The sequence below is a fragment of the Dryobates pubescens genome, chromosome 32 (assembly GCF_014839835.1).
Source record: "Dryobates pubescens isolate bDryPub1 chromosome 32, bDryPub1.pri, whole genome shotgun sequence".
Lineage (NCBI taxonomy): Eukaryota > Metazoa > Chordata > Aves > Piciformes > Picidae > Dryobates > Dryobates pubescens.
In genome coordinates, this window is record NC_071643.1 from 7,710,478 (window position 1) to 7,782,566 (window position 72,089).

General features: G+C 40.9%; 2 protein-coding genes across 8 annotated transcripts; one reads left to right on the top strand and one right to left on the bottom strand.

The window, feature by feature from the left end:
- Nucleotides 1-1,489: 1,489 nt before the first annotated feature.
- U2SURP (U2 snRNP associated SURP domain containing) lies at nucleotides 1,490-49,263 on the bottom strand. 7 transcript variants are annotated; one of them, XM_054175522.1, is made up of 28 exons: nucleotides 49,123-49,262; nucleotides 42,512-42,559; nucleotides 39,548-39,646; nucleotides 38,329-38,443; nucleotides 37,722-37,855; nucleotides 36,606-36,647; nucleotides 35,782-35,849; nucleotides 33,928-34,022; nucleotides 33,812-33,844; nucleotides 33,624-33,706; nucleotides 33,020-33,185; nucleotides 31,762-31,973; nucleotides 30,754-30,797; nucleotides 27,376-27,480; nucleotides 26,223-26,289; nucleotides 25,973-26,136; nucleotides 24,767-24,929; nucleotides 24,219-24,298; nucleotides 23,169-23,256; nucleotides 21,799-21,921; nucleotides 20,263-20,419; nucleotides 19,786-19,881; nucleotides 18,924-18,990; nucleotides 17,878-18,040; nucleotides 7,996-8,106; nucleotides 5,515-5,633; nucleotides 3,968-4,144; nucleotides 1,492-2,637 (listed from the first exon to the last, which is right to left on the bottom strand). In XM_054175522.1, exons 1-28 carry the CDS (start codon nucleotides 49,165-49,167, stop codon nucleotides 2,499-2,501), a joined length of 3,003 nt encoding a protein of 1,000 aa, XP_054031497.1. In that variant the 5' UTR covers nucleotides 49,168-49,262; the 3' UTR covers nucleotides 1,492-2,498. The 7 variants fall into 7 exon arrangements, with proteins under 7 accessions (XP_054031500.1, XP_054031497.1, XP_054031496.1 ...); XM_054175521.1 differs by having other exon boundaries at nucleotides 33,809-33,844; XM_054175525.1 differs by lacking the exon at nucleotides 7,996-8,106 and having other exon boundaries at nucleotides 1,490-2,637; nucleotides 33,809-33,844; nucleotides 49,123-49,263.
- Nucleotides 49,264-56,700: 7,437 nt separating this feature from the next.
- On the top strand, nucleotides 56,701-59,301 carry PAQR9 (progestin and adipoQ receptor family member 9). The gene has a single exon (XM_009896309.2). The coding sequence runs from the start codon at nucleotides 56,806-56,808 to the stop codon at nucleotides 58,033-58,035; it is 1,230 nt and encodes a 409-aa protein (XP_009894611.2). The 5' UTR covers nucleotides 56,701-56,805; the 3' UTR covers nucleotides 58,036-59,301.
- The last annotated feature ends 12,788 nt before the right edge of the window (nucleotides 59,302-72,089 follow it).

Sequence of the window (72,089 nt, forward strand, 5' to 3'; positions counted from 1 at the left end):
AAGGTGACTCTGTGCAACTGAGTAGCTTTTCTCAACTGAGAGAGCCTGCATGCTCAGTGTGAGTCTTAAGTCTTACCAAGATCCTCACATTGGGTCCAGATTGGTTTGGGGCGGGGAACACAAACAATAACCAAACAGATGAACTTCCAGCTCCATACCTAGAAGGCCTCATAAATATCTGAACATCCTACAGAGGTGCTTGGTTGGTTTCACAAAAACATATCTGCATGACAGTTTCTCCAGCACACCTGTGAATAAACCAGGTTATGTTCCATTTCTAATGTTATCCCACACCAAGACAGGCCTCACCATCTCCTACATCAGGCTGCAGGGAGGGTTACTCAGCAGCACTGCAACTCTTGTACTGAACTTGTCTGCTTTGGATAAACATAAGCATTGAAGCATAAATATTTACCTCTGATATCATCCTTAGTCCATCTTTACCTAAATGAATTATATTTATCACTCATTTATAAACAGCTACAAGATGAAAATAATAGTTTTAAAGAAGTTACTCCTACCTCAAATTATCTTCTTCCTATTGCAGAGTTTAGATTCTCCCTGTCAAAAACTTGTTACCTACATTTTGCTCTAGAAAACCTATCTATACTCTATGCCAGGTGTGAATACACAACATTTAAAACAAATACAACAAAAAAACCCTTAGTTTCTAATAGTTTAGCTACCAAAACCTGTACATCTGAGACAGCTTATGTTACAGGGAAAATAAATTAAAATACAAATAATAAACTGTGTATTTCTAAACCAGATTCTTTATAATGTAATACAAACAGATATAAGGTGCATTCTTTTCTCATTATCAATGCAGCTATTCAATACTCACACTAGGAAGTCTTTATAGTACACATGCATCCTCTGTGTTTTCAGTATTCCAGCTCATCTCTCAGTTCTCATTAGCACAAGGAATTCTCCACTTAATTCTCACATTTGCAATAATTTATATGATCTTATAACAAAGTCTCCCATCAGGAAAAAAAACCCAGAACATTTGTTTCTAATTAAATATGCATGGGTTTCCAAAGACCTTTTAAGATCCTACTTCTGAAAATGTTCCCTCTTAGGCTATATACAACAGAAGATTTTCCCCAGCACATTTACAAAATGCTAACAACATAAAACCTGTCGACACACAAGTGCCATAGCAGGCCACCACCCGGCACTCTGGGCGTGTATTTAAGCACAGCTTTTGCATTTAGAAACAATCTGCAGCAGGCCCTTTTATGTTTTTATTACAATCTCCCCATACCTTCAAGTATAAATACTGAACCCCCCTCATTTCTCATACCTCTGCCCCAACAGAAAGGCTGCATGAGAAGAGATCACCATGAAGGGGTTTAAAGCCACATCAACACCTAACACACAGAAGAGACGAAGAGAAGCGAAAGCCTAACATGAAGTTAAACAGCCTCCTGATTCCAAAATATTAGAAATAAAATATGTAGTAATATTTTTTTTCCCTACCACTTTAAAGATCCACAAGAGGACATAAATTCAATAAAATAATGTAAAGTCTGTCATTTTGGAATAAAAATCAATCTTAGAAAACAGCAGTGTACTGTAAGTTGCAATTACTGTGCCTATACTGAACAAAGGAGTCACAGAGCTTCAGGCTTGCTGTCCTTTTATTGTTCCCCATGCCTGCCATGGCTATGGCTTGTTACTGATACATCATATATATATATATATTCACATACACATGATGCATCTGTGCAGAGGCCCCTTTTTTAAAAATGAACAAAATACTGGGTGTCACAAATATTCCCTGCAATTAAAATGGAGAAACAGGAAGCAAAGATTCACTTGCAAAGCTTATCATGGTAGGTGACCACACTTCAATTGATATCGTTAGATCTCGTGGTAGGAAAGAAAACCTATCCACTGGATCCAAAGGGTGTCTTTATTCTGGAGAGTCAAACCAGTCAGAACAGGAACAAAGCTATGACTAAACTGAAAGATTGAAGCACCATAGTGTGTCTGAAATACACAGTACTTCCAAACAGACTATGAATTCCTCTAGAGAGCTGCATCACCAACGGGGCAAGAAAACAACACCTTAATTTTCTGTTCAGATTTTATTTGAAATCTAATTCAAATTGTCAAGCTACAAAAAAGGGGGGAACATTTTGAGTTATTTCTGCTATGTCACAACATTCTAAAACAAAATAGCACTACTGCCAGCAGATCAGTTACACACATTTCTGATGAAACTTCTAAACACAAAAATGTTTCTTTTGGGCAATAGTCACGATGAAGGTATTTTGTACAATATAAAACAATGACAGGTCTACAGATGCTGATACTCATGAGTATACACGTGCATTCACAAAAAGAAAAAAAACCAAACAACCCAACCAACCAAACAAAAAGAACAATTTAAAAAATCAGGAATGCTTTTTTGTTTTTTAACAGACTGTTCAGGCACAAAAACAAAACCGCATTTCCAGTAAGTGACAGCATCATAAAAAATATTAACATCGTCAGTGTTTGCTTTTCTTTGACTTCTTGTGAGATCTGTGAGGAGAGCGGGACTGAGACCTGGACTTTTTCCCTGACTTTTTAGGGGATCTGGATCGTGACCTTCTTGATCTTTTGGGTGTCCTGGAGCCAGACGGTGACCTTCAAAAGATAAAATTATGTCAAATACTGATTGAGAATATCAACTTTTTCTGTACTTACTTGACATTCATTTACTGAACTAAAAGAGGTGAAAAATATTTTTCCCTAGTAAAGGGAAGTGACAGAACAGTATCTTGCTTTTAAGAAAAAGACCATTTTGCAGTGTGAGGTTTTTAATATATTTTGGCCTTTAGTGCTCAGAATCCACAAAAAAACCAACAGCAGCTCATGTCCTTCTTAAACCAGCACAAGGAAATCACAACATTCCACATATGCCTCAACCACCCCAGCCCTTGTATTAATAGCAGTCTATAGCCACATAGAAAAGAACACAACTGAAAATTCATCTTGGATTCTGTTAGGCTGAAATTTTTGTTTCTTATCAAACATGTTAAACCCCGCAGAAAAAGAACACACACCAAATAAACTTTGTCATCTAACCTACATAGAATACATAGAATAAACCAGGTTGGAAGAGACCTTCAAGATCATCGCGTCCAACCCATCAACCAATCCAACACCACCCAAACAACTAACCCATGGCACCAAGCACCCCATCAAGTCTTCTCCTGCAAACCTCCAGTGATGGCAACTCCACCACCTCCCCAGGCTATCATCTAAACTGTCAAGTTAACTCTAAAAAAAACCCAACCAAACAAACCTCAAATCCTTTTTTACTTCTATTTGAAGTCATAACATACAGAACAAGAATCTGATTGTCTGAAGCATCTTGTATCACTAAAGATATTCTACACCTCTAAAAAATGGAAGCTGAAAAGCTTTGAGCTACAGAAGCATCAATATAGTAATAAAATCTCACCCCAAGTTTGACATTTACACGAAACACATTGTTTGTGTCAGTCTGGAAATTAAGAAATAGTGACTTCAGAAGCAAAACCCCACAAGCTACATCTAATGTTTTTTCATTGTTCTTTCATTACAAAAACAAACCACAGGCGAGGAGTCCCACGTAAGCACTATAATTCTAAGTTCTAGGGGCTGCAGAAGATTTGTCCTTTGAAAATAACAAGCTAGTAAAGCAGCAAGCTGCTTTGGTTTAAAGCAGCGTTTCTCAATATTATCAGTAAACAGGTAAACAAGAACATAGAAGTGAAGAGTCTTGAGCTATCAAGGCAGGAGGCTGTATACATTTCAAACACCACACATCCAAAGATACTACCCAGGAAGATGCAATACAGTCCATTATGATGTAAAACACTTGTGTATCAAATGTGCTTTGCTAGAAATCACACAAACAAACAAAACCAACAAAAACACACCAATGTGCTTAACTTTCCTACAACCTGGAACAGAGGAAATACCAGCCTACCTTTTGGCTTTCTTGCTGGCATCTCTGGGAGAATCTTTGTGTGACGACCGAGAACGAGAACTCTCTTTGTGGGAGCGTTCGGAGCGTTCGGAGCGTTCCGACTTCGGTGACGGAGATTTCGCTCGTCTGCTGCCACTGCTGCGAGAGGGGCTGGGGGAAGCACTGTGTCGTCTTTTCCTTTGGAAAGAAAGCAAGTACAGTTACACACCCACGCAGAGACACACAGAGAAGGGGAAATGTGTATTAAGAAAACAGATTCCTTCCTGTAGGTGTTTCCTTTTGTCAGTCTAACATTAGATCCTTTAAAGTCATTACAAAATAGTGCGGGTTTTTTTAATAAAGTTCAATATGTACACCAGATTTCTCTAGTTGAGAAAAAAAATATCAAGGCCTGTGACTCATCTTTGTTGCACTGTAAAAATATTCTATCATAGTATCCTGAGAAGCCAGGCATTTTACCACATCTACACTGAATGCCATGCAAGAGTTTGGCTATACAATATCAGACGATCATAAATCAGCTAGGCTAAAACTAGCCAGTTCGAAGAACTTTCACTGTAAGATGAATAACATTTGAGTCACCACAAATAATTTCTGGTATGGCTTAAGTATGATTTTCTGACTAATACACTACAGTGAATTTACTGCTAAAACCCATTGAATTACGCCCTGTTTTCAACTGGTCGTTGCTTTCCCGTGTTTTCTCAGGGCCTAAATGAGCCAAAAGGGGATTCTGTTCAGAAGGGGCAAGATTAAAATGACAATTCTTTTACAACTTTGAAGCATGTTTTAACATCCAAAACTCACATTTTTTTGTGGTTGTTTTTAGGTGTAGGTTTTTCTGTTTGGCTGGTTTTGTGGTTTTCTTTTAAAATAAGATGTGTAACAATTTCAAGGCTGCGACTCTACACAAAGATACTAACTGTGAAGTTTCTCCTCCCATCCACTTGATTCCAAAGGAAGTGTGGCAGTTTGGGCTGGGTGCCTCTTGCTGCTGCCACATAAGATACAGCTCCAGTGTCCCAGGTGTCCAGCCCAGTGGGTAGATACAGGAAATATCGTATTTCATTCCCATAATGTCCTGCTCCCTATATAAATCCATCTGCAAGGTCTCACACTTCCTCTTTCTTCCCTCATCTGCTCCCGTGGGAGATGCTCCCTGTCTGGTAATGGAAGGGGAGTTATCTCAAGGCCTCTTAGGTCTGGCTAGGCCTAAGGCCAAGAGGAGAAGGGGGAAGTGCAATCTCAGATCTGGACAGCTGAGATTAGCCTAACAGTGGAGGGGGAGAAGAAAGAGCCCTGGGGGTTTTGGGTGTACCCTCAGGTAGAGAGAAAGGGAATGCTGGGATGCTTCTGGGTGTGCTGTCAGGGACTATGCTTTGGGATCTTTTTTGTCACTGTGCTTGTAGCTTTCTGTAAAACACTCACTGCTTTTCCATTTAAACTTTCCATCACTTCTGCAATCTGTTTGTGTGAGTCTCATCATTTTTCTGCCCCAGTGGGAGGCAAGGGAGGATCTGCCTTCAAACTCCCACAGAAAGACATACCTCTCTTTTCTTGTTGGTGTACATTCCTCCTTTTCCTTCTTATCTTTGGACCTGGTTTCAGATTTTTCCTTGTCCTTTTTGTCTCTGTCCCGCTCTCTTTCCAACTCTTTTTCTTTCTCCTAAATTATTAGAAGCATTAGAAGTGTGACTAACTATTAAGTGAAACCAATCAAGCTAATCACAAGCAGCTAAAAAGCAGTGAGCACTGAAGAAATACAGCATATAAACTGGGAAAGGAACCAATGGTCACACCTTGCTTGCTTTTCAGATCTTTAGTACTGCTTTGTGCACAGCAAAAATCTTTGTTGTAACACAAACACTGGCAAACCCATGGAAGATGTCACCCTATGTGAGCAAGTCTGAATATTTAATTAGAAAGGGACAGTCTTACATTTTACACATTTCAGGGAAGCATTACTGCTGTAATAGATTTCCTAAACTAAACTAAACCTGAAAGAATACCAGGAACTTCTTTCTGCTTAAAATATACATATTTACTTTCACTGAGCCAGACTGAAAACTGAAAAAAACACCCTCTTAACTATAAAACAAAACAGGAGTCTACAGTAACATCTAGTTTGCAAATATTGGTCCACTTCTATATGCCAACAGGACCATTTTTAAAGAAAATAGATACCCTGAGTACATCTCAATTGTCTGTGAAGCAGAAAATCTGATATACAAAAATAAACCTAAACTATCAGTGAAGTCTGAACACAGAGATGTACTTTCAGTACTGACAGAGAATTCCTCCCATGGCAAAAACCAAGAATGCATGTATTTTTGCACACTCCATAGCGAAGACAAGGAAGGGGTGATTTAGCCAAATGACAGGAAGAAGGGCAAGGGAAATATAAAAAGACAGAAAAAGGAAGAGGAGGATAAGAAACAGCAGGACAATTATACTAATCTAGACTCTCAGTTTCATTACATGAAAGACTTAGCAGTAAAGTTTTAGCGTCCCTTATACCTAGTATTGCAAACTACTGTTGAGATTCCACTGAAATCAATGGCCTCTTAAGATGTGCCTAGCTGAGTTGATAACATGACTGATAATTTGATCTTAATAAATAGGAACAAACAGTATTTTAAGTAGCTCTAAATTCCTAGTCTCTTCACACTACGCAACAGTACTAGGAAAATTACTCTTGGAAAGCTTATTCTATACATATTAGTTCAAAAAACCCAACAACTACGACCAGCCACTAAGACTGTGGGAAATTCAATCAGAACCAGTATTATGCTATTATTACACAGACTAACTGGCATTAAAACAAAAGATAAAATTATTCCCTTAACATCAGGCTTATTATTGTTTTCAGTAATCTGTTCTAATCATCATTAAATATTTCTTTATCGTTGAAGGGGAAAGTAAAGTAATTACTAAAACTCTGAAGTACTGCAAGTCAGTTGAACTAGTTCACCACACAGCATCTAAAAAAAGCTACTGGGATTAAGATTTCTGGGGTTCTTTTTAAGCTACTGTCTAATCTAACTAAACATTCTGTGCTTACTGTACAAATCACTTCCTTCTCCAATGACAGAAAACACTGAACAAGTGCTAAGTTTTAGCACACAACTACATTTAAAAGACTTAATTGCTAACATCAACCTCCAAGTATGTAAAACTCCTTCAGGGATCAGCTTTCTGAATTTTACAAGTCTCTTTCTTTGAAGTACTGTGCAAAATTACTGCAGTGAATGAGTCAGATACTGAGTATCAAGTAATGCAAAGCACAATTGACAGACCTGGTGAAAACTACCTATTTATACTTAGCTTCCAAGAAACTGCATGGGTATCTAATTTCATCATTGAGCTGTCAGTGTGAAATCACATTACAGAAGCAACTGTTACTTTCTCTAAAGGCAGTGTCCAAACAAGTTCCTTGTTCTTTTATTATGTTTCAAAGATTCAAGATCATATGACACCACATACATGACGTTAATTTTCAAAGCCACTCTGAGTACACAGTCCAGAGAGGTCTATTAAAAAAGGGCAATGGTACAGAATTATTCACTTTTGGGTGACAGTATGAGCTGGAATTATCCAGGAAATCTTAAGACACTGGAGAATGGTAAGCACATATGCTAGAAGCCTTTAGCACAACAGATCAATTACTACAAGCAAAATGAAAAATGTGATGAACATCTTCAACTGACATTTCTCCCTTTCCATTCCCACACTTATCAGTTTGTTTCATGTAAGCAAACACTTCTGTGTGATCCAGAAGTGACCTCTCTGAGGCTTCAATGCAGTCTACTAATACCCATCTGTACAGTGTGAAGTACTACATTACTTTGATTTAACAGACAGATTTATTTATTGTGTAGAAAGCACTTGAACTTAAGACATGCAGTTTGACATTACAGCATAATTTGAACAAGAACCATATGTCGTTATACTTAATGCCACCGAGTATTTGATGAACTCAATATAAGCCTATCACAGAATCAGAGCCAAACATAAAGAACATTTCTTACCCTCTGAAGCAGCTTGTCTCTATAGTGTTCAACCTGTTCCTGAAAACTCTGGCCTGGTTTCTTGGGTCTTTTCCCAGACTCTAACTCATCCTGAAACTTCATCACCTTAAGCTGTGAAAATAATACTGACCATTAGGTTATTCGGCTTATTATCCAGTTAGGCAGGTGGCTGAAAACAAAATTCCCATGATTTATGATCTGTGTTCTTCATTCTTTCTGTAAGTTTGTGCACAAAGAGATACTAACTTAGTCTAAATTGGATCAACACAACAGAACCAGATACTCGTCTGCACGCACCTGCAGGGTGTTACAAACATGGCAAGAACTAAAACAAAGGAATGCTTTTCTCATTCTCATAAGTTCATTGTGAGAACACTGACCCTTGTATTTCTTAGACAGTTATCTATTTTCTCTTTCAAAATGAGATAATTTACTAAGTGTGTCTTAATATATTGTTCAACTTGGCTCCTCCAAATTTTCCTTCAGAAACTGCCTTTTACCCATTTAACTCTAAATATTAAATTCAAATGACTGGCATAATGAGCAGAGTGGCTGATTTGAAACAAGTCATTTTTACTAACATAATACTCTCTCATGTGCTATCAAGCTTAGCAACAAAATTCAGTAATCTACAATTTAGTCACTAAGTTAAGCCAAGGTCAGATTTTTTTTCCATGTGGATTTTTGTTCTAGATACACTAAAACCGTTCTGCAGGGTGATTCACATCCTAAAACTTCACTCTCATCTATCATTTGTCCATTCTTTATTCTTACTGACCTAGCCTTTTACAAACAATCCTCCAGGGTTTTTGGATGAGGAGGTGTCTCTTTTGGGGGGAGTGAGATAGAGTTTAGTACTAAGTCATTTGTATTTGTCATCACCCTTCCAAATGTTTGTGCTCTGACCCTCCTGTATTTCCTGGTTTAGTGCCCTACCTGCACAGTCCTATATATGAGCAGATTTTTTCCAATGCTTGAGGTTTTTAGTGAACACAAAAAGATATTTTCCTCTTTAGAGACATTTAACTTTTCCACACTGAAAACACACCAAGGAAAAGACTTTGCAAGTGTGTCTGAATATCTGAAAGGATTCTTATTCTTCAAGTCCTCAAATCCCTAGTGTGAATTAAGTACATTAAAAAATTAAAAATCAAATCCTAAAGGTTTTTTCTCCCCTCTCAAAAGCATCAGGCCAGGCAAGACATGAAGATGCTATATAATCTAATCCTGCAATTACTGACTGAGCAAAAAAGAAAGGCATTACAACAATCTAACCAGAAGAACAACTATGCTAAGATGTAAAATCCAGGCAAGAAGAGCATGACTTCGAACAGGATCCTCTTCCATAGACGGAGAAGTTTACCACAGTAAATTTCTGCCAGATGTTCAGCTTACCTCCCTCATTTCCAGACTGTGCTTTACCTATGGTTGAGCAATTTCGCTATTTAGTTACAATTCAACCAGTTAAATAGCCAGCAGCCAATCAAAACCTGACGCTGGCATTTGTCACATACCACTCCATCTCCCCTAAAGGTGTTTTTGTTTTCAAATGCAGAAGTGTCAAAAGCAGGAATACCTCTTGGAACCACATATTCACTGCCACCCTGTACCACCTGTTCTGGTAAGAACTCAGGACTGCATTCTCTACAATCATATCAACTCCAAGGCCATTATTTGCTTAGCACATTCAGTACTGAACAGAAGGAATACAGAGGAGGCTTAGCTGATCAGAAGGCCTCTTGGGCTGTCATGCCCCTATGACTTCTACTTTGTTTGCCCAACTACATCACCCAAAGAAAGAGGATAACAAAAACCACATACACACAAAACTACATAAAGCTGCCAACCAAAATATCAAAACCCAAACACACCAACACAAAACTCCATCCTTACAAGATTTTATTTCTTTACATTTCTAGCCAAAGCTGTGACACTATCTCTGTTTAACCATATTTTGAAAGCAAGGAAGTATGAGCCTATAGCTCACAGTAACCCAAAATGAAGGAAAACTAGGAAACTTGATCAGGAAGCTTTACTTGCTAAACTAATCCAGACACAAAGAAATGCTGAACTTCAGCAGCCTGTCTTACATGCTTTAAAAACTGTTCATGGTTGCCTAATGTTCTGCTGATACCAAGTCCATACACAGTTGTCCACAGCGAGGACTTTTTAAGCTGAGATTATGGCTTTTTAACCTGAGATTATTCCAGAATTTCACAGCCTCAGAATTTAAATGGCCAGATTCAAACACAACTTATTTAAGACATATTAGCTGCATACTACATGCTATGCTTAACTAGGAAACTAATCACCAGATGCCTGATGAACGACAGGAATTTCTGCTTGACACATAACTGCACTCAAATCAAGACTGATTACAGGCAGGACAGCATCAAAGCAGAGCAAAGTGGTTTGTTTCTTCTTAAAACAGACTTGCCCCAACAAAAGCTGCAACAAGACCTAGACTTTGCCAGAAGCAGAGAAAAATATTTCTTCAAAAGCTTGCTTTCTCCAGCAAATGTATGAGCAGTAGAATTTCTGCAGCTACCATATTATCAACAACAGATGACAGCGATACTGATGCACACATGCCAAGTATCTCTTCAGCCATAACACTTCAGGCACACTCAATAACCCTCACAGGATGCCATGTGTCTGGAAGCTAAGCAATTCCTCACTTTTGTTTTTGTGTAAAACAGAAGTAGACTCAAAGTCTTAAAATAGACCACAATCTGCTAAATTAAGACAGTAATTATCTTCTAAAGAGCAACTGCTATAAATAGGAAAACTATTGGTAAAGCAAGAACCAAGTTGTCTCATCTGTTGTTATTAAGCTACGATAAGTAAGCTGTTTAATTGGGTATCTTGCTGTTTTGCAATGGCCTCAAATGAACCAGGTACTGAAGCCTCCAGACTGTGAAGACCAAAGGGTTATATTGTTCTAGTCATGATCACAAGCCTCAGATAGCTCCTATGACTTGATGAGCAAATACACAAAAGAGAGTATTTTACACACTAAGCACCGTAACCCAGAGAAACAAAGAATGGAAACTCCACGGAACTTCAGTTTCTCAGCAAAGGCACACAGGGCCTGAAATCCAGAACAGGATGTATGCTTTGGATACAGCTGCTCAAGCACAGGAAGGACATGGACATGTTGGAGCAGGTCCAGAGGAGGGCCACTGAAAGTCAGAGGGCTGGAAAATCTCTCCTATGAAGAAAGGTTGAAACTATTACAGAATCCCAGAATGTTAGAGGCTGGAAGTTGTATCACAGAAACATTAAGATTGGAGAAGACCCTTGGGATCACAAAGTCCAACTGATAACCCTACTCTACAAGGTTCACCCCTAAACCATATCCTCAAGCACCACATCCAAATGACTGTTAAATACATTCAGGGTTGATGACTCAACCACCTCCCTGGGCAGCACATTCCAACACCTGACCACTCTTTCTGTGAAAAAAAAAATTTCCTGATGTCCAGTCTAAACCTACCCAGCCACAGCTTGAGGCCATTCCCTCTTGTTCTATCACTAATTACCTGTGAAAAGAGATGAGCAGCAGCCTCTCCACAACATCCTTTCAGGTACTTGTAGAGAGCAATGAGGTCTCCCCTCAGCCTCCTCTTTTTCAAACTGAACAACCCCATCTCCTTCAGTCACTCTACATAACATTTATTCTCCAAGTCTTTCCCCAGCTTCATTGCCCTCCTCTGCACTCAATCCAGTACCTCGACATCTCTCTTGTACTGAGGTGTCCAAAACTGAACACAATACTCGAGGTGTGGCCTCACCAGAGCTGAGTACAAGGGGACAATCACCTCCCTACTCCTGCTAGACACAGGAGTATCCAAGCCAGGATGCCATTGGCTTTCTTGGCCACCCAGGCACACAACTTCATCATATTCAGCTGCTTGTCAATTAGAACCCCCAAGTTCCTTTCTGCCAGACAGCTTTCCACAAACTCACAAACTGTTAGGAGCAGGAAAGGACCTTGAGGGATTGTCCAGTACAACCCCCATGCCAGAGCAGGGTCACCTATACCAGGCCACACAGGAACCTATCCAGGCAGGTCTTGAATATTTCCAGAGAGGAAGACTCCACAACTGCCCTGGGCAGCCTGTTCCAGTGTTCTGTCACCCTCACAGCAAAGTAACGCTTCCTCCCGTTTCCATGGAACATCCTATGCTCCAACATCCACCCACTGCCCCTTGTCCTGTCATTGGGCATCACCAATCACAGCCTGGCTCCATCCTCTTGGCACTCACTCCTTATGTATTTATAAACATTAATGAGGTTACTCCTTAGTCTCCTCTTCTCCAAGCTGAAGAGCCCCAGCTCCTTCAGCCTTTCCTTGCAAGGAAGATGCTCCACTCCCTTATTCATTTTCATGGCTCTGAGCTGGACTCACTCAAGCAGTTCCTTGTCCGTCTTGAACTGAAGGGCCCAGAACTGGACACAATATTCCAGATGTGGCCGCACCAGGGCAGAGAAGAGGGAGAACCTCTCTCAACCTACTGACCACACCCTTTCTAATACAACCCAGGATACCATTTGGCCTTCTTGGACACCAGCACATTGCTGGCTCATGGTCAACCTCCCATCCACTAGGACCCCTAGGTCTTTTCCCCTTCACTGCTCTCAAGCAGGTCACTGAAGACTGGAAAGACTAATACAGTCAGACTGACAGGTCTATAATTTCCCACATCCTTCCTTCTACCTTTCTTGTAGATAGGTGTTACAGTTGCCACCCTCCAGTCCATTTGCACCTTCCCAGTTAGCCAGCACTTCAGGTAAATAACGGAAAGTAGCTTGGCAAGCACATCTGCCAACTCCTTCAGCGCCCTTGGGTGTACCCTTGGGTGTAGCCCATACCGTCCCATGGACTTGTGTGCATTTAAGTGGCATAGCAGATCATTGGCCACTTCCTCATAGTGACCTCATTCTGACTCCCCTCTGTGACTCCTAGGTCATGGGGCTGGGTGTCCAGGGAACTGCTGGTCTCAGCAGCAGTTGATAGTCTGATGGCCACACCAGATTGGGGATTCTCTTAGAAATGCTCCTAACTGCTGAGAGCTGCTCTCCCGCATGGAGCCCTTGGACCTGTGTCAGAGTTTCTCACTCCATTCCACTCCCCCCACTCACCGTGAATTGGCATCAGTAAGACTGCCCTTTGCCTGAAATGTCAGGAGGTGTTCAGTTCCAAAAACTCTTCCAAGGACACACAACACAAAGGTTAAAAGTGGAAAGAGGATTTTATTTTTGTTTTTCTTAACCTGCTTCAGACTTGATGCCTGGGCTCGAGTGGTGCCTTGGAGGTGCAAGAGCAGCAGCAAGAACCAAGCCATGAGGGTCCACAGAAGCCATGACGAAAGAATGTGCTCAATGCTACAGAGGAAAGGAAGCAGCTCCAGGGGAACTCACGAAGCTTCCCCGTCCTAGGAGCGTAGAAAGCTTTCTCCCCCCGGATGCGGGGCACAGGAGGCCATCTCCACGGTGCCTGAGCACAGCAGCAGCAAAGAACCAAGCCAAAAGGGCCCAGGGGAGCGCTGACAAGGGGCTGTGCTCAGTGCTACAGAGGAAGAGAAACAACTCCTGAGGAACCCAAGGAGCTTCCCCGGCTGCGGAGTCAGGAAAGTTTCCTCTCCCCGGATGCGGGGCCCGAGAGGTCATCTCTGTGGTGCATGGAGCAGCAAGAACTGAGCCAGAAGGCCCCAGAGAAGCCCTGACAAAAGACTGTGCCCAATGCTACAGAGGAAAGGAAGCAGCTCCAGGGGAACCCAAGAAGCTTCCCCGTCCTAGGAGCGTAGAAAGCTTTCTCCCCCCGGATGCAGGGCATGAGAGGCCATCTCCATGGTGCCTGAGCACAGCAGCAGCAAAGAACCGAGCCAAAAGGGCCCAGGGGAGCGCTGACAAGGGGCTGTGCTCAGTGCTACAGAGGAAAAGAAACAACCCCTGAGGAACCCAAGGAGCTTCCCCGGCTGCGGAGTCAAGAAAGTTTCCTCTCCCCGGATGCGGGGCCCGAGAGGCCATCTTCATGGTGCATGGAGCAGCAAGAACTGAGCCTAAAGTGCCCAGAGAAGCCCTGACAAAAGACTGCGCTCAGTGCTACAGAGGAAAGGAAGCAGCTCCAGGGGAACCCAAGAAGCTTCCCCGTCCTAGGAGCATAGAAAGCTTTCTCCCCCCGGATGCGGGGCACAGGAGGCCATCTCCACGGTGCCTGAGCACAGCAGCAGCAAAGAACCGAGCCAAAAGGGCCCAGGGGAGCGCTGACAAGGGGCTGTGCTCAGTGCTACAGAGGAAGAGAAACAACCCCTGAGGAACCCAAGGAGCTTCCCCGGCTGCGGAGTCAGGAAAGTTTCCTCTCCCCGGATGCGGGGCCCGAGAGGTCATCTCTGTGGTGCATGAGCAGCAGCATGAACCTAGCCAAGAAGAACCAGAGGAGGCTGACAAGGGGATGTGCTCAATGCTACAGAGGAAAGGAAGCAGCTCCAGGGGAACCCAAGAAGCTTCCCCGTCCTGGGAGTAAAGACATTTTCCTCCCCCCGGATGCGGGGCACGAGAGGCCACCTTTGTGGAAGCACAAAGCAGGCTCCTGGCCACAATGGCCCAAAGGAGGCCTGGCCAGGGACCATGCTCTGCGCTGCAGAGGAAGGTAAAAAAACCCCACAGGCATTTACTAGCCCACTCGGGGGAAAAAAGCCTTCCTCCCCCCAGCTGCAGGGCACGAGAGGCCATCTTCGTGGTGCATGAGCAGCAGGCAGGGACCCAGCCAAGGGGAATCAGAGGAGCCTTGACAAGTGGTCATGCTCAGTGCTGCAGAGGAAGGCAAAAAACCCCCGGGGACCAGGGCCAATCTGCCCCGGGGGAAAAAATTCCTTCCTGACCCCAGCAGTGGCGATCGGCTACTCCCTGAGCATGTGAGCAGGACCTGCTTCCTCCTCCCACAGGCTGGTCACGCCTCCCAAGAGATGCCCAAGCTCTGCTCTCCCTCACCCTGGAGCCATCTCAGGTATTTCTGAGAGTGGCCAAATGCCCCCAGCCTGATTTAACCTCGAGGGCAGGAATCTTTTCCTGTGCCTGGCAGGACACCAGTGGGTGCTCCAAAGCACTGGATACCCTGGCAACTTCTCTGCATCCCATTTCTTACAGCTGCTGGCTCCAGAAGGGATGCTCTGCAGTGCTCCTCAAAGCTGAAAAATCCTGATTCCCTCAGGCACCTCCAGAAACTGGCAGTTCTTCTCATCTTCAGCAGCCTAGTCTAGCTTCTGGCCTTCCTCCCTCAGCCCTCACCAACTACTTCCACTGGTTCCTCAAGGGCCTCCTCTGGGATGTCTCTGTGCTGCTCCCAGGTCAGGGTCTGGCAGCAGGCACAGGAGGACGCTCCCTTTTATACTGTCTGGGGCACTGGCACTGCCGTGTTACCGTTGCCAGGTGATGGCATTGTGCCATCAGGGTGATGTGCCCCCCATGCACAGCTCCGCCCACTGGCATCTCACCTACCTCCCCTCTGCTCACCACCCTTCAGAGGAAGCCTTTGGGGTGCTGTTCCTGAGGCAGTCCCTATGCCTAGGAAGCTTGTCCCTGCCCTTTGGTGGCCCACTCCTGAGCACCCCTCATGCATCCTCTGCCACTTGGATCTCAAGTACAGATTTTGTGCTGTTTCTCCCCTCTCTCATGGCGCTCAGAGACCACACCTATTACCTGGCACCAGAGCTTAACACCCATGGGGCCACTGTGGGCCTGTGAGTAAGCAGACATCCCTCAAATACTGAGAGAGCGTGTGATGGGCTCCACACAGGTTAAAGCCAGCATGTTGTTCCAGAAAGTAAGCAGCTGTTCAGCCTGGAGAAGGCTTCTGGGGGACCCTCTTGTGGCATTTTAGTACTTAATGGGGGCCTCACAGAAAGATGAGGGTAGTGTTTTTAGTAGGACCTCTTGTGAGAGGACAAGAGGAGATGGTTTTAAACTAAGAGAGGAGATTCAGACTAGCTATAAAGAAAGGGGTTTTTTTACAATGAGGGTAGGGAAACACTAGCACAGGCTGCCCAGAGAGCTGGCAGATGCCCCATCCCTGGAAACATCCAAGGTCAGGTTGGGATAGGGCTCTAAGGAGCCTGACCTATTTGAAGGTGTCCCTGCTCACTTCAGGGAGGTTGGCCTAGATGACCTTCAAAGGTCTCTTCCAACTCAACTCGTTCTGTAGTGGATATGAAATTCTGAGAGTGAATGCTTTAAAAGTAGTACAGGGAGTACTTTCCTGTCAAACTTGAGGATACATTTTGAAATTTAAGTACTTCTACATAATGTCTGAGGTGTTAGGAAAACAACAACAAAAAACCACTGCCCTTTTCAAGTGACTTCAAGTGTGAAACTCTGATGGTAATTTAATTACCATAAAGAACAAAGATGGTGCACTTGAAAATCTCAAATATTTACCACTAAAATTGTTACAGATAGAACAATTTGCAGCACTTGTGCTTGTGTAGAACTTACAATGGTTAAACTAAATCACTTCTTAATCAGCCTCCACAACTGCCAAGGCAACATCTATAAACCAGATACTCAGTCTGACAGGCGCCCTTTCCATAACTGCTACAATCATTATTACAGCAAAATGAAAACTAGCTTCACTTGTACTTTCAGCAGTCAGTCATTATGTATTTCCTACTGAACTACTGCCACTACAAGTCAAGTCAGTCATAAATCCCATTTAGCTTTTCTCAAATTCAGAATTAACTCACAAATGGTTATGCATCCTGCACTTTCAAAGTGCTATAAAGCCAAGAGGTTTCTAAGTGCTTAGTTATAGTCCATTAATTTTAATAACCTGCATTATTAAACAGGAGCATATCTGGGAGAAACAATAGTTGTAACATATTAAAATAATATTGCTTGTACATTTTAGAAGAGTATTATGGGAGTTTGCTAGCATCTGATTTTAGCTAACATTATAGCATGAACAGGTAGACAGCCACAATTCTACCTTCAAAACATTACCCAAATTATAATCTGTCACTTGGAGATGCTACAACTGCAACAAGTAGTTTTGCAGTGCCTTAATATCATTTTAATGCACTGACCAGGAGGTGTAACAATTCTAATATTCAGTATGGGCTTTAATACTGAATACAAACTGGGAAATGGCATGTAATTTTAAACCTGGTTTTGTATGGCACTGTATTGCTGAAAGGCTACACTGCTGGACAAAGCTCATGCTAAATTCAAGGTACCTTCTCAGTCAGTCACAGGCTCAGAGGTCAGCAGGAAGACCCAAGAAACTGTACTCAACCACCTTGACAGCTATGCTAATATCTATGCTTGGAGAAAGAATAAAAGTAGTAATCCTTCTGAAGTGCATGTAGGTTTTCAATTAAAATGCCCCATTTCCAGGACTACCTGGTTTAGTTGCATCTATTTTGTTTAATGGCTAACACAGTGAAAAGAGCAACTTTTAAATGCAATAAAATATGGACACTTCAAGGCAAGAGACATGAGAGAACAAGAAAGGCACAGGACTAAGGCCACATCCAAAAGGCACTCCCCAGTTGCCAAGAGGAGGAAAGCATGGAGGAATCCAAGCAATCTGAGGTTATCAATGATACTTCAAAAGGACACTGGAAAAGACAAGTAGTTCTCAGTGTGCACTATCCCTTGATATGATTTTTCATTTTTTTCCTGTGTTGCTTTAAAAGCCAAAAGAAGGACAGGCTGTAAACAAACATACCTTTGTAAAATACACTGGACTGAAAAAAAACCCTACTATCTAACAGGGCTATAATGATTTCAGCAAAAATAAGCCCCCATTTTATAGAAAGAACTTGTCAGAGGCAGGAGGACTGGAGAGATACGGAAGGGTGGCACAAAACCCCATATACTGACCTCTATCTCTCGGAGTTTGGCACGCTTTTCTTCACTCATTTCTGAATATTTGACTGATGACTTGGATTCAGGCATTTCTTCTTTAATGGGATTGGAATATATGTGCTGTTCTTCTGACTTGGAACTCTGTGTGTCTTCCTCGTCTTCACTTTCTTCTTCTTGACTTTACAAAAAACATAGAGAATTAACATAGATGTATTTAAGAGTTACCTATCTCTCCTGCTTAGCATCTCTAATTAGTTACTAGTTTCAAAATCTGTTAAGTAAGATTGTTATGTAAAAGTCTGCAGCTACAGTCTCTGCCTGTGAGACAAGCATCTTAGTATTTCAATTAATCACTGGTTTTTATTACTCAGATAATTTACAGAAGTATTTCTGAAACTTACAGTTATCAAGTCCCTATCTAGCTCAGCTACATAATCAGTCCACTATCTCAAAATCTCTTTAAGTGCTCTGATTGTTCTCTTATGCTTTTTGGAGACAGAGCTGAGACATGGCAGATATTTAGTGATATTCCCAGACTGGCCACTAGAGTGCTGCAGATCTATGTGCAACCCAGGAAGGTGTTCAAAACATTGTTAAGGGATGCTCTCAATGGCCTGAAAAACAAAGTAAAAGGACTGCTCAAAAGCCACAGATGGCACAGAAGAGATATATAGATCAGAACATTATTCACTGTTTCTGCCCTGAAAGCAAAATGCAGAGGTGTAGATACATTCATACATATCTGACATCAAAATTTCCAAGATGTAAAATACTACTATCTGAGCTCTTATTATTTATCAACCTTAATCTTTAAACTGATGCTGATTTAACAGCTGTACCAGATGGTGTAATTTATTGTGTGAGGGAAAGAAAAAGAAAAGGGACCAAAAGCATGCTGCACTAAAATTCTGATTGTTCTCTATTTACTTATTTTCCTACTTTCAAAACTGAATTTTTATTCTGCTCTTCTAATACATGGATATCTTATAGGGAGTTCCATAGACATTCAACCTTAGAGGCAGAAAATGAGTATTTATTCATCAGAATGAAAAACTATTTACTTTTGAATTTCCTCTTCTTCAGATTCTTCATGTTGATCAAAAAGCTCCCACTTAGAAGTAGTAACAGCTAGAAGAGACAGAAAAGACAATTTTAACAGAAAAAGCTATCACTTAATCTGAAAAAAATCAGTATTTGTGGATATACTAAAAATTACAATGTGATAAAGTTTACCAGCATTTAACACCTAATGCAGACTATTTGATAGAAACACTCAAACTGGATGTTATCAGAAAAGATACTCCTCACTTACACTGCATATCCTTCAAAAGCAGGCAAGTACATTTTGGAAGACTGACAATCACATACCCAGATTTTTCTTCTATATTTGTTCTTAATGGGAAATTACTTTAAAAGTTTGGCACATTATTGAAGCAGCTACTGAACACACTATTTTCTGCACTTGTAACAAAAAAGTTACAACTGAAAATCCAGTGTATTACTACAGAAATCACACTAGCATTTTTCAACAGATCAGCTGAAAATAGCTAAGTAACATTAAGTTTTCTTATTTCACAAGAAGCTGGGAAGAGCCCACAACCACAGTGACAGACAAGCTTACTATATAGAGGGGGAGCTGGGCAGGCTGGGTGGTAGACTGGGTGGTGAACAGTTGCATTGCAAACCACCTGTTTTATATATTAGTTTATTACCATTATTGTTATTACTGTTGTTTCTTCTCTTTTCATGTTGCTTGATTAAACTGTCCTTCTCTGAAGCCATAGGGCTTTGCCTTTTTCTCCCAATTCTCCTTCCCATCCCACTGGGGCAGGAGAAGAGGGTGGCAAGGAAGTGAGAAGCTGCATGGTGCTTAGCTGTCAGCTGTGCCTAAACCACAGTTCAATATATACTTTGAAAACTAACCTTGAGCTTCCAGTTCTGATTCATCCACCGCTTCCCACTTCGAAGGAGCAACTTTAAAGATAGGCTCATTCTTTTTTGAGTCTTCAGCTGCATCCACTGATGGAAAAAGACAGAGAAAAATCATTTCTAAAGCTTCAGAAGGTCAAATGGGAAAACTTCCTGTAACAATCAGAGTTAAATACAGAAGTATATTTTACTGGTTTATTGTTTGCAAACAAAATAGGATATGGAAATTCATGTGCACAACATCAGAAGATACCTACTGTATGTCTGAAGCAATTACAATCTAAAAACAGCTTTTAAACTAATTCTTCCTAGAACAAAATTTAATTAATCAATTCAACACCCTGCAAAGCTCCATGCAGTGTTAATTCTCTCTGTACTTGTTAAAGCTACTTGAGGGAAATGAAGAAAAAAAAACCCAAAACATCAAAACCTGAAGATTCAAATTGAAAGTAAAGCTGAAATATTTCATACAAGGAATTCCATCGAGATCATCATCCAGTGATTTAATTGGGACTCCATCAAGATCATCAATGGGAGCAGCATCAATGGGAATTCCGTCCACATCTTCTAGCGGTGCACCGTCAAGCTCTTCCTCAATGGGAGCTCCATCAAGATCATCTGGTACTTCCTGAAAGCAAACAGTAATTTCAAGAATAAAATCTACACTGTTTTTCTTTACTTCACTCCAACTATTCATTAATTTCTTTTTAAAGGAATAGCTTTAAAAATACCTGAAACCACAAACCCAAAACTTGTAACAATTTTTGCTGCCAAGCAGAGTAGTTTATTGCAGAGGAAAAATATGGCAACAGCCCCCCATAAAAAATACTAAGTAAGCACTTGGAATTTGCCCACAACATACTAGAAGGTTTGCAATAGCTGTATTTAAAAGAAGTTTTATTAAGATGAGGTTTAGCTTGAAATGAGACACCTACAGTGAAATAAATTATACTTTCTACATATAGAAGATTCCCTGAGAACCAGTAGTCCAAACAACTGGCAGATATTAACTATTTCACAGGAACACGAAACGATAAATACACCTACATATCCCAAGGTGTTAGCCACAGGCACTGCCCTTCATGGCTACACTTTCAAACTGCTCTGCTGCTAAGTGAAATAAGGTAACCTTTCAATTACACATTGGTCTCCTTCCTGCTGTTCTACAAGCATGCTTCCAGAGAGTTAAAAAATAAACTTATCCTAAATAAACATCCATTTATTCGTGTTCACTGTCTTGATTCTCTTAGACAATTTACCTGTAACCAGATCAGTACACATTCAGTATTAATGGTGTTCTGGAAATTTTAAGCACAGCACTTCAAAAAACTGAAATTTTTACATGTCTATGGAATGTACTACAGAATAACTAAAATCCTGTTTAACTAACATCCTCTTTAAAACAACCTCTCTAAAGGAAAACAAAAATCTATTTAAATGCTGCAGCATAATTAGAAAGTTAACAAGTTAACAACTAACTATTCCAACACAACACAGCAAAGACTAAACCACCAGTTTAAATGACTTGTCATAACCTTCCTCTCAAAGTAAGAGCTGATGGCTGTATTACACCCAAGAGTGGCACTCACAAAACTAAAATGGATGATTCAGGTAGCCAGATGCCTAGCTGCTTAGAACTCTCAGACATTAAGCCTAACACCCAAGAGTCTAACTCAAAATTCACAGACAGATACTACAGAGTATTTCCAATACAAAGGAAATACCTGCCACTGCACTGGTTTTTGCTCTGAAATGTTTCACAGTGTAACTATATCACAGCACCTAATCCACATGCAAAAAATGCATAAACAAATTAAGATTGCATTTGCATCTGAAAATATCCATTACACCTGAATTAAAGAGGCAGGAGTCAGAGAAAAGAGGGGGAAAAAAAGAAAAAAGGCGAGTTTCTTCACCTAGGAACATGAAAATAATCCTTGCTAGACCTATTTTATATATACACCCTTTCCCACACCACCTGCTAGCAGCACTATCAAGGTCACTTACCTCTGTTTCTTTATCTTCCATGATATTTACAAGCCCCAAGAATATATTCTGTAGCTTGATCAGAAATGGTTCTGGATAGATTGCCCAGTCTTCCCATGCTCGGAAGCACGTCATTACCCGTTGCTAGAAGGAATAGCAAGAAAAACACACACCATGCTAATAAACTTGAATTAAGACATTTTAAGTGATTGGAAATACACCACAGAGAACTAACTACTGCTGCAGACAGACACTCCTAACTAGTTCCATACCAGAATATACTACAATGACACTATGCTGAGCAAGATAAGTAATGTTTAAAAATTATGTATATAGGCACTACTTGAAAACAAAACAAAAATCTCACTGGGTTCCATTTTCCTTTCTAATTCCTCTTGCATTATCTGTTTCAGCTGTTCAGAGTTCCTATACCATAGTAAACTGCATTCTGCCCAGATGTATGAAGCAGGTTCCTCTAGTAAACATAAAAGAAAATAGCTTTCCTTTGTAATATAACTAAAATTAGCCCTGGGTTACTCACATGGAGATTATGTTCCTACTTTCATTTTTTGCAGAAGTTAAGCATATTTGAAATGAAAGGCTTAAGCTCAAGCTGGACACATTGAATGTAGCTGGAGATGCAGATGTAAAAAAACCAAATTGTAATTCTACTGCCTGTCTTTACAATACACTAAAACTCACTCTCAATCTAGAGCAACTCAGAGGAAAGAAGGTAGGACAAGCAGGATCAAGACCTTAATACAGAAAAACTAACTACACTGTAGGCCTTGTAGTTGAAGCTTATGATTTAAATGGGGGGAAAAATGAAAAAACCAAAACAGCAGAGGCATCTTTAAAACAGAAGGAAAAGCCAGGGTGAGCATGAGAGCAGTGAGAAGCAGAGCACTGTACTTCAAAAATCGCTCTCAACTACCCCTTGTCAGACTGTTATGAGACCTCAACAAATACAGCCTAACTATCCATGCAAATGATTAAAACTTCACACTGTTACGTCCAGCAGCTTCTTGCCACATTGAGCTGCCCAGATTTTTGAAACTCAAATAGAGATGGCCCAAAAATAACTAGAAAGCTACAAGGCCTCGTTTGCAATGAAAGTACTAGATAGGTACTGTCCCAACTCCACAGCTACCTATCTACCAGTACACTTCAGCTGCACGATGCTAACTTCCTTCCTTAATTTCAAAGCTACTTTTCCAAGAGAGTAGACTTTTTATTTAAAAAAACTTTAAAAATCCACCAAACAAGGAAAACAAGTAAAGCTGAACTAGGAAGCTTGAGGTCTAAGCCACCTATCATAGTATGTAATCTCCTGTGCAGGAATATTTACTTATTTGACTTGTATATCACGTAAAGAACAATGAAATACGTACCTTGAAATTTTCAGACTGTAAATGGCCTTGTATTGTACGGTAAGTAGCATTGAGATCAGAGAATATCTGACATAATTTTGTTTCAAAACTAGAATTAAACATACATTTCTTAAGTTAAACTTTGTAATATATGCTTTCTGGACATACATAATTCATGAAAATACCTGGGACACAGGACTCAAAGGCACAGGGTTCTGATCCCTATAGTAGCCATGAACTGAACTATAAAGCAAATATGATTACTACAGATTAAAACACCTTGGACAACAACAGAACTGTGAAGAGAGATCTTCACATCTGCTGCAGTCCCTTGTTATAGCCTTAAAAGACTGGAGGAGGATAAAAGAGTTTTACCACCTTAGATACAATGAAAGAATTGTCTCAAAATTAAATTTCTATTTCTAAAAAATTATTGGTTACATTTTTATTCTGATCTACTCAATGAAAGCACAGGGAATAACAGCTGCCTAGTATCCCTTGAGCTTCTCTCAATGTGCAAGAAGTAAACTGCCACAGCAATGACACTACAACAATAAAGCATCAATTGCTATCGCTACAGTTTCATAACATGCTGAATATTCACCCTCACATTACCATAACATCAGGGAGATGCCAGGAAATAGAACTGAGTATCTAAACAGGACAAAGGTACTCTCCCGAGGAAGATTTTTCCTAAATTCTGCTCAGTGCCTTAAAAACAAAGATCTATCTCATAAATTGACTTCTTCACATGGATTATTTGCTGTATCATTATCTTGAATACTATCTACATGCTCTCTTTCTGTAAAAGGTGATTGAATTACTTTCACTTATATGAGGTTCCAGGCAAGTGGTCCCCTTGCATAGGGGATATACACTTCATTTTGCATTAGGAAGCAACCCTACATAGTAACATGCAAAGAGACATATATATCTTGAGTGTTGTAACAGTATCCTAATAAGAAAATTGTGGATTTCTATACAACCACTTTTACCCAGGAATGTACAAAACTGAATCTTAGGATGTTCTTCCTTTTTTAAATCATCAGTCACCTAAAACACTGTACTTACAATTTTCTATAGTAGGAAGCATTGGCAACTTTAGCTGAAGAGTTGTATAACACATCTGACACGAGATACAACCTTGCAATCTACAATAAAGAAGGTCCAAATTAATATAACTCCAGAGTTTAAATTGCCCTGAAAATACATGCATTTTTCCAGAAAGAACATGAGATAGTTTAAACTATCTAGAAATACCAAATTAGAACACAGTTATACTGTTAATAAACATGCTGAGACACAATTTGTCCCCTGATGCTACAGGGTACTAGCCACTATAATACTGTATTATAAAGGACAGACCATAGTATTCCAATTTCATTTTCTTATCTGAACACACTATTCTGCTGGCTTCAATTTCACAGTAAGGTGAAGTGGGTTCAGAAAGAATAAAAATATCTAACCAAATCCCCCAGGAAAAGAGCATACTTAAATTCATGCCCACATTTTAACGCAGAACTTCAATGCTATCTGAAACTTCGGATGCTTGTAAATTTTATGTGTGCTGTTAAGCCAGCTCTTCCCCCAGAACACAAAGTTGTATAGAATCACCATACCTTCTTTGGAAGAGGTGTCTTCAGAATGGACAATGATTCTGTAATGCAGTCTACAATTTCTTCAGCAGCTTCTGCATTATTTAGACAGAAAACCATTGCGTCACCAATGTCGTTCTTCCGAGGAGTTAATCCACGCAGAATTTCCTCTAATTTGTCCCTCTGTCTGAAATACCAGGAATTTGAATACTTTCAATGTAACATTAACAGTGCTTTAGGGAATTTTTCCATCTTTAGAATAAAAGGAATTTTAAATATGTCTGCATTCTGTTGCTTTTTTCAGTGATGTATGAACACACGCATCCACATTACATAAAAAGTGCAAAAATGTTCCCTCTTGAGTCTGGACTACATACAGAAACCAGGGAAAATTAACTCAGAAGTGTCTAATGCTGAAGATCAGTATCTCTAATAAAGTAATTCTCTTTTTGGGTTTAGTTTAAGCCAAACCAAAATGCATAAATCTAAAGCATGCAAGTAATTTCTGCCATAGAGTAAGAAACATTAGATTCAGAAAGCTAGTATGAAATATTTCAGGTCTTTCCTGACCATCATACATAGAGAACACTCTTTAAAACAGTAATTTTGGAGCCTTTCAAAAAGAAGATATAATAAATAATGCATTAAAACCTCCAGAACCATGACTCACATCTGAACTATGACGAAAAGAATAAAAGAAATGAAACCCACATGCTAAGACACAGTTGGAACAGTAACAGCAAAATCAAGAAAACCCTCTCTGTATCTCCACTACCATACCCATCCCAAACACAATCAGAAGTCACAGCAAAGATCTATGATCTGCCTCTTCCTGCTTATTAATAACTGCTCTCAAGATTACTGTTTACTTCTCAAGACCATAACAATGCTGAGAAAGGCACCATATATTCCCCCCTGCAACAGCTAGGTACAGAAAAATGGGCAAAAACTCTTCTCTTCCCAATGCCCTTCAAATAAAGGGTTAACAATTGGGTTGAAATGACTCATTGTTTAATGATGACAAATCTAATCAAATCCAAAACATATTCTTAGCAACAAATATAATCAAAAGAAAAAAAGACTAACTGGAAAGCACTGAGATTAAGAGAGCTTCTAAGTAATATTATCCCCAATGTGGTAACGTCTCAGGGATGACATAACTACAAAAGTACAACAGCCAAAAAAATCCAAGCAGTTAAAACAGCATCATAAATGGATGGAAGTTCATACTCTTCCTTAAGTGCACCCTTCTTGTTTGTTTCCTCCACAAATGCTTCTGTTTCTTGCTCTTCTGACATCCCATGCAAGTACGGGTTCAATGGTGGTGGCCTCCAAAACGATCCATTCTTGAACATTCGGAAATCTTCTGTCCTCCACTTGGTTGGAGCATCTCCCTACAAAAAACAAAAGCATTTTTATTTTGGTGTTCTTTTATTTCACTATGTTTCAAGGTAGGAATTGTCACTAAAACTCTACTTGCCTGAAGAATTGAATAAAGCTTCCATCTGTAATATACATGGGCTGGAGTCTGGTTTTCAAATAAAAACCTAAACCAAAGAGCAAAAAAAGAGAAACAAAACTTATTACAAATTATTTATAAAGCAAATTCAAAGGAATAAAGAAATTTAACCAAATCCTTTTTAGAATTCCAAGTCAGCTACCAAGTGAGCTCAAGATAGCTAAAAATCACATACACCTACAGCACAGCTGTGCAGAACCAGTGCAACCACTCCACACACATATGTATGCAATCTGCAAAGTGGAGAGCTGAATTCCACAAAAACACAGCATTTCTCAGAGGTTAAAAGCAGAACACAGTCAGATAGAATGACTGTGCAGCCCCACAGTAAAGCAGAAGCATCACCAGTGCAATATGGAGGGCAACTGCAGCCTCACTACAAGTGGTGTAGGGAAACATATTTACATGTTTAGGCTGCACAGATGAAATGCTAAATGGCTTGAAATTTTCCAATGCTCTTGACAAGGCCAGGAAAAAAAATAAATTAAAACCAGCTAACTTTTAATGGCCAAGATATTCTGACCTCTGTATTTTGTCTTTTTGAAATGTCATTTATTATTTCCCTGAAACAGTTTTTCAGAAATTGCATTTTACAGAAAAACTGGAAACCGATCCTTTTTTTATTCCATTAATGACAGGAGTTGGAAATCTTGACAGCTTCACTATGTCCTCTAAATTTTAACCCTATTTGCATTGACATCAAAGAAAAAGGGCCCCCAGATCTTACTAAAGGTTAAAAATCAGGCTCCAGGAAGACTGGACTTTAGATTGAGCTGGTCTGTCTGGTTTGGTTATTCTTCTTTTTGAGAAATAAATGTTCCCACTTCCACTGATGATTTGGAATTCCTCAGAAAAGTAATTTTATTTATTATACCTAACTATAAAATGCATTTATACATCATATATAGTATTTTATACACGCAAATTAGTAGCAACTGGCAAAAAAAAAAAGGCATATTCTTCATAAAAAGATAGCACAGGCATTTGTAAAATTTAAACCTGCACATAAATATAAGACAAAGTGTACCAACTCTTAGTAGTATTTCAGAAATGCAAGATATGAGCAACAGTGCTTCAAATCAAATGCACTCAATATTTTCAATGTCATAATCACCTGAACATCGGGTTGTTGATTTCTCGGTTCATGATCATGGCTTCAAACATAGGCCCTTCCCGTACCACAAACTCTATCATTCGGTGTATCAAAGCGAGCAAATTCCTACAACAACAACACAGTTAAAGAAAAATTGATTCAGACCTAACACTATATAAAACTACACTCCACCTAAGACACTACAACTGTGCAGGAGATTATTTTGCTGTATTGTTAAGAAAACTGTGTAGAAGATAAGGTAACATGGAACATATTATAGCCTTGCATCAAAGACACGGGCGTTCTAAAATAAAAACATGCCTAGGAGCAGTGGAGTAAGAATTTAAGAGGACACTTTTTTCCCTGAATTTCCACAGCTTAGTCTACAACCATCTCTGGCTTAACAGAAGCTTAATAGTCCTTTATCAATAAAAATGGACAACTGAACACCAAAGTACAATTAGCGATTAAAAACTAAGCCCTCACCTAAATTGTCTAGCACTAGGACCGAAGTATCCACTGAAGTTTTACAGAAGAACAAGTGGCTGAATGTTATGCTCAAAATTAAACACACCAAGTTTTGAATATTCAATAGAAACTGCATTCAACTTTCAAACTATTCAATATGAAAGGCAAATAGCCTTCCTGATGCCAAACAGGGTAATGACATTATTAAATTTAGATAATCCCTATTTGGTCAAGACTCAACTACTGGCATAGAACAAAATTATCCATCACTTCATGTCATACCATTCAGTAATTCCTCTCTCAGGAACTCAAGTGAATCAAATCACTTTTTTTTTTTTTTAATTACAACATTTTAAAAATCATCTGTATTTGGTTTGTTCAGCACTGCATCGGGAGGCAGGCAAGAAGCAGATGTGAAGTGCCACATCTGAAAATGCAGAGCCACTTAGAAGCACACTAACAGGAGACAGTCAAATAAGCTTTGTAAAGAGGAGTTAAGACCAGTTTCCAACCTGTGGGGGTTTATTGGAAACGGGGTCCCAAATTTTCAACTACAGATTACCTACAAAGACATATACATATCTTTTGAATGTGATGCAAGCAAAGAAAAAATTTAAACAGATTTTTCCATTTTTATACTTTCTTGAATAGACAGATATTGGTTCTCTCCTTCTAGCAAGTTTTTAAATCATTAAAACTTTTAAAACTGGTACAACTGAAAAGCTGCAGGATTTTCTACTACTACTTAGTAATGAGGTAGTTTTCTAGCATGAGTACCCAAGGTTCTGCCAGATAAAATGTACTAGCTCAAAACCAATTTTCAACTTAAAAACGGTAATAAAAAGCTACCCCTGCCATCTGCAAACCTAGCAAATGTTCTGGTTGATACCAGATAGCATGAAATCTACATTTGCCTCAAATATTGTGCAAAAAAAACCCCACACAGCTACCTACAGCCCAATTTTCTTGTTTGCTTTTTGTAATCCCAGAAACATGGTAAAGAGGACACAGTCCAGTCATTCTGTGGCCATTTTATTTAAAGCAGTGTTCTGAAACTCTAAATAGCGAGACTGTTCTTGTTATATTAATTGTATTTGAAAACATCAGTAAGAAAAAGTTAGAGTTAGCTTTCAAGCCTCTGAGCTATTGCACCATGCGTTTACTTTATGGCAAGTTTAAGGTGATCACTTCTGGCTTCCTGCAGAATCACATTGTTGGTTTTTAACCAAATTCATTTTTTCACTGAGTACAATAAAGTTGTGTAAGAGCAGATTATGCTTGAACACGGACATCTGCTTTGGACAGCCTTCAGATCTATGAAAAACAGCTAAATCCCATACATCCCACATCTGAAAGAGGGAGTTACATGTGTTTTGGCTGACTACTTGGATGTTAGTTTCCCAGAAAAAGACTTAATTGTGTATATTCACAGCTCCCCATTTACTAAGTACCAAGAAAAGATGTTAAAATCACTACTGAACGTTTTCAAAGGAGAATAATTAAATGTATTATCCCACTGAATTCAGTCCAAATTTTGGCAGGATATGATGCACAGTGTAATAGTCTTAGCAGCTGGCATTAGCACCTTTGAAAGTCATCAGAAAAAACCAACCAGTTATTTTCAAATACAATTGAATTAACATGAACTTCTCTTATCATAGGAGCTTTCAAAATGCTACAGTAAATAAAATGGGAACATTTTTCTCTGAAAGCTACATCACTCTGTAAACACTGTACAGTTTTACAAGTACTTGTTCTACTACTCAATGTTTCTCAAATCAAGACTCCTGGTCGCCCTCGTTAGTCATGTCTCTACCCAACAAAAACTGTACTGTCCTAAAATTTAATCAAAAACACTACTGCATTTGAGCATCTATTGGCAAATAGGTTAATATAGCACTACAACTAGCTTCACAAATCTTTCTTGCCCCCAAACACACGCAAAAAAAAAAAAACAAAAGAAAAAAGGGACTTGGTGACAATTAAAACAGTGTATTTCAAAAGGATGATAGTTTTAAGTGCATTATTTTAAAATGTCATTTAGCTTAAGTTGGCCAACAAAAAGAAAAAAAAAGGGGAGGGAAAAAAGAAAAAAAAAAAAAAAAAAGAAAAAAAAAAGAGGTTTTCAGTTATAATAAAACCACATTTATTGGAGCCGATCGTACCAATGTCTGGTCAAAAACTGTATACTTTCCCAATCCATCCCATGATGTTTTCCTGGTCCCCCGCTGCCGCAGACAGTTCAGCTGGTGTTGCTCACCAAGGCCAATGTCAAAGAGAATTTGGTAATCTTTTGTGCTTATTTACTTTTAAAACAGTGTTGTGTTCCTATGTTTGGGAAAAGGTTTTAGCTTAACTGAGCAAGAGCGTACCTAGACTAGTGTGAAGAGAGGAGCACTGACGGCAACCAAAACACGGAAATACCCTTGCAGTGCAGAACTGCCGTTTTCAGTGCCCCAAATTAACTGTTTCATGTTAAAAAGAATAAAAAAATATAGCAGAAACCACAAGTCACTTTTAACTGAATTGGTTACAAATTCTACAAGTCAAAAAGGCCAAAAAATAAAAGTAAAGAAAAAAGCCCCACAGCACCACCACACTGGAGACAGCTGCATTCTAGCTAGGAAGTACTCAGAGATTTATGTCATCATCTCTAAGACAAGCTGTTTAACCCTAGCGTTCGCTCACAAAACTACCCTGCAACTATTTCTACTGCTCATAATTAAACACAAAAGATATCCTCACTAAAAGAAATTGTTAAGGCAAGGATAATAAGACTGTAAAACACACACATTTCTTTCAAGAGCGATGGAAAAAATACTATTGCTCAGTCAAGCCATTACCTTTTCCTCAACATCACCATTTCTCTTTAAAATTCCGAAGGGGAAATTTTCTATATTTAGATCAGTAATAATAAAGAAAAACATGTACCTTTCTGTTGGGATAACCACTTTGACTATGGCTTGCGACAGAGTCTGTATATGAAGTCACATCAGATAATAAACATAGAATATGTGAGTATTGTTAACAAGTAACAAGCAAAAATATACATATGCAATGAAAATACTACACATCTATCACAAGTTTTGCAGGCAATCACTGCTGTGAAGTTATAACTAAGCAATTACACAAATGTAAATGGTCGTGTCAGTGAACTATAAAGGTTCACTAATGGCAAAGTATCAGAACATTCCTGTCAGAATGCACATTGATGAACTGAATAGGTACTACACTGAATAGTATTAAGAAAGGAGCTCTTAAGTTTATGAAAAGATTCTAAACTATTTGACTTGGATCATGTTGGTATTACTTTATTCCCAAGTCTTACAAGAAAAAAAACACCAAACAAACAAAAAACCCCAGCCCTAACATTTAAGTGTCACTCAAAGAACCAACAAAATCTTACAAATGTAAATCAAGTTGGTTTGTGATTACAAAATACTTACCCTTTAATCAGATAATATTCCAGAAACAAAAATCTGAAAACTGACTCCATAAGTAGCATAAAATACTTACTCAATGTCCAGATTAATTACCTTCTACACAAAGTATCAACTCCTCTAGTGTAAAAATAATGCTACCCAAATTAAAATGTATTATTTTATCTAAAGAAAACTATTTAGATACTGCAATTTGGCAGCCAACAAAAAGAGGGGACGTAGGAGAAAAATATCCAGGGAGCCTGGAGGAGGAAAATGATCGCCAGATTTAAAGCAGCACTAAAATAAATCAAGAGCAAATATACTGTACCCTAACAAAGACATGAAACACAGCTCAGGAATTAAGTCGGTTCCCTTTGGCTACGGCAGGGAGCCGGTGACCTTGTACGCTAAGGGCTGCCAAAGTCAGCCTGAGCAATGCAAATCTATGAAGCCACTGAAAAACTGCCACAGATGTAGTATTTAACAGCGAGATATGGCCCAGGGTACTGTAAGTTACCTTCTCAAAATCTTCCTTGTTTTTCGGTGGTGGTAACATTGGAGCATTAGGATTCTTCAATCTCTCTCTAGGCTGGGCATTAAAAGGCAGTCCTGAGGGAGGAGGCGGGAGGGTATGCTCCATCATAGAAGGCGGAATGTATATTGGGTGTGGTGGTATAGGTACAGCTTTGCCCCAACCTAGCTTCATTTCAAATGACATAATCATCTTGCCTGAAAAAGAAAACACCCACAAAAAATAAATCAAACCAAAACACAACACAGAAAACAAAAGCAAACCACCATGACATCATAAATTCATTCTGCATTACACAAAATTCCTCTCTTTAAAGGCAATGTTTAGGTTTGCCTGCCATAGTTTACTCTGATGAACAACATAAGCGCACCTATCAGACCACAGCACGTGCAAATGAAAGCCTAGTTTATTAATTGTATTCTTTAGTCTTTAGCACTGGGGAAAGATTAATTGATTCATTGTGGGTGTGGGTTTCTTTAACTCATCATCAACTCAGCAAATCATAACAAACCAGGCAATTCTTAAATTATATTTCTGCGCTTCAGTTCTTCAACATGTTTTCTTTGAAATAACTAATTCTCAATTATGCACTAATCAATTAGAACTGCATAGTACAAACCTACTTGCTAATAGGCCTGGTAAAGGACCATTCTAGAGTAAGCTATGCAAGAAGCAAATTCCTGTTTTTTCATCTTCTTGCCTAGGATGCTCATTTTTGACTTTTGGATTCTTCCTGAACTTCTTGACATAGCCTTCTTCATCACTCAAGATTTTTTTGCCTTTTGTTTTTGTTTTGTTTGTGGGGTTTTTTTTGTACTGTTGTTGTTGTTTTGTTTTGATATAAAAGATCCATATGCAAGATTACATGTTTGGCATACTAAAGTTACCACTTCAGCAGCAGGAATTTAGCCATTTTTAAAAAGAACATCACATATTTATCACTGATTAATGATTTTATCCTGTGCACTACCAAATGTTACTTCCCACTCAAATCTTGAAAACAGTCAGAAATCTGACGTATTTACCCACAGCAAAAGCCAGCAGCCTTTGTCCATGGTACAGTTAGCTAACACTCAGCTGTCAGCAAAATAGGGTAAACTAAAACCACTCCCAGTGTGGTATCTGTTGAAGTTACAGCATACCTACCACTAACCTGGTAAAACCATTTGCAGTTATGCCTAGAGTTACTCCTCAATATTCCTACACAGATAATTAATAATTCCCAACTGAGAAACCTGTTTACCATTTAAATTCTTTAATGCTCTTTCAGCATCTCTTCTGTTCATAAAGGCAACAAAGCCACAATTTCTTTCTCTTGCTCTTTCTTCATCAGTTCTTGGCCACATAATTTTAACACTTGCCAGTGGTCCAAAGCGTCCGAATTCTTGACATAACATCTCTTCATTCATCTACATGAAATAAAGGTAAGAATTAGCATCTTGCTAATGTATTTCTGAAGATACTCTTTCATATTATTGTCCAACTGCTGAGATTTGAATTTTCTGAGTTTCTTGAAAAACAATTCATTGGTATCTTCCCAATGCAATCTAATGCAAAAAATCATTTACAAAGCCAGCATTTTAAAACTGAGCACACTCACATTTTTAGGATATGATTCATCCTGCATGGAGATATACATAGGAAACAGTTTTAACTGAGATTTCTGCATCTTGTAACTGATAGCCAAAACCTTAACTTTTGCAGCCTCTACCAACTCTACCTACTATATGGGTTTAAATATATATGTATGGTTTGAAATAAAAAAGGGAGAAAATTGCCACTGGAAAAAAATCCAGCTAGACTGAAATATGCTAATATTGCACCTTACTCCTTGTCTCCAAACTTACTTGAGGATTAATGTTTCCAAGATACAAATTTGTTGTGCTTGGATCTCCAACATCATGTGACCCTGGTGCATAATCATCCAGTACTACAATGATGGAGGGGGAAAAAGAAAATAAAAAGAAGTTATAATACCTACTATGCATTTAAGTGACAATATTATACGGAGTGCAAAAAGAAACTGTATTACCACCAGATGATCTGTTTCTTCTTGAAGGAGCATCCACTGAAGAAACAGAAGGAAAATACATATACTTTAGTCTACAACTTTTGCATCCCAAAGAAAGATAAAATACCCCACCCACTTACTTGAACGACGCTGGCCATCTGAGTCTGACTGGGGTGGCTCAAAACGACTCAATCTACCTTTTGTTTTGTGTCTTTCATCACGCTCCTCTTGTATTCTACAAAAGTTTAAAGAAGTCACAACTTATTACCATTCTGAGGGCTTTATTCTGAAGTTTTCAATTTACTTTAGAGTTAGAAGAATTTTTAGTACTAAACACCAGGCTTGTAAAAAATTTCAAATTGCTGGTATGTCTGAATCTCTGTTTAATCAACTGGAATGTATCCACCAGAATTATTCCACCTGCATGCTTCCTCATTGATACTGTCAGGGTGTTTTAATCTCAAACAAAACTGACTTAACCAGAAATAAGAACTGTTCCCTGAAAAAGAGAACCAAATTCCACATCCAAGAGCCAGAGATCCATTGACCATCAAGATGACTTTTCATGATGCACACAACTCCTTCATTTCTATTTCTTCTCCTAACTTTCCTAAGAAATTTGTTCACGTAGGCTGTCACCTTGTAGGGTGGCAGACACCCCTATATGACTGTTTCTAGAACATACATGACCTTATCTCAGTTTATACCTCTGATGACACTAGTCACACAAATAACTACTCAGTTCTGTGTAGTCTGGCTTTCAATTCTTTGTCTCTTAAATACGGTGATATTGTATACCAGGAAAACAAGGCTGCCAAATTAGTTCACATCACCTAATGAAGTTCAGATGCTACTCACAAAAGCTATTTATGGATTTATAATGCAGTACAAATTTTATATTCCACTCAGTTACACTCAATACACATGTTGCCTTTTCTGTTGTATTATGCATTCCAAAGAGAGAATCTGCTTTTTGAACCAATATTCACCTTGTTTTTACAACTATGCAAGCTGAAATACATCTCTAAATTTTAATCACAAGTCTTAATACAAAAGCCCAACTTCATACTACAATTCCTTTGGATAGTTTCAGAGAATCTAGCAAAACTTACTCTTCCCAAGCCTGATACACATTTTAGTTTGCTACTAAGCTGTTTGCTGCACAGCCATCAAAAGCCAACACATAAAACCTGAATATCCTCACCCATCACAGTACCTACTTGTCTTGCTGTATCTAACTTTAACAATGAATGAGACCATGTTCACAAGTATTCTCATTTACAGGCTCACACTTGCCAATTTATAGCAAACTGCATCCTGAATTCCACTTGTAAGTAACATACTTGACAGCAATTGACTAGGTTTCCATTTTTAATCCTGGTAGATGGTTGGTTATTTCAATCATCGAAGCTTCTCTTCACATCTAACTGATCCAAAAAACATCTTCCAAAGCTTTGGAAACAGCCATTCACTTAGTGGGATCTCTGAAATACTTTACACATTCATATGGAGTTTTTGGTTAATTACTCTAATATTCTGCTTAGGAAGGCAGTACCAAGCTGTTTCAAAGGTCACAATCAAACATCTCTGGCATGCAAGGAATTCCATTCATTTCAACACACATTTAAGCCAGCATACTGGGCTTTCTTGGTTTTTTGATCACTTTATAGCCTCTGGTCAATGCAAGACTTCAAAACAGCAGTCCTTTACTGCAACAGTGGTAAACACTTCCTGTTACAAATCAGTGTGAGAAAGGGCAGAATTATCAAGGAACACCAGAGATCTAGTTAGATGACAACTGCTTATACAGACAAATCACAGACACCTACACTGAGCATCTACCATCATGTGTTCCTACCCTGTTTAATTATCATTGCCACTGAATTCAGTTATGCCACTCCACAAGCATTTGGGGAACAGTTTAGCATGAATAATAAAAACAAGGTAAAAACATAGAGTCATCTTTATTTACAGTAAAAAGTAGTCAAACTTACTGCTTTAATTCTTCTTTAAAAAGTTCCAAATTACTCTTTTTCTTTTCTTTCTCTCCTTTCTTCAAAGGCTGAAATTAAAGATATATCAGCCAACATTTGAGCAGATAAAATTAAACAAAAATAAGAATTTCATGTATATAACAAAATTTTACATAATCTCCATGCATATTTTACCCACAGCTTTCAAACCAAGTAGACTACAAGAGAAAACAAACAAACAAACAAAAAAAACCAACAAAAACCACAACAAACAAATAAGACTTGAAAACATTAAGACCAAGTACTATCAAACACAAAGCTAGAAAAATTATGGATAGCTTCAACTAATTTTGTTACTTCTCATTATTACAATGCAGCATGTATTTTCTACTCTATCTATAACAAATTTTAAGTATCTGTCAGCTTGCTCCACTCAGCAATTTTGAAGGTGGATACATCCCTAGCAAACCATCATGCTCTAATTAAACTGATGTGTGTACATATATATGTAAATTACTTTACATATATATATTCAATTCTTTTATCCACAAATATTCTGAGAAAGGAATTTTCTTCTCTTGCTTCCTTCAGATATATCTACAGATCTGAAGAAACAGTTACTCTAAACAGTTCAAGATCCTCAAAAAAAAACACTCCTGAATGACAAAGAATATGGATATTGTAATTTCTTTTTTTTTTTTTAATATACTCTCATGAATTCTTATCTTCAACAACATTGGTTTATATAACGAAATTTAAATGAAAAACGTTTCCAATAGGCAGACATACAAAATATTTATTGTGTTACACACTACAGCTTTGGAAAAACTGGACTTCCTACTCACCCCAGGCAAAGTTGTTTGTTTGTTTTTGTTTTTGGGGAGGGTCTGCCAAATAAATAAAATCATTTTTACCTCATTATCTTCAATTACCATTGGACAGGGCAAGTGAGTAAACTGCATTACTTGGTAAGTATTTATGACAAATTTGAGAAGTGCTAATATTCTCACAGTACAAACACTTGCATATGACAGAACAGAGCTCAGCATAATAAAAAATGCTACAATTTATGTAACTGTAAAGATTTACACACGATGAAAATCAAACCTGCCATCCAGTATTACCCCACTAATCTAAATCTGAGTTTTGCTCAAAGATGGAAGGAGGCTAGGATGGGATTACCCACAATTATCACATTGCATATCATTCCCCACCCTAACAGGCCATACCATTTATCTCTCACTTCACCTTAAAAATTCTAGTAAGCTCTATTATAAGACATTTTAAAGACATCTAGGACATTAATTACACATTACACATATACATTAGTAACAGTAATTATAACTATCATCTGACTTCAAGGTTAAGTTTTTGGTAATATTGCCATTAGATTGAGATTTCATCATAAAAAGCAATAAAATGCATCAAACCATGCAGAAGTCAAATTAAATAACAAGGAGGTGTTGTTCTACGACTTCTCTGGAGCAACTCAAGAGAGCTATGTGGACTTTCAAGCATCACCACAAAAAAATAATTCAAAAAACTTGGATCAATGCAAAGTTTGGGTTTTTTTTTTTAATTTTAAGTTACAAAAACCTAAAAACAGATGGCAGCAGGAATTGCTTCTAGAACTTCAAATTCTCAGAATTGTAGAGACTGTTACATTGCAACAGTCAATAAATCTGTATTCATGAGAAGCCTGTCTCAATTAGCAGGAAGAGTAGAAGTACACAGCAGCCCAATCAAAGCACGGTACTAGGTACACCATGCTGGACACAGGGCTACTGGACCTCTGCATCTCATCATCTTGTCATTTGCCATGAGATTGAACAAAACAAAATTTCTCTTCTCTTAGTGTGTGATAAATGCAGATCAAAATACTCTGCAAGATCACATGCCTTTCTCTAAGCACTTCTAAATACTTTCCAAGTACAGGGTTAACATTCAAGTAAGAAACTTACAGGCTTTTTCGTTTCTATCATTAGGAGGGATGGAGGCTTCTCATTAGATGGCTGGCTTGGTTGATTTTTTTGATCTGAAAACCGTGATGAAGGCTTATAGATTTTACCCCGTTTTTCATCTGTTTCATGCTCCTCTGAAATTAAAGGCAAATTAAAAACAAATTTTATTAACCAGTGCTGCACAATATTGATCATTAAAACAAATGCTGGTCTTCTGTGGTCTTGTCTATTCAATTCAAGATATCATTGCATTTAAAAAAAAAAGAAGTGATAATACCAACTTTCCATAATTTAGCATCTTTTAGTACAAAGAAAAAGAACAAATATTTATTTCAAAACAAAGCATTTTTTCCTCTGAAGTTTAAAAGACAACTTGATGGGACTGTGAGCAACCTTATCTAGTTGGATATGACCCTGCTCACTGCAGGGGTTTGCCCAAGGCGACTTTTGATGGTCCCTTCCAACATGATGCATTTTGTGATTCTGCTCATCAAGTTTCCTTTGCTGCTTCTAATGTAATATTCTTTTTGAAATACAATTGAAAGCCAATATTCATCTTTACTCAAAGCCAAGTGAACCACCACCCCCAATATAAGATTAGTTATACCTTTAGATGCATTAACGATGCCTCCTCTTACAAACGTTTTCACTTTATTACCATCACTTCCTTCAAAGGCAGCAAGGAATTCTTCATAAATTTCTGCAGCAGCCTTCTCATCCTCCTACACAGCAAATGTTAATCTATTTACTATCATCACAGAACAACCTTCACTATAGTTATTCTTAAATGAGCTGCATGACATTACTTTTTATTTTCTAGAGTTCATGCTACAAGCTGCAACAAATGCCTTTTAATTTTAGACAGAACTCATATTTTTGAGAAATGATGTGTTGTGTTCTTCCCATTTATGTCAAGCAAATATGCTCAAATATGACTGTTCATTTACAAGAATTTACATGGCAACTGGAGATTCATAAGATGCCGAACACCAAAGATCACATGAAAGACCAGCATTATGAGACTGAAGTTTTGTTGGCCCAAGCATCAGAAAACAGTAGCTGTTCCATCTTACCCATTACAATCAGCCTACATGCCTGAAGGATATTAACAACAGGATCACCCTTAAGTACTTCCCAGAGAAGTTAATGCAACCACTTAATAAAAATGAGGCTGAGACTAAATTGAGCACTACTGTGTTTCTTTAGGATAGCATTTCCAACAACTTAGGAAGAGGAATCCCACTGAAATACAGTAGAAGTTGTATGCAGAGTTCAAAGACCAATATTTTTTACATTTCCACTTTACAAACAATAAGCAACATATTTGCTGAAGTGTGATACCTCTGAGTACCCCAAAACTCAGGCTCAAATGTTAATGTTTCTATTAATTAAAAAAGTCATTAGACAAAGGTATGTTTTACAAGATAACAAGGATGTGTATTGAAACAATTTCAGAGATGACAGGTACACTTTCTGATTACTGAACTACCAGAGAGCAAAGGAGGAAGAGAAACTACTTTAATGCTAGGTATAGAGAGCTGAAAGATGGCTGCCTTCATTTCCAGCAATAGAACATCAATGGACTGTTGTAATCCAGCATTTCAGGAACCCAGAGAACTTGATTTCTCAGACAGAAGGAAAGAGAAGCAAGCCTCTCTATCTTAACGCCACGGATATCAAGAACAAATCAAACATTTAAAAGAGAATTCACTTCTACTCATAGAAAGCTACATTACCAAAACAAAGAAATTTGGTGGTAAAGCTGCTTGCAACCTAAACCCAAATTTGTTTCAGCTCTGCATACAATTTTCACCATATACCATTACCTTCTTTTTTAATTCTTCTTGCTCCTTCTTGCTCAGAGTCCGTTTGGCAGCACTCATTTTGCCAATACTGAATGCTTTGAGTTTGCTTTCCATTACAGGCTGCAAAAAGAGCAAAGATTAAACTGTTTACAAAAATAATTAAAAGGCTTCTTTTTAACCTTGGTCTAGACAAAAAACTTTCTGCCTGAAATGATTTAATCTAAACAAAAGGCTTTCCATACTTCTTTCTGAACTTGCTATTATCTAACACAACAAAATTAAATGTATGGTTTCTTAAATCACCCTTGGTTTAATTAGGTTTTAAATGCACCATTCAAATACAGTTGAAATCTGAAGTGTACCTGCTGAAAGAACCTGGAGATCTTAGCACTGTAGAACACAGTTTCTAAATATTTGGAGATACATGCTTTGCACTACAGTTCTTTCTTGATCACTGTAATTTGGGGGGGGGGGAGGGAGGGGAGAAAACCAAAGAAAGGTTTTAAAAGCTCTTCTGACTATTTTTGGTGAGAAGAATGTTTGTGCAAGATTGAGAAGCGTAACTGAAGAACGAAGGTGATGCTAATTTTCAGTTGTACTTCAAAGTTAAATGTAGTATTTTTGCTTGGGAAAGACAACATGCTCCTAAGGTCTTCAACTACTAGTTAAGGGAAGGACCTCACACTAAGCTTGTATTTTAAGTAGTTTAACCTCCATTCCTCACTTCTTGAAATCCTGTAGGAAGGACTCCATGTAACCCCTGAAGAGTACAGAATTAGAATTCATAAGATTCTCTTTAGGTAGCTAACAGACAGTAAAGCACGGAGATAGGAAATACATGTTCAAGAGACGTGGGCAGCAGAAAGGAAAGGAAAAGGGCAATGGGAAGGAAACAACTCCCAGTTTAATGCAGTAATTCATAGAAAAGCATAACAAGAACAAAAAAAAAAAGCCCCAGAAGAGCCAAGAAAAACCTATTAACCTTCATCTTCAAAATATTTTTGATGATATCACACAGTGATGCCTAAAACTAACACTTCACTGTAGTGATGACAGCTCTTTAAAAATTACCCAAAAAACCCAAACCAAACAAAACCAACCAAACAAAACAACCCTTCAATTTAATAAAACAACAAGGTGAACAAATGAGTTGTCATATTATTTTAAAAAATTCAATCCACATATCAGCTACAGAAAGAGATTCCTCTAGGAATAATTTTGTCAAGAGTTTTATTTCTCCTATCAGCTTCAGAATGTTTACCCAAAAAAGCATTGAGAGAAACACTGTTTGAAACACCTTCAGTTTATAACCCTTGATTAGTATCACAAACATCTCTTACATCTGTGCCAGGTATTTGACTGAAGTAACTCATAGGGCTCTGAAAAATGTTCCCTCCATCACTACAAGGGAAACTATCAGTTACAAATTAATGCAGTGTTGTCTGCGGACTTATCTGGTTTAGGACACTGTGTCAACATAAGCTGCTGCAATAGGTTTATCAGGAGCTTTTCATGCATCTGTATGTTTAAGTTGATAGAAGCCAGTTTTCCTGTTCTTTGAAATACATCAGCTTGTATCTCAGTATGATAGACAATACACAGCACAGGCAAAACACAGCCATATTGCTATGGCACAGCAATTCAGACAAAACAAATACCACACTCCTGCCCAAGGCTTATCCTGTCATCAGAAAACAGCCTCTCACAGTAATGTTACAGGATACCCACAGTTCAACCACATGAATATACATGTCCTAGTGGCATATGGGAAGCAACTATAAAATAACAAGACTTCTAGCACTAAGATCTCCTCCAGTTTAGAAAGGGTCTCAGGAAATAAAAAAGGGGGGAAAAAAACATCTTCAGGGTGGTTGGGGCAAGACAAAGTCAATAGGACTGATCTGTGCCTGCTATTTACATTCCAGTAGCCTATTATAACATTATATTTAACCTTATGCAGCTTCACAGAATTTGTGACAGCTATAGGTTTTGACCTGAAGGCCTTCCTCCTTCAAAAAATGGAAAATAACACAGTGAAAAGGGTAATGCAAATGATGAAAGCAAAGAGAAAACTTCTAGCTGAGGTATCATCACTGTATGAAAGCAGACTAAATGTAATGGTGCATTAACTATAAGAAGGCACAAAGTACTGAAATCCTAGTTCCATTAACAACACATTCCAAAGACTTGAGAGTCATCTTCTAAATTGTATCAAGTAATCAAATCACTAAAAGAACCTATTTCTTTATAAAAAGTTCCTGCTATCACAACTTGAATGTCAGCTTACAAGCAATTTAACAGCTGATAATTGACTTTTTGATACACAAAAACCAAATGAAAATCAGGAAGAAATTCCAAAACCTAGAATGAATTGTCTGGTATTAGAGCTGTTTGGTTCTTGCTGTCTGTTTTCATTTTAGCTCAGACACAGGTAGGCCTCCAAGTATGGTACCAACCACACGACTAGGCAAAGCCTCTTGCAGAGGCTGGACGGGGAAACTAGGTAATTATTCTGTTAGAGAAAAAAAGAAAGGGGAGGAGAAGGATGAAATTAGGGCCACACTGTCTTATTTTTGAGAAGAGAATAGAAAAACATACACTTTAATATACAATGACTCTTACAATTAATCACCTCATATTCTGAGATACTCCTCAGTAGAAAAGATAAACATACCCAGACTCCTTACAGCTTCTCCTGTTCAAGTATCTATTCTGAAAGCAGTATCACGTAGCAGAGCTTCCTACACTAGTCGTTGTTTCAAAGTTTCAAGGAGTATTTTTAAACATGAAAATCAATGGTTCATTTACAAACTCCTACAGATTAGATACCCAAATGCACCAGAACCAACCTGCAGCAACAAGTTTTCTTCAGAGAACAGGCCTATTTTGAGCATGTGGGTTTGCTGGATTTTTTGGTGATTGGTTTTATTTTTGCTTGAGTTTCGTTTTCTTGTTCTTACTGTTACTAAAACATTGCGGACTTACATGTGCATCAGTCGATCCAGTGGTGTGTACTGCATCTGGCGCTCTGACCTGAAGAGAGAATGAAAAGGAGGTGAGGCACAGAAAGTCTCAGGGGTTTTTCAACCAGTTCTCTGAACATGATTTTCATTTCAACTTCAATGTCCAAACATACAAGAACGAAGATATGTCATACATTTTAATGCTATATGTGAACAAGGGCACAGCATTATCAATGTCAACACACGGCAAACAAGAGATTAAAGAGAGACTGTTCTTGCTACCATTAAGAACATTTAAATTTCCACAGCTAAATGTTATAAACATTCTGCTAACACCACTGCAAGGGAAAAAACAACAAAAAAAGCTATGTTCATTACACTTAATCTGCACCAGTTATCAGTAAAGGCTGTTAAAGATTACATGAAGTGCTTGACTATACTTGCCTTACTAAAAAATCATTTCCAAAACTGCTTTTAATATGCTGGGCATAGAAGGAAGCTGGTCACTTCAACCACCCTAAGTCCAATTTGTATTTCCTGATTAATTCCATTACTTCATATGTATAAGCTAGCATATGTACAAAATTTGCACAGGCTTTTTTAAATGAGTTTAAGTGACAGAGAACATTCCAACAAGCACGACTGAATGCATTTTTAAATTACTTAATGACCAAATTCCACAATAACTCAGTGGCATATCTACTACTAAGACATAATTGCCAGAGAAACAATTCATATCTAAATTGAAATTTAAGTCAAAACAGAACACTTCCATTAGCTGAAATCTGTTCATTAGTTACAGAACATCAGTACTTTTCTACCAGAAATAATAAGACAGTGCTTATCTCCAGTCTTCTGAAAGGGACAAGCACCAGGTGCTACTCAAGAAGGTAATTTACTAGACCTTGTTTTAATGTTTTTTCATCAACCAAGACAGAGACATTTACCTATGGATAAGTCCACAAATGTAAAGACAGACACAAAGACACAACTCTTAAAAGGCAGATGCAAAAAAAATGTAGGAATATATTTGGCATTTTAAGACAAAGGGGGTGAAAACCTCAAACAAAACCACGGCAATTGTGTCTTACTCTCAATAACCTCCCCTATCTACTTATCTACAACACTATACATTACTCACAAGGTATATCTTTGCACAGAAGTTGATACTTTTTTGTTTACATGTACCAGTAGAGTTCATTAAAATAAACATGAAAGCAAGTATCACAGTAATTTTTAACTAATATCACCGACTGCACTTTTCCTCTATTTCATGTCGAACTTTCTGTGCTTCAGAAATGCCTGTGGCACTCATCAGTAACAGTAACCACAGTTCTACGTGTGCAGAAAGGGAACTTTCAAAACCTGTGCTCCCTCAGAGTTTATGATGTATCACACAGATAGATAATCTTTTATCACACAGATAAAAGAAAGACACTGTGCAGAAGAATTTCAGAGCCTGACAACTGCAGTCTGCTTCCTGCCAGCTGCCACCCTGTGGCAACTAACACATCAGTTACTATTCCACCTTCAAAAAATAGATTTCAGACCTGCAGCTAAAAAAATAAATCTCAAAGGTGGGCCAATAAAATGAAGTCTTGGTTTAGTGTACTAAATGTGTTAAGATCTAACACTGCATGGGGATAGGAGGTTGTTTGGCAACTGCAGAATTAAATTAGTTTCTCACTTCTCCAGATCTGCTTCATTTACAGAAGTTTGGGAAAGCAACACCCTCCAACAACGATGGGTGCTGAAGGACAACAAAGCAAGCATTACACAGGGTAACAAACAGTACCAACACTCAATACCCTGAAGAAGATGATAAAAGTTTCTCCAGCACCAGAGCAGATGATACTGCTCAGAAAGGCTTTCAATACATGTTGGCACACAGAGATTCTGTGGGCTAAGTCACTGAGCCAGCAGTACTCTCCAAACCACCAACAGCACTGTAAAGCAAGCCACTGCAAGTGTTAGCTGAACAACAGAAGTTCTACTATTTTTAAGGTCTCCTTCTCCTATCCGTAAGTTTGTGTCATATACTTGGTACTGCTTCTGACCATCCAAGCAACTGTACCCACAAATCACAAGATGAAGATTCTTGACAAAATTATACATTGCTATCTGCCAGTTTCTAAGGCAGTTATTAAAACAAAAAAGTAATTCTCTCAGCACTGCGCTTTGCATCCATTGCTATCTGCCTTGAAAAAAAGGAGCAATTTTGTTTCCTTAAGAGTTACACCAGCTGAGCTGACTTCACGGAATCACAGTGTCTTTCTAACAGGCACAGAGAGGAGCATTTCAGAAGATGTTGCCCATCTGTGTTGAAAACTGGAACAGGATTATTTTTATCTCCTCTCATCATGTTAAGTAGCTCAGCTGAACTGTTGAAAGAAGCATACCCAAAGCTCTGTCCTGCACCCGATGATGTCTGAGATACGATAGCTCCTTCATGTTCAAAACACTGACAGAAAAAATGTGATGAGTTCATATTTCAGTCATTGCCAGCATAAACAGTCTATGCTCCCAATTCACTGCCTCTGCACTCTGCATGAAACCTTGTTGTCTTTTTATTTTTAATCAGACTATTTTCCAGTTGGATGGCTTTCACTACACAGGTCCCTCAAAGAATTTTGCCAGAACAACCAAGTAGCAATGCAGGCTGCTGAAACGGCATTGCAGTAAAATAGTCACGGTCTTAAAGGTTAGGTCACTCGAAGCTCCATTAGTCTATCCAAGTTTACCCCACCTTCAAGAAAAAAAAAAAAACACCACCAAAAACCTAATTTTATAAATCTCCCCCAAGGAGATTTATGAAAAATTGTTATCAGAAAGCCAAAGCAGACAGCCCTCTTTCAGATTCTGATGTTTAAATTTCCTTCCAGTTTCACGGCAGTTTTCAAAGAAAACAGAAGAAGCAACTGCTCTCCTTCCTGTCAGCAGTGCAAGTGCCCAAAATTCCAACTCTTCAGAAGTTTCTCCAAATGTATCAATCTCTGAGCAAAACTGGTATGATCATATTATTTAATAAATATTTAAAATACGAGGTATAACTTTTTTTTTTTTAATCAATACCGGTGCCATTTAGTGAAACAAAAAGCAACAAAAGCTGCCAATAAAGCCCAGAAGACAATCCCAAGGCCTTCCAAATGCTGAATGCCGCTTTTACAACTGTAATGGCTACAACTTAAACATGCCCTTGCAAAACCTAACAGCCTCAGGGTAGAGTGCTTAGAAGAAACTCTTGCACTGCTTCAACACCTTCCACTGATTCTGCCCCCATACTTGACCACTGGTCACATGAACCTAAATCACTATTCCAAATCTAACTGACCATCTAGGAAGAAGAGTTGGGGAAGTTCAGACAAGCCAGTCCCAGGTCATAGCAGGCTCCTCCACACCAAAAAAATCATACCAAATCAACTGAAGAGGACAATATTTGGGAAGGGAAAAGTAGCAGGAGTAGGGCTGGTTTGTGTCAGCATTGATACAAAGGAAAAGCAAACAGAATCAACTTAAATTAAGATATTAGCATCCAGCAAAGGCAGGGAGTTTCCAGCACTGCTTGCCTATTTAATTCTTCCTTTCTCTATCAAACTTTCTTATGCTCCTGATCATCCACTGAACAATAGTACAGGGAAGTTAAAGATGATGAGTTTCATCATCTAACTGGAACTCAACGCATACAGATTTTACATTGCCACTCTTCATAGACTTTAATTTAGCAAGGAAAGCTGTCCCTTCACAAGCAAGTAATTACCGTACTTCAACATGTAATTAAAACCTAACTTACTCAAAAGCCTGAGAAATGCACTTAAGATCAATAAATGTTGATAAAACTTTTTTTTTTAAAGAATCAAATAGGGAAACCCACTTGGTCCAAGTGGATAATCTCTTCTGCCACATTGTACCCAATTAATACAGTATCATATGAAAGAGCAGTGATATAATCGCTATTCTCATAAAACAAAATAAGAACATGGTAGAGTCATTGAGCAGCTAGTATTTCATTAAATCACAAACACAAGTGACCATAATTAATACCTGCCATTTCAGAATCATACCCCACACTGACCTGCTGTGCAGTCTCGGGGAATCTCTATTTTCTCTTCCTTAATTTCATCCTTCTTTCCTATCTATAGTTCTGGAAATCTCAAGCCTCTCTCTTGCTACCCTAATCTCAAAGTGACAAAGGAATAGATGATGCTTTGGCAACGCATTCCACATCCAAGACTATCAAATTTATGCAGAAGTTGATAGCTGACTACCACACCACAGAGACACAGGCAATGGGTTCTCCTGGAACTGTGACAGTTCCAGCAGTGATTTTCAAACAGTAAACCAAACAGATAATGCCTGACTGAAACAAGCTTGATTTTACACTGTGAAACAAAATAACTGGCCAGATGTTCAAAATCAGTACTTGAGCACTCAAGTTGAAGAACAAATACTCTAAGTTCTGAAGAGGAGAATCTGTCTTACTATAAGCATTAAAGCCTTCAAAACTGCTAGGCCACAGCTCTCCACAGAACACAGTAAATAGAAAGTCACTCTGTCTTCCCAGGAGGTAGACTAGAAAGCAACAAAAGCACATCTTGGTATTGCCACTGAATAAATATTTTCATAGAGGCTCAACCAAAACCACACATTTTTATCTGTGCACGAATACTTAAGAAAAATAAAAATATTACAAACTTCAGTAGCATTATGTCACACTTGTTTCTGCAGACATCTAAAAACTATCTCTATGGATACATATATTACAAGCACTCATGAAATGGCAAAACACACCTCAGTACTCCCAAAGAAAGTTGAGGCTGAAGGAAAACTTTGTTTTTTAGCAAAAAACATGCTCATAGATCCAGGTACATACTATCACCCATTTCTTTGGTATGTAAAATAAAAATTGACAGCACAAAACAAGTAAGATCTAGAATGGAAAAAGGCTACTCGAAACACATCCCATGAGCAATGGGAAATTAAGGGTTGAGAGGGAACTGCATGAAGATGGTAAGATACAGGACCTCCTCAGCAGGGCTCAACAGATTAATGCACATTTAACCTTACATTCTCTAGTAGTCCCACTGACTTCAATGGGATAGATGACAGCATGAAGAGACAGATGTCTGCATACACCTCTGCAGAACTGAAATCTAGGACAGAAAACAATTCTGACCAATTAATTATTATCATATGTTTGAAAAAAATAGAACGTCCTCAGTACAGAAATAATAATACTACTAAAACAAAAATGTCTATGATGCAATTGAAAATAAATGGCTCACATCTGGGTTGGGTCACAGTAATCAATAATAAATTATTAGTCTCCATCTAATATTACTTGAAATCTCAAAACGTTATATTCCCTGGAAGCCACTCTCCATAAAGACCTACTGAAGTTGTCTGTCCAGCTCTAACTGGCAGTTCCATGCATGACACAAAAAAGAAAAGTTTACTGGTAATATTTGAAATAGATCATAAAAAGGAAACAAAAAAAGAACTCTCCCACTCTAGTTAAACGCCAACTGGGTAAATAAGCAAAGGCTCTCAGCCTTTACATTTCAGCTAGTTTCCTAGCAGCAAAAATAGTAATTCCTGCATCAGCTGAATACAAAAATGCATTAAAAAGACCTTATATAGATGTGCTATATGCACTGGAAATTCCTGAACCAAAACGTGGTTTCTCCCTTCATCTGACTTACACATATACACACACAAATCCCACAACCTGAGGACATATATACTTTTCTGGCCCCAAACCTGCCATAAATCCGAGTGAAACAAGTGCCACTAATCACTACCCCTCAAACCGCCAAGCTGCCTGTGCATACCCCAAAACACATCTTACTCTCTACTCTTAGCAGGAGAGGACGCTTAGAGAGCAGGCAGCTCTGTGCTGTTACTACCCGCAGCCAACCAGGCACACAGTTCTGGACAAGTTTTCTACAACTCCTGCACTACCTGGATTTCTGGTCTACAAATCCAGCAAACAGTAACGACAGGAAGTAGACCGGATACAGCGAAAAGAGCCGGGAACGCCACGCCGATTTCGTGAAATCTGTAATTCCGTCGCAAATAAATGCATAGATCTAATCTCAGATTATGGTTTTCCTTCAAACACTGAAATTGGAAAGTGACTCCACGCAGGCTTCAGGCCACGGGGAAACCAGCACTCCCAGCTCAAAAGAAATTAAATACGTACATGGGCACGAGTAAAATTGGGGCTAACTAACCGCCTGCATTCGAAACCGGGGATGGACCGACCAAAACTGTACGACCCGAGCCTACAGTTACAGTCCGGTCTCCCGCACTGCCCGCCCATGCGTCCCTTCGCCGGCGACACGAGGAGGCTGCTACCGCCGGCCGGGGACAGAGATGTACCCAAGGCGGTTTCAGGGAGTTGGGATGCCCAGAGAGGGGTCCGGGGCCCGCAGCCCCGCCGCACCGCCCCCTTCCCGCCTCCCCACACCCTCCAGGGGCCCGCAGTCAGCCCGGCCAGAGCAGCGACAGAGCAGGCCGCGCTGCCCGCGCCTCACCACCCCGCCACTTGCGGGCCCCGTCGCTGCGCTGACAGGCGGCGGCCATGCTCCAGGGTGGCGGAGCAGGCCGGCAAGCCGCCCCGCAAAACGGCCTCACCTTCCCACTGGCCTTCTGCGAGCTGCTGGGCGCCTTGTCCGCCATCTTGCCTTCCCTCTCGCTCAGCCCTGGAGGGGAGAAAGCGAGCACCGATCCCACCGAGCCCGCGAGCGGAAGGCGGGAAGCCGATGGCCGAGCCACCGATGGGGCGGCCTCCGCCTGGCCGGGGTGGAGCCCGCCACTGTCTACTCAGCGGAGAGGCGGGACCAGGTCGGGCAGCGTCTGTATCTCCTCGGGGCGTCTTCTTACATTAGCAGAAGAAAACCCAAAGGAAGGCGCTAGGCATCCCAAATCTGCCTAACAACCAGCTGCGTTACGGCAAGCCTGACAACCCGTCGGTCCCTCGGTGGCCGGCCTGAGGCTGAACGCGGGCACGGGGTCATGGTGCTGAGCCCTGCGCTGAGGCGGCAGCAGCATTTAAACTCATGTGAAGGGGTCGCGGTCCCGATAGGGAAATTGGAACGGCATTCAAACACAAAGCAGTGACCAACACTGCTTGAGTCCTTTGGAAGGCAGAGGGCCATTCAGGTGATACAGAGGCCTTTTTAATCACCAGATGTTTTCCTACAAGACATTAGCAGGTGAAGATTGAGAACAGTTCAGAGTGTCCAGCAATTAACCTCATCACTATAAGCAGAGGAGAGATGAGCAGTATCAGGACTTATCTGATGGTGCTGGGAAGATCTGTGAGGTGGATGGTGTACATGTCCTGCAGGGTATGCATGTGGAAATGCCTGGAGTGCTCTTGGTGCATACCAAAGGCCCAAAATGTGTTTTAGATGGGAAACCATCACCCAGGACCAGTCTGGGCGGGATAGACACTGTGTTGCTCTGCTGTGGACTCCTGTGCTTCAGACATTCTGCTCAGCTCTTCGCATCCGCTGCTCCCATGACCACAGACACTGAACAAGTGCATTGTCACACAATTTGGAGGCAGGGCTTGCTCTTAAACACCTGGCAAAATGAAATACAATAATGTTTTGAAGAATGTCAAAATGCTACATGAAATCAAGGAAAGCCCAGGAATAAATAGTGAAAATGATACAACAGCAAATCCTCAGCTATTGATTTTGAGAGCACATGGCTAAAGCAGCTTTATTGAACAGTGCATAACTACAAATTATAACCAGAGGTCTCATTACATTTATAATGCGTCTCACATTCCCATGCTTTTACAGGATCTCATCATAAAAGATGCTGAGATAATACTTAAGGGAAAGGCAGTAGGTACACAGAAATTTATTTGTTAAAGTTTTAAATCCACCAATTCCCTAAACCCTGCGAGCAACAGGAGGGTGCAGGGCCTATACTAACAGAGTCTCCCACATTTCTTAGCATAGGATGAAATGGGAGCTCCCAGAAAGGCAAAAGAAAGGCAAAAGGAGAGAGTGAAGAGGGCAGGGGCAACTGCTGAGGACTAGAAGTTTACAGAGGAGGGCAAACCCCTCAGGAAACCTTGCCTGCTGCAGGTGTGCATCCAGCTGCATGGGGGACATAGTCCAACGAAAGCGTGTTGCTCTGCCTGTAGCTATCCTTTCACGGCTACTCTACACGTCCCGACGCTGGCTGTCGCAACAGGACTAAGCAGGCAGCTAGTGGAAGCAATTCTACACTTTCACAAAGGCTCGGGAGCAAAGTCTCCCTCACAGCCGTGAAGCACGGATCAATAGTCCAGATTAGCAGCGCTGTCACAAGTACAAAGCAGGACCGCTCCATACGCCCCGTGTCGAGCGCGCTGCCAAGGGCAGTGGGAGGCGGGCGCAGGCCGCCCAGCGCCGTGTGCGCAGGCGCCAGCAGAGGGCAGGGCCTTCGCGGCCGCCCGCTCGCTGTCGGCGTCTCTTCCCTCGGCGCGATTCGCGGTACAGTTCCTGCGGTACGTGATTTCTGCTTCCTAAGGCACACAAAATAGCAAACCAATAATCGCTCCGCTTTACGCGGCAACGGTATGAGGGGCTGAGCGAACGGCTCATACAGCTGTGATAACGGTGAAGGAGGCATGGCAGGAACGCTGCATTGCTCCTCGCCTTTCAAGCTTCGTTCCAGCGTCTGCAAAATAGCATGGAAAACTACTGGTAATGGATTAGCAGCTAAGGATCGAGCCGTATCAGATGTTTGTTGAGCTCCCTTCAGCAATAAGCAGTTAAAGCACAGCTGACACCGTAGGATCTAACCTTTCCACTCTGGAGCTCTCCAGTTCTGCAAACGCCTGCACAGCTTTCTGCGAGCACCCCAAAGCATTGCACAGATTTAAAATGGAAGAAAAGGAGGGAGAACTAAAACTCACATCTCGACTGCAGGATCTGGGGACAATTTCATCAGTCCTTGTTGAATTTTTTGAGCCCCAAATTTGCCCATTGAGGAGCCCTTCCACGGGAATAGTGTTGGTCAAGGAGCTTTAGAGACTGATTAAGTAGGACCTTACTGTTTCAGAATGAGATTGATAAGAGTTCTGGGGCCACTAATGTTTAGAAAATTTGTTCTCCATTTGGCCTCAATCCCTTTATTTAATCCACCTCATTAATGGTTTTTAATTATCCACCTCATTGTTTAAATCCTCTGCTTACTGCTCAGCTTCTACACTCTTTAGTAATTAATAAACTACACCGAATTAAAATGGGTGGGAGAGGAGAGAGAAGGTGAGAAGGAGAGGCAAGGTGCAGAAGGAGAGGAAGATGCAAAAATCTGTGGGGAGTTAATGACAGAAAGGGTAGGCTAATAATATTTAAAAGGAAATGCTAGATACTTTCCATTATAATGCAGTAGGCCTCATTGTATGCAGACCTGTTTATTAATTGCTGTTACAATGAGAGCTATTATTAGGCAATATATTAGGAAAAATAGTAACTAATTAATAACACTTAAGTTACATTAAGTAAATTACATGCTGCAGTGCATTACCCTTGTCTTTCTATGGCTGTTTTTCCCCCAGTTTTGGAGATCTCTCCCTTGCTCTCATCCCAGACCAAAACACAGCTGAACTGCTGCAATCTTTTTTTGCAAAGGTGGGAAATAGGAAAGATTTCAAGTGCTGTGGAAGTTCCCTGCTCTATAGCAAAGGAAGCATGAGAGCATGAAGCAGGGAGATGAGGAGTTGATCAGAAGTGTAGCTGCTGAGTGTACAGCAGCAGGCAGGGAGCAGGATCCCAGGGTGGGCAGGTCCGGGGAGAAGCCAGGTCTGAGTGCTGATCTCTTCAATTTAGCCACGAATCCAGAGCAAGTCCAAAATGATGCCAAAACTTACCAAAAAATCAGACCAAACATTAGAGCACAGATCACTTTCTGGTCACTCTGAGATTCTCCTGTGCCAATATGTACTGGCCATGGAGAACCCACAGAGTTTCAAATCCCATTGCGGGCTTCCCCGCACGGGTGAATACATGTAAGGGACTTCATCTCCTGGCGGGAAGAATGGAGACCTGTCCCCCAGGGGAAGGGAAAGGCAATTTCGAGCCTTTGTCTTCCCCCATCAAACCTCCGGTGATGGAGATGGGAGAAGGGGGGTTTGGAGCACCCGGTAACAACTGTCTGGCTGAGAAAAATCAGTACTTTGTAGTGTTTTTTTCCAGGCATTTGTGCAATTATCAAATGAAGGTTTAATTCTGGAAGTTCTCCTGTAGCTTCTTGTCAATTACCCTACATGGCTGGAACCCAGATGTGCAAATTTGTCAGCTGTTCAAAAGCATGGAAGAAAGACCATGTGTGTATGTCTCTGCATCTCTTAAGATGTTCTTCCAGAGAAAGTGCAAGTGTGAGCTGAGCCTGAAGTTTATCTAACCCCTACTCTTTTTAAGTTGTAGCCAAGTTCTAGCCTCACTTATGGTCAGTGGGGTTCCAGGGAAGATGTCAAAACAGAATCAGATTTACTGAAGAGATTTTACTGACAAAAGGGGAAAAAAAAACCACAAACAAACAAAAATCCCAGAGCAAACAAAAAGGTTAAATGTTTTAATTCAGATAAAACTTCTTACTAAAACAGACATCAGTAAAGTCTGTCCTGAGGGTGAAAATATAGAAAGGAAGAAGAAATGAGAGAGAGTTGTATGGTAAAGGACTGTCAAGCAAGAGCTCTTAAGATTGATGTTTGTCAGTGTGAATGGGTTGAATTTGGTGAGGCTAAAGGTTTGCCTTCAAAAGAACCTTAAATCTTCCACACCCCACTGTTTCTTGTTCACAAGAGAACTTTCTCTGTAGTGGCAGATTTAAGTTACTCTTTTTTCACTCACTCAGCCAGGCAATGGCTAAGTATGACCGCTTCCCTAGTGTGCTGAGTACGTTGGAGTGCAAAAGATAAACTTAGCTTTTCTTCCCTAACCAAATGCACAATTTCAGTGAAGAGTGTTGAAGTAATTCAGAATATCTTATAGGGGGGTTGATACTTAAGAAAAAAAAATACATACCTTGTGAAAGGACTTCAACAATTAATAATACATATATTTTAGCACATCTTTTGAGTCTTCGGTGAGCATTATTTATCTTCCATTACTTACCTCATTAGGTAGTGACTTCATCAGTGTTTTAAGAGTCTTCTCAAAGGTTATTTGGAGATGAAACCTGAATAAAACTTTACACTTGCTAGAGGAAACCCTGGTATATGCTGACCATGCCCTTCTAAATATAAACTCTGGACAAATGCAGAGGAGTTCTTCATGGACTCCTCTGTGACCTCCAAATGCCGTGATTTTCCCTGTCCTACCACGTAATAGTCATGTAGCACTAACCTGGAAGGACTACATATGAATAAGAAGCTATTCTGAGATTTTAAGTGCTTTAAATTGTTGGGTTCCCAGCACACTACTGCACAGGTGGCTTGGGAACAGAATAATCAACTTGGTGTAAGATGTCTGCCTGTATGAAAGCCCAACCTGTCCTCCCAAGACTGTTCTTCCCTATGAGAAGACAGTCATTAAAAAAGCAAGAGAACCAGATTGCTAGTAATGAGTTTCATTAATGTGGCTGCTGAAGCTTCATTGCTGTCACTTGGCAATGATGTGAAACACGATCTTTAAAAGCTCTCAGATCTTTCTGGCATGACCCATGTTATGTGTGAGTGACATAAGCAGAGCACTTTAGACAAGCCAAAGGTGAATCCTCACAAAGAGGCAATGAAGAGGAATTGTTTATTTTATACTGCTAGTATTTATTGGTAACACAGTGTTTACAGATCCCCACCAGGGACAAAGCAAACAAAAATAGATTGCTACCACGAGCCTGTGCTTCCTCCAGAGAAACTAGTATGGACAAGCCTCTCAGGTGATTCTTAGCCCTGCAGAGCCCTCATCCCTCTAAATATTATTGTAAGATATCTTTAAATATTACAGGAAGACATCAATAATAGGGAGACATTTCCAGATAGTTATCATCTCTGCAGCATTAGTACAGAGCTCCACTAATACCCAGGCCATTCAGCGACCACCAGAACTCTGTCAAGCAACAAATAAACCCCACCTGCTCCTCCCAACCTGGGCTGACCCCAAAAAAACACAGTCCCGGTTGGCCTATGTCCCAGGAAGCCAGGCAATACCCCAGCAGTCCCTGAGGCAAAAGGGCTGAATGCCTCCCACACCCCTGAAAGTCTGGAGGTTGCAGTAAAGTCAGAACGTGTCAAACGAGCCCTGCTGCCAGTGCAAGGCCAGCACTTCCCAGTCAGTGGGGGATGCTGTTGTTCTTCAGACACCATCTGTTCCAACAGCTGCTGGTGGCTTTCCAATAGGCTCTTTAGTGCAGGTCTAAGACCAGTCAACTACTTCTCCTTATCTAACCTTGACAAAGGAGGGCAAAGATCACAGTCACTTTTGTCCTCTTCAACAGGCCTGCAAGGACACTGACCACCCTGTTACGTAGGGACTAGGATCACCAGAGGCCTGCTGGGAGTGCCTGTCTGTGCAGTGTGAGCAGGGCAGGGAATGTAGTATCTTCTACCCAACAGTCCCCTCATTACCAGGTATGTCTATGGTGATGCAGGAAACACTCCAACATCTGGGCTGTTTCCACGCTGGCCTCTCTGTACAGAGCAGCCCCGTGAGAAGCCTCACCTCCACTAGAGCCCAAGTAATTTTCACTAATCCCCAAAATCCCTAAGGCACAAACTGCACAGCCCATGGCAAGTTGTGCCTGGCTCGGTCCTGGTGTAGCCAGAGAGGACTGCAAGCAGGTTCTGCAAAGCTTTCTGGCTCACTCCTGAAGTGAACTGACTGAAGACTCACTCCTCGAGGAGAGTCCGATTGGTATGTCCCTCCACACCACCACGTACCGCCTCTAAAATTCAGAGTACATTAGGCCCATTATCTAAAAATTAAGTCTCTTAGCTTAATATTTTACTTCTCTTCTTGGCTTTTCAGCACTGTGTAGTGGTGTTTACTTTCCTAGCAGGATTCCTGTGTGATTTTTGTCACCATTATAAACAGTGTCACCAGCCTGCCCCACTTTTGACAGCTCCATAAAATCAATATTTTTACTGTAATGAAAAATCAATTGAAAAAATCATTTTCTGCCACATACTTTGACGACTTTTTTGGTACCAATTTTTAAAAACCTATCTGACTACCTTGTGCAGATTTTTCATGTTGTCATGACTCGTTATTGGCATGATTTTAAAGTAAAAATCTTTGGGCAGAATGTCCTAATTATACTGGACCTTGGTTTATACATATATACACGAATATCACTCTGTGATACGCACATTTGAAAACCCAGAGCTGTCAGATGTTTAAGACCATCTGAAAGCAAACAAAAAGGAAACTCCTTGAAACAGCAGAGAGCAGTCCCTCACTCTGGCTCTTACCTGTGCCTGCAACAGTTACTTACCTCTCTGCTCTGCCTTCTGTTTACTTCAGATGCGTTAGGGTACAGTAACACCCGCACGGTGCTTTTCCCAGTATTTTTATATCCCAATTATGTAACTCTGCTGCTTGCATAACTGCACCGCCGTTAAATGTAGGATTTACCTAAGCATCAATACAGACCAGCTCCTGTCAGCCCGTTACCGAGTCTCCCTCCCAGCCACCTTCCTGAAGCACGGAGATAAGCCGGGTGCTGTAGTGTTGGTGACGCCCACCCTTTGCAGCCCGGCCGGGAACGTTCAGCCTATGGTAATGTTTGCCTTCATTGCGTAGAATGTCACCAAAGAAACCAGATCTTAGACAGCTTCGCTGAAGCACGCACGGCAGAAACGCACCCAGCTGCCAGACGTCCTCTGTCTGGGGCTCTCAGGTCTGTCCCGCCTGCTGGGGACCCCGCGGCGTCACCCTGCCCTTTCTCGGTTCTCCTGCTACCCGCGCTGGCGCAGCCGCGGCGCAGGGCTGGGCAGCAGCCTCCGCAGCCCAGCTTACAGCCGGTGCGGGCGCATCCTTTGTGCTTTTGACAGCAAGCCGCCACCGTGAGGAGGTCTGCCCGCGCGTCGTCGTGCCGGCTGTGCCTGCCCCCGGCGCCGCTGCCGGGGTGGCTCGGCCAGGGCAGCCGCGGGGCTCTCTCTCGTCCGGCCCGCCCGGCCGCACCGCCCTGCGGCCTTATCAATAATTAACGTCGGCTCGGGTGTCCACCACCTCCCTCCCCGAGACACTCTAACTGGGGCGGCGGAGCAGTCTCTCCCCGCTCCCCCTGGATGCACCGCCGGTTTCCAGTTACGGCGATGTCGGGCGGTAGGGCGGGAGGAGCCGCGGTAGCGCTGCCACTGCCCCTGCTGCAATGAGTGATGCTGCCGGGGGCGGTGGCGGAGGAGGAGAAGCGCAGAGCCACCGCGGCTTCTCCGCCGGTGGCTGCGGGAGCAGCGGCAGTACCTCGGCCGGGCAGCTGCGGCAGGGCGCGACGACGGGCGGCAGGCTGCGGGCGGACAAGGGGCCCGGAGCCGGCAGCATGCCGGCCGGGGAAAGGGACAAGGAAGAGGCGTTGCCACCTCCTCGCTCTGCCGCCCTGCTGCGGTGGGACGAGGTGCCCGAGGACTTCGTGGAGTGCTTCATCCTTTCGGGCTACCGGCGGCTGCACTGCTCGGCGCAGGAGTGCTTGGCCTCGGTGCTGCAGCCTACCAACGAGACTCTTAACTTCTGGACCCACTTCATCCCGCTGCTGCTCTTCCTCAACCGCTTCGGGCGGCTGCTGCTGCGGGGCGCCGGGGATGTGCCCTTCCATCACCCGGCCCTGCTGCCCCTCTGGTGCTATGCCTCGGGGGTGCTGCTCACCTTTGCCATGAGCTGCACGGCCCACCTCTTCAGCTGCCTCTCCCCGCGCCTCCGCGCCACTTTCTTCTACCTGGACTATGCCTCCATCAGCTACTACGGCTTTGCCAGCACCGTGGCCTACTCCTACTACCTGCTGCCAGGCCTGAGCCTGCTGGATGCCCACGCCATGAGCCACTATGTGCAGCAGCAGCTGGGCTGGCAGCTGGACTGCAGCCTGCCCATCGCGGCCTTCCGTGCCCTGGTGCTGCCCGTGGCCCTGGTGCTGGCCGTGGGCTGCACAGCTGCCTGCTGCCGCAGCCGTACTGCCTGCTGTGCCTACCCCTTTGCTGTGCGCACCTTTGTCTTCGCCATGCCACTGAGCATGGCCTGCCCCATCATGCTGGAGAGCCTCTTCTTTGACCTTCGCACCCGCAACCCCACTCTCTTCATCTACTTCTACCGACGCTACTTCTGGCTGCTGGTGGCTGCCTTCTTCAACGTCAGCAAAATCCCTGAGCGCATCCAGCCAGGGCTTTTCGACATCGTGGGGCATAGCCATCAACTTTTCCACATCTTTACCTTTCTCAGCATATATGACCAGATGCACTATGTGGAGGATGGTCTGGCTGAGTTCCTCAAGGCACCCCAGGTTGCCCCCACCTATCTGGGCACTGTGGGATATATGCTGCTCCTGACGATCTGCCTGGCCATGGTCGTCAGGAGGTTCCTCAATGTTGCAGATCTCTGCAAGCAAGACTAGCTAGGTTGGCAACCCTCAGGACAGCAACCGCCATACCATTCATCCTTGGGCTGGAGACCCTCGAGCTGATGACCCTCAGACTGGCGACCCTCAGACTAGCAACCCTCAGACTGGCCCTGTCATGTCCTGAAAGATGCTGTGAAGCCTCGGGGAAATGCACCTGTGGAAGAGCCAGGTCCCTTTTGCAGGATGTTACCAGAGAAAATGACCATGGTGAAACTGCTTGTGCTCTTTAAACTACTAGGTTACCAAGGGAAGTAAACACTTACTGGTACGTTACTGCTTAGAGTAGAAGCTGAAATAATTTAGCTCTGCTTCTAGGAAGAATGCATGGACTGTGAATGCCACTTACTAATTTCGTAAGAATTAGATTTACAGTAGCTCTTGGATATACATTATATATATTTATATATCTAGCTATATATTTATTAGCTACATATATATATGTGTGTATATATACACACCTGAAGACACTTGTGCAATGATTACTCAGACTTGATTAATCAACTCCTACGTCAAATTTCCTAGCAGATTATGCACTGGCATTTATCCTCCTCTGTGATACTTTAACAAGCCTTTGCAGCCACATACTGGATTTTAAATGCAAACAAATCAATAGCTATCTATAGTTTTTAAGGTCTTGCAGCCTTTTGAGCCAGGGAACAATAGATTCAGCAGAGAGAGGAAAACCAGCTGTGAATTATTACAAAATTGCCAGCTGATGGAGAGACTTTAATTAGACAGTGAGTGGTTGGTGTAGCCACTCAGATACTATAATAAAATAAAGGGATAGGTAAAATAACTGAACCAGAAAGGGGCCAAACTACTTTGGAGTGCGGGCAGGGGGGAGAAGGGCACTGCATAATGGCATAGCTCTTCCCCCAGCACGTCAGGAACATCTGTTGTGTTAAGGAGGTTGCTAAGGGGCCCTTTTATCTTCCCCGGTAAATCACTCTCAAATCGGCCCTTTAGCGTCAAAGTCAGATGCCAGACTTTCTATAAGCCCCTGCCAAGCTCGGTAGGAGTTTTGTGGATGTAAAGAGAGGAGCTGATGCATGCGGTCTCATTCGGGATCTTTTAAAGAACGACATGGAACTGGTTTCTCTGCTCTTTAATTAGAATGCTCTCAGATTTACCATTCTAAAATTAGTTGCAGAATAAGGTACCACTTAATCTGAGTTCTGGACCTGAACTCTCTCTTTACGAGTACCAGATACTGGCACTTTCTCATCATTCCCCACCTATTCTTCTTTGGATTGGTCGTGGCTGCAGCCGAGTTTGAAGACCTCATTCAGAAGTTTTGAGGCAGTTCAAAGGCAAGAATTATGAGATGTTTTCCAAATGCACACTGACCCAGGTATTGTCCTTTTCACATGACTATAGATTGAATTTGGTCTCTATATCTCAGAGACATTTTTGTAAATTCCTTGCAGATTTTAAACGTGTATAACGATTTTTGTCTGACAGAACAAGTGACAAATATGCAATAGTATTACAGAAGAGGGTTACAGCTTGAAGTTTAGGATAGAGAAACTACTTGTGCACCCCATTTTCAAAAAACAAAAGGGGTGCTACTTCCTCTAGGAAACACTGGTATCGTACTGCACAGCAGTGTGTTGGCTCCTTAACTCAGCCTCTTTGCCCATATAGCTGAAATGGATTTCTGCTTGGGCCTTTCCCATTTTCATGGATATGGCATCCAAACCCCAAGAAAATATTTTGAGCCCAGTCCCCCAGTCTTCTGTAAGCCAAAGCCCTCTTTGTGTATAATGTGAATATAGGAAGGACCATATCTAGAGATGATTCAGTTAAACCCTTAATCTAGGTTAGAATAATCACAGAAACCAGTAACTGATACGTCCTGTACCAACATCAGTTTTGTGAAAACTTCCCCATGAAAAAGCATAAGCTAAAAGGAAACTACATGCACTTGGTTTTATCACAACCCATTTTAACTAGAATGGTTTGAGGCTTTGAGATTCTTGGTGAATTATGAGAATGGCCTAACAATAACACCCTTTTCCAGGCACAATTCTGACAGTATATAATTTGTGGTAGGGTCACATGTGGCCTGTTACAGACACTGGCTAGTTCTTTCTGAAACAGCAGTTCTCAAACTGTGGCCTCTTAGAGTTACCACTGATAGGCCATGGAAACCAGCATGGTCCCTTGTGGCTGTCACTGTTCTATTGTCATTTGCCAGCCTGCATTAAAAGAAAACTAAACCTACATGAAGTATTTTAAACTTCACATCTTTTTATTAACTTCTGTTGTAAATATGGCATTACTTTATTCAGCCACCAATAAAGCAGAAAATTATCTGCACTACTGGAAGAGGAGGCTGGTTCACAACACTGTTATGCTTTGAAATGTGCTCTAGATTGTGGAAAAAAACCACTGGAAACTCAGAAAGCAAATGGATCGAGACCTGTAACAGTGTCATCCTATGAATTTTGACAACTGCAAAAAGAGGTCACAGTCTTTGAGATGTGCTGTATTCAAGTTAAAATAATAGAGGCAAAGTAGAGCTCAATGACTCATCCAAGTTTCAAAACTAATTATGTAGAAAGTGTTTGCCAGGGAGATGCCACTAGCACATCCAACTAGCAATTAAAAAGTAAGAAAGAAATCAAAAAGGCCAGGGAGAGAAAAGAAACAGCAAAAGCCAAATGCCAAAAAAAAAAAAGAAAAGGGCTTTTAAAGCATACTGTATAATGAATTATGTTAGTGCTTGTCATTCACGATGTAGAGGGCATTTCAAGAGGCAGTGTTAAAAAAGGCTGTTGGTAACTTACAAAAATACATTTGATATTTGCAGTTAGGGCCACTCAGGGTCATCTATATATATATCTCAACAACAGATAACAGTGTAAAGGTTAGATTGCAAGCAACTGCAGTTTTACTGGACTCTTACTGCTGTTGCCTGTAAGGCCCAGTTCTGCTGCAGATTTGGCACCTGGCTCTGATGTTAAGAATATTTATTCATTTACAAGTTTCTACTGGCAGAATGTTGAGGCACATGTATGAGCCTGAGCACTTTGTGGAATTATTTGTGAATGCTTTGTAAGTACTACTCTCTGAGCCACTGTAAGCAGGCTGTGTGAATCAGGAGTGAATGGGTACAGGGTGATGTGATTGGAATTTAAGAGTTCTAATTTATGTGTGTTTGTTTGTTTGCTTGCTTAAAATGTGGCTACAAATCAAAAAGTTACAGTAAGTGTGGAGAATATCTAGGGAAATGCCTGAGTGTCTGTGTTTCCCCAGTGAAGGACATGTATGCAGATAATTGCTCTGTTTTCCATGTCCAGTAGTCTGTCTCTGTAAACACAGGCAGAACAAAACTGAGTTTAAAACTGGAACAATATATCTATAATTACAGTGCTTGACTTTGTGTAGAAGAGAATGTCAACACTGACGTGGCTTGTAAGGGAGTGAGATCTCTTTGTGGTATGAAAGCACATCTGGCTGAACATCTGTAAGTATGTCCAGAGCTTAAAAACAAGGCCTAACCTGCAGACTAGATGCATAAGGACCCCCCAGAAAACAAAATGTTTTGCCTAAGTACCTGTCATAACATTTTTATTGCCTGGGTATCTGCCATAAGGTCTATACTGGGGATTCCACAGCTCATCTTTAAAACCTAAAAGATTTTTCAGGCCTTCTCTGGTAGAGTCTGTGTGGAAGAGGACAAGGTAAGGACTGAAAATGCCTCTGGGCCTTTCCATCTTTGTCCAGCACTGATCTTCAGTCTGACATACCTGTGCCAGTGTGAACTAACTGCTGATGGGGCCAGTTCCCAGAGTATTGGTGGTACAGATGCTCCCCTTTGCAATCAACACGTGCCTAGAACTACAGTCTACTCCTTGGCATGTATTCAATAAGCCCAGCTTTCGGGCATTTCCAAGTAACCTGTAAGCTTCAAGCTTACCTTCGTGTCAGATCAGCATGCCTGGTCTGCAGCAATTATCCTGTATTCTGTGGTGATGCACTATTTCTTCTTCTGTAGTGTATTCATTTGAATGTCACCATCCAGGATAGCTGTGCAGCTCTCAGCTGCTTTGTTATCAAGACTGGAGTCTGCCATCTGGAAACAAAGGGAAAGGTTTCATCTGCATGCGCCCGTGTAGGAATTTAGCAATTGTAAGTAGAAGCACATTGGGGTTTGTTAAAAAGATAGTTTTGGTTAGTTGTCCAAGTGTTGTGTTTATTATTTATTTGCTGAATCCAGCTGCTTTGTTGGGATTTTGTCAACAGTGCACCTGCAAAAAATGACAGTATGAAAGTTTTACTTCCTGTTTAAGTAAACTCTCTGAGGTAGCACATTCATAAAGTATTGCACTTAACTCAGTAGATTACTATCCACATGTCTTACAGAAGCAAATCATACCTGTAATAATTGCCCAGATTATACCATTTTTCATTGTCTGTGAGAGTAACAATGACCAAGTGGCTGCTAAGAAGCTGAGGAGTCAGGCACTCCTGGGTCCTTGTCCCTGCTTTGCCACTGTCTGCTCTGTAATGTTGGGCAAGTTGTTTAAACTCTGTCCATCTTGAATGAATTTAACTCATGTAAAACACTGGAATTGTACCAGGGTTGAATTTGACCCTCGGTGTCTCAGTTTCCACATCTGTAAGATGGGGAGAATATACCTTACCTACCTCGCAGGGTTGCTCTGAAGACTAGCTAATGTTTGTAAAGCACTTAAAAATGCAAAGACCTTCCTAGGTGCTAAGAAGAAATATTACTGAACTCCGGCAGAGAGAATGTTACATTTATCCATAGCTCTTCATCTCACAGAAAGAGGAACATGAAGGTTTTAGATCATGAACTCTTAAGACAAACCCTTGTCGTTGCCGTGCTCCCAGGAGGTTTGTCCTCTGGAGCGGATGGCAGAATTTCCAAGACCTAAGCAGTAATAAACAGGCTGACGAAATGTTTGAGGGTCAGGATAAAGAGAAAACATCCATGAGTTAAGTATTCTTCAGAAATTCTCACTGCTGACTTGTACCGAGGAGAGTTGTAATGCTGACATGAGGCCTTGTTGTTCTTTTAATCATGGATTGTACTTCAGGTACCATGAAACAGTGGAGCAGGATTTCCTAGCAGTGTCCATAAGATTATGATTATATCTCAGTCGCCAATGGGAATTTCAACCTACTTCAACCTACTTCTTTTCAGAACAAGAAGACCTTAAATAAACGAATCTTTTATGTAAACCTGTGTAATCACTTGGGAACATAAAATTATATTGATCAGACAAAGTTTGTCTTTTCCCCTCCCATTCCCCAAAACAAACACCATGGGGCCAATCCTATTCTTGAGAGGAAACTGAACTTGGATCTTCTTATCACATATGTTTACTCTTCCTTTGCCACAGAGCCCTGACTAAGCATACTGCTAACCCACTCTTGCCTTTTCTTGGAAGGACTGATACAAACAGTACCACTGAGTAGAGGACAATGTTTTTAAGAGCTTTTCTAATGAGTAGCAGTAGCGGAGACAGAAAAAACACAGACATGAAAGGGTTTGAGGGGTTCATTAAGTCTAGACATCTACCATTAGAAATTCACCCTATCCAAGCGTATCCCTAGTTTCTGTTAGACACCTGCAAGTCAGGGATACACAACCAACACCCAAGTTACAGCTGAGCCATTACCTTCTCCTCAGATGAGATGCAAGAGGCTGAGGAAATGTCACGTGCACTGAAGGACACAGACCTCCTTTCAAGACATTTAGTGTCTTGGAGGTGGGCGTGGAATAAAGTTAAGTTATTTTCACAACTGATTTGGACAGATGCTGCTTCATTCCACTGAATTCAGTAACAAATTAACAACCCAGACAAAAGAAGCAGGCTTTATGCTCAAAGTACCCTCTAAGGAAAAAACCACCAGCAGACTTCTGCTTTCAGGGCAATTGTTTCCTGGTCCATGCTCAGAACATTGAGGGCTCTGAAGTAGGGCTTCGCTATTTCACGTGAACGCCTTAGGATTTGTGGTTGTAGCTAGGAATTAATAGTATGGAGAAACAGTTTATAGCGAGTCAGTTCTGTCTGCTAGAGATTAAAGCATGCTTTAGTAAGAGATAGCACATTTAAGGGTCTGTGCATGCAACGAACAAAAAAAAGTGTGAATTTTGTCTGGTTCTGAACAAAAAAGTGTGAATTTTCTTTAGTTCTGTTGGGAGGGTTTGAAAATTTACTCTTTGTACACTTTTGGATGCTGACTACTGTATATGTAATGACTATGCATTTTTAGCAAAAAGGGTGTGAGCTATAAATAAAGTTGATTCTGAGTACATTTTTGCAGAAATCTGTTTATAAAGGGATTTTTTTTTTCTTCATTTCTTCATATAAATCACTGTACATCTGTAGGCTCAGAAATGTCTTGAATGTAGTTCTCTTCAAACACAGATGTTGTTAGCGTAAGTACAGGAGCTTCCACTTCTTGTATAGTGGTGTTGGTATTTCTGAAAACTATAGCACAGCAAAAGTGTTGTCATTTTATTGCCTTTTATGTCTTAAAGCAATAAAACAGCATCATTGCCTTTTTAGTTCTCCACTATATGCTAATTAATGATAGGCATCCCTGTTATGTTAAAAGTCATTAGTGTGTATAAGGAGATCGGTGCTCTGCTTACAGTGCTCACTGCAAAAATCATTAAATTGGTAGCAACAACTATGGCAAGAATCACAGCAAAATATTGACTGGAAAATGAAGAGGTCTATTTGGCATCAAATAAAACCTCCTGTTTGGCAGACTGGGAATGTTCCAAGTGGGAGAATACTGTTTTCAGTCCAAGTCAGGCACCAGAAAGCTCTCAATGTACTGCAATTGTATCAAGTATCTGCTTTAAGCCTTCTGTGTCAAAATTCAGCAGGACATGGTGTATCCCAATGTAACTGCAGGCACTATCTGCTACTGCTAAGGCTGAGCACAATGGAAAACTGTAGGGTATTGTAGATGAGGTTCCTACAATTCCTTCAGAAGTTTGTACAGCCTGTTTGAAATATGGTTGTAAAGTGTCTGATGAGCCCAGCAAAAACATCTACCACACAAACAGACTGCGTCCTGCAAATGCTTCAGAAAACTCTGTCCTGCTGTTGACATTTTAGACCTTGCATAAAGTTATCAGTGGGCTCTGGATCTGACTGCTGACACAAACATCACCACACTGAGGGAACGTTGGGGATGGCAAAATACTGAGCAGAATGGAAAGCAACAGAAGTCACTGCTAGGACAGGTCAGTGCCTCAGCCTTCAATCGAGATGCCACCATAGTTATTCTGATAACCAACTGGAAATCTGAAGGTAATCTGGGTTTTATTACTGTGACATCACTTCTTTGACAAAAGGCTCTGAAACTGTTATTTGTGGAGGAAGAAAGGGACATGCAATACACAGCTTTACCCTTTAGATTTTATTCTGTTGTTGTAGGGTAGTGTCTGGTTAGTAGGATCTATGAGTGGAGATGGAACTCATTTGAAAAATAAAAAACCTGGTAAAAATGAAAAGCAAATGCAAATTAATGCTAAGGCTAAATCTTGGGTTTGGTAAGGAGAGCCTCTGGGGCAGATTAGTACTAGAGATGCACTCTACTGCATCAGAAAGCCTTGTATTGCAAGACAGATTTCTCATCAGGAGTGGCAGTGAACTTCTGTTAGTGGGGAGCTAGAAATACTTCTCTTGCCAGGGAACACAGCCCTTAGGTATACAATATATACTTTGCAGGAGAATGACAACAACATCACACAGTCTTTTGGGGAAGTAAAGAATTTTGTAGACTACTTTGAGTCTCTTCTGCCCTTAGGTTCTAATCCTTTTGTGTTCCTCTCAACTCATGAAATATCAAAATACAATTTTCCTTAATTTCTGATATTAAGCATATTTGTCATCTGCTATCCTCTGTTTGCTAGAAAGCAGCTATTCTCAGTCTCCTCTGTTGTCCTGAGGAACTGGGCAATGCCACTTGTACAAGAAGAAAACCACTAACATTTTCCTCTTTATATGCTGAGCTCTCTGCATCCACAGTCCTGGGGCTACAGAATTCAATCACTGGCACACAGTAGTGTCCCAAAATCTCAGCTTTTCAGCAGCGCTTGGAAAGACAACTATGCAATGTCAGTGGGCTGGATAACAAGAACCAATATCTGAATCACTCAGAAATCCTGTAAATAATGAGCAGGTCCCTGGGATAGCTTCTCTGATACTTTTGTACACATAGGCATTCTCACTCTTTTGTAACCCCAAATTTAGCACAGCTCATAAGCACATGCTTCACTTCAATATGAATATATGTTTGTCTTTGTTCATTCACAGGGGTGAACTTTTCCTTGTGTTGAAGTATGCTATAGAAGCAGAGCCCTAATGAGCAGACAGTGCCAGGGAAATGCTGCCAGCAAGAGTCTGGCACAGCAAATTGTGTCATTCAGCCCAAAGGCAGGGACCTACCCCCCAACACTCAGGACTCACATCCTCTCCTTTGCTGTAGTCCTTTGAAGAGTCCTCCTTTCAGACCATTGTCTGAAAGATTTTAATAGGAAACAAAGAGTAAATTACACATGTAAAAGCTAGAAATGCACCAAGTCATGAAATAAAGCCACAACTTTTCCAACTGCAGCAGTTAGAATAACAAAATTCTGGGGTTTGTGGTCTGGTAGAAAACCATAGCTTAGAGTAAACCAGTCTGGAACAGCAATCAGACTCACTGAGCACTATAAAATACATTCACCAGCCAACCCGGTTATTTCTGTATTGCATGGACTCAAAGAGTAAACACAGAAGCCAAATACTCTGTGCAGAATATCACTTTCCTTCAGCTTTGAGTATTCCACTTCAAGAGAAGGATGCCCCTCCCCACCCCCCTTTTTTTTGTAGTTACATTTGGACAATAAAAAGATTAGCTGCTGTCAGTGACACATGGGGAAGTGAGGGTATACGAGAGTGGAAAATCTCAAATGCAAGATCACAAGGTCACATTTAGCTCAGCAATGAAGAGTATGTTACATAGAATACATAGAATAAACCAGGTTGGAAGAGACCTTCAAGATCATTGTGTCCAACCCATCACCCAATCCAACACCACCTAAACAACTAACCCATGGCACCAAGCATCCCATCAAGTCTCCTCCTGAACACCTCCAGTGATGGTGACTCCACCACCTCCCCAGGCAGCCCATTCCAATGGGCAATCACTCTCTTGGTACAGAACTTTTTTCTCACATCCAACCTAAACCTCCCCTGGCACAGCCTGAGACTGTGTCCCCTTGTTCTGGTACTGGTTGCCTGGGAGAAGAGACCAACCTCCACCTGACTACAACCTCCCTTCAGGTAGTTGTAGAGAGCAATAAGGTCACCCCTGAGTCTCCCCTTCTCCAGGCTAAGCAACCCCAGCTCCCTCAGTCTCTCCTCACAGGGCTGTGTTCCAAACCCCTCACCAACCTTGTTGCCCTTTTCGGGACACGTTCCAGCAAGTCAACCTCCTTCCTAAACTGAGGGGCCCAGAACTGGACACAGGACTCAAGGTGTGGCCTAATCAGTGCAGTGTACAGGGGCAGAATGACCTCCCTGCTCCTGCTGGCCACACTGTTCCTGATGCAATTACTTACATGGTAAATGTGTTCAGACAGCAATACTTATAAAACAGCAGTGCTCTACATACTTCAGTTGAGGTCTCCAGCTGTTGCCAACAAGAAATTTTAAGTTTTACTCATTAAAGGAAGAAAATGGAAAAAAGAATCTTACAGGGTTGAGAAGAATTGCCGGGTTGGAGTTTTGCTGGCACCTTGCTACATAGGTTTGCACAAAGCAAATGAACTGCTGGACTTAACAAATATTAAAAAGTGAAGCAATCACTACATTGTCCTATGAAAGTCACAATGACTTTCTCCAAGCAGAGTTACTGAAGACCCACAAGGAAGCTGCCTGTCTCACCTTAACAGCAGTTGTGGCTTGGAGTGCCTGTCTTCCGTGGAAAGTATTGGATGTCCACCCAGTAGTATAAAATGCAATTAGTTGTTGATGTGTTAGCTAATAAATACTTAGGATTTTCAGGCTGTGTCATGATTCCTAGCTTCAGTGTCAGGACAGAACTGCCATATATCTCTTGGATATGAGTGGCTTCGAGCTTGTTACTCACCAGTAAGCTCTCTTTGTTTTAAAAAAGATTTCAGTCACTCAGTATCTCTTGAATGGAACAGTCTGCAAAAATCAGTCTGGTAAATGAAGCCTCCAAAGTGAAATCTTCCTGCTATAACAGATTACTGGTAGTGACTCAGGAGCTAACTTCACAGACAAGCACCAGACTCAATTCTCTTCCCTTTGCATTTTGTGTGGAAGGCACAAACAGGCTGGAGAACAATTCTGTCTGGCAAACAGCCCTCTGACCCTACTTAATGCCTTATCACATCACTCCAATACTGGCACAGAGGATGCAGTAGGAATGCAGAGTGATGCAGCACATCTCCTCTATGCTGCACCAGTCCATATATAGCATAGTGCCCCCAGTGATCCCACCAGGGTTGCCCCTTCACACATGAGTCCAAGCAGCCTGAGAACCAGGCAGTTACAGCCCTGCCTGGCTGCACTGCCAACTGAACCTCAGAATAAAGAGATTCAGACCTGCTATTCCAAAGCACATTTTGCAACTTCAGCCTTTGCCCAGGAGACCTGTGGGGGACACTGAGGGCAATCAACCCGAGTTTCCTAGGCAAGGTTTGGTCTTACTCAGTTTTGAGAAAACAAGCCTCAATTTTCAAACTCAGCCATGTGCTCCAAAACCTCAGCATTTGTTTGAACCCCTATATTTCACCAGCCTGAAATTAAAACAAGGCAAAATTAATTATTCACATATATTGAAAACGTCAGTTAATTCAGATTATTCTTTTCTGCCCCAGTCAATGCACAGACCTGCACAGTAGTGTGTGTGTGAAGATTAAATGAAGTGTGGCACAGTGTCTATTTAAAAAAACCCCAAACAACTGGCTGCAGTGAATTTTGGAAGCCAGCTGGCATGGCAGTGGGTCTGGCAGTTGCAGTGAGGCCAGAGGCTGGGCAGCAGAGCCACCAGGAGGAGCACGCAGACCGCTCTGGGGTGCAGGGATGTCCCTGCAGCAAAGCCAGAGGGAAGCTGTATGGCTCCAGCAAGGACACATTTTTTCCATGGTAGCTGGCTGCTGTGTTTCTCATTTGTAGCTCACACAGGGGAACATAGAAATACTCACTAGATGCCTTTGCCCCCTGCCCTGTTTTCACTGAATGCTGTACAGCTGATGAAAGCACTGCCCTTTGGGGGTCCCCCACTACTGGACATCTCCACTGCCCCCAGGCTTATCTGGAAGGGATGCTCCATCCATATAATGCTTTAAGGGAGAAGCTGGCACAAATAGCCTGATAGTCTGGCAAAAATAATGTCTTAGAGGCAGCTGCTTGCTGATATAATCCCATATGAAAAGGAAAACTGTTTTGGAAGGGATGACGCTGCCCTCTTAGGCATTCCTGGAACTTAAACCAAGAGTGAGTCAGTCAGAGCAAGAGTGTGTGTGTTGACTTTTTACTTCAACATTTGGACTAAATAAGTTTATTCACTCTATTTCCTTTGCCACATAGCAGATAGAGATTAACATACCTGTGAGAGTTACATGTCAGTTTAAAGCCAGTGTGTGCTAAACAAGCAAAGAAACAAAAGAGACAGCAGGTCAAAAAAATTTCTGAAAGAACCCCCCTTGTGCAGGATTTCATCCTCCAGTACCTGGAAGGCTGCGAGGCTGAGAATGTCAAAGTCATCAGTTCAGAGATATCTCCATCTTGGCCCAGAACTTTCTGTGATGATGTCTCAGGACAAATTTGGGACAAGTGTGTGGGACTAGCCCCAGAAAAGCCCAAGTTAGTCATAAGGCACACACGTGGTTGGCATGATGCCACGTCTACTCTGCCACAGTTGACCTGTCACCTAGTGGATGTGAACAGCCTTTTTATTCTGCCATTCAGTTGTCAGACTGGTCTATGCTTGTACAGCCCACCTACCATAATCCCAGCTAATGTCAAACAATGCACATATGTCCTGTGCTACAATTGTCAACACCTAAAGCAAAAAAGTTCAAAACCACTTTGGCCATTACACTCTTTTTGGCCAGGAACACTTCACTCCCAGTCTGCAGCCAAAGTCACACAGCACCTCCGAGACAGCAGTGCTCTTCTGTCCACTATTTATCCTTTGAATAATCTTGTTCTGGGCACAGGCACAAGCCAGAGCTGCCCTGAAGCTGTCAGATGATCTGCACAGTCCTTGTCAAAGCTGGGATATGAGTGAGCCAGGTCAGCTCCTTTCTCATTTAACATACAGGAAAGTGGTTTACAGTATGAGCTCCTGTGTGAGCTGCCCAATGACCCCTGCATCTTGTGCTGGCACAAGCTGTGTAAGCAGCCCTGCTGCATGGCTAGCCTGTCATCAAAGTATTTCTGAATTTCTTTACTATGCCAGTTTCTTTCTTTCAAAACTGTTTCCCCAGCTATTTATTTCTTCATGCTTTCTAACCCCAGTTCACTAGGCCATTACTTTCTTTTTACAAAGTTGAAGATGGAGGCAGTATTTCTTTAGCTCTGACTCCTTCAGGGCAACCCTAACAACTGCCTCAAATATAGGCAGAAGTACTCCAAGAAAAAACAAAGTGAAACAGATAGCAAGAGTGTCCATGCTGTGTAACTGTCATTCCTCCTTCTGCCACTGCCATACCAATGTCCTGCCTGAGCCTTGTTAACATTGTGTAGCTATGTGTACAGCTGTCATGCAGATGACATACAGCTAACTACCTAATGTGGCCTTTCAATAGGTTTTTTTTTATTCTCTTACATGAGTGGTTGTATTAGCACTAAAGAAGAGTAAAGAACAGAAGGATAGTCAAAATGTGGCCTCATGCAGTCTTGCCTGGAAGTTTACTTGAAGCCAGTGATAACACAATAATTAGTTTATTCTGACATGCCATTGAAAAGTGAATGGACTTCCTCATGCAGTCCATCTATAGGTAGAAGTTTTCTGGGTGTTTCAGACAAATTATACAAACTAAGTCTACACACAAAATGTCCTTGAGGGTGAAATTCTAGACTCCATAGAATTTGCTTTGGTAATAACATCTTTTCTCATCAGATTTTGTTCTTAGGATTATCAGTCATCATTTTTTTGTCAACAGATTTTCCATATCTCAACATGACTGACTTGCAAGTCTGATCAATGAGACTCCAGAGGCCTAACCATATTTTCTGATAACAATTGCAGGGATTTGTCCTCAACTAAGAGCGTGAAAAATGTTCTAATCTTTTATGTTCAATGTCAAACATAACAGGTTTCTAATAATAGAACAGCCACAATCTGTTCAAGCTATTCCAGCCCTGGATTTGCTGCGGGAAGCTTCTCGTTAGGTTACAGCTAATGCAGCAAGCAGTGACTTAATTTAGTAAACACTGACTCTTTCTGGTGACAAGGTAAGAACAGAGAGATTTCACATGTTGGAAAGTTTTCTCATCTGCAACAGTCTTCTGGAGGATTTAGCAGGATGAGTTTCAGTGACATATTTACACTTCCTCTTCCACACGTTAGCACAGCATGCACTGGACACCGGGGGTTTCGTATGGCCCTTTATAAGCAGGAAGGACAATCCTCTACAAGGTGTGCTGATGCTAAGCCTTGAGTTTCAGACCTCACTTGTAAATGTGCATTCCACAGTGCATGCCCTTTTGTCTTAATATAGATCATGCACCAATTTTAACTTGCTCATCTGTTCTATCAGCTACATATACCAGGTTCAATGCAGATCTTGCTGCTCAGTTATTCTACCTCCATCTGCCAGAGCTATGGAAGATTTAACTCCTTAACTTTCAAGTATTGTCACAATATCACTGGGTGGAGTCTTACATCCTTCTGGCAGATGCTTGTGCTTTCATAGATTTTACAGAAGTTGTATAGAGGTTGAAATCTGTTCACTCCCTTCCATCTCCAGGTTTCAGGATAGAAACTTCCCTGCTTTTACAGCACCTTTCCTTCAAAATTGCCATGGAAAGTGC

Excerpts from the sequence above, each read along its gene's own strand:
- PAQR9 (XM_009896309.2), top strand. The coding sequence starts at position 56,806 with ATGAGTGATGCTGCCGGGGGCGGTGGCGGAGGAGGAGAAGCGCAGAGC.
- U2SURP (XM_054175521.1), bottom strand. The coding sequence starts at position 49,167 with ATGGCGGACAAGGCGCCCAGCAGCTCGCAGAAGGCCAGTGGGAAG. Across the intron at positions 33,707-33,808 it reads AAGAAACAGATCATCTGGTG|TACTGGATGATTATGCACCA; the intron begins GTAATACAGTTT and ends CCATCATTGTAG. Across the intron at positions 21,922-23,168 it reads TACAGTCTGAAAATTTCAAG|CAACGGGTAATGACGTGCTT; the intron begins GTACGTATTTCA and ends TATTCCTTCTAG.